General features: G+C 42.1%; 1 protein-coding gene across 1 annotated transcript; it reads right to left on the bottom strand.

Annotated features, from left to right (window-relative positions):
- Positions 1-1,538: 1,538 nt before the first annotated feature.
- Positions 1,539-40,110, bottom strand: LOC311127737 (calcium-binding protein 7-like). Its single transcript, XM_084159605.1, has 5 exons — positions 38,959-40,110; positions 24,565-24,708; positions 24,317-24,429; positions 23,447-23,594; positions 1,539-1,982 (listed from the first exon to the last, which is right to left on the bottom strand). Exons 1-5 carry the CDS (start codon positions 39,071-39,073, stop codon positions 1,858-1,860), a joined length of 645 nt encoding a protein of 214 aa, XP_084015731.1. The 5' UTR covers positions 39,074-40,110; the 3' UTR covers positions 1,539-1,857.
- Positions 40,111-72,089: the final 31,979 nt, after the last annotated feature.

Here is a 72,089-nt window from a genome sequence, read left to right on the forward strand (position 1 = left end):
GTAATTTCCATTCTCCATGTCCATACAGTATACAGTATATTGCGTTAGTTTTTATTTGCAAGACGTTGATTTCTGATAAGAAATACATTTGTTTGCAAGTTATTTTTCTATCAAGAATAGTTGATCCCTAAGACACGTTATTCTGAAATGATTGATATGTGCATTTCCCCCAGCGTTTGACACAAAGTATCAGAGCTGCACTATGTTTGACTTGATGGCAATCACAGTCACATATAGAGAACAAATCTGCTTCATATGACAACACATTGAGGGACATGAATAAACATCAGATCAGCTCTCAACAAACTGTACATTAACATATTCTCCTCATTAATGCAATTTAACAGTGGTCATAATACAATATCAGTGCTTTAATATTTTTGAATGTATTGTCTATTACACTGGCTATTTCACGTTTGCACAAATGCATGTAATGTCAAATAGTTAATTCTCATATAAATATGAACAGATAACCGAGCAACATTTTGTCACCCTCATCAAGCTAGACTATTGCAAGCCCCATTCTTTTTCACTATTTGATATGCTATTTTCTGGTATGATATAGACTTGATTCAGTTTGTGATAAAAAAGTGTAAAATAATATATATATAGCATTTCATCAAAACGATAATTCAATTCTTCATATATGATAAAGAGAAAACATAGTTTTCTAAAAATAAATATGACAATAGAGCAATACGTAAAATGTAAGTACATGGCCATTAACAAATTACTAATTGTGTTAGAATGATGTTTCAGTAAACCTGGGAATCATACATTAGAACCTTAATTTTTAAAAAGCATGTTTACATTCTAAACAATAGCTGAATGTTGTTTTGGTGGACCATGTCAAAAGCAAAACAAAACAGTTGTTTAAATGTCCTTTGAAATTGTCTCCACATTCACAGAATATAAATATTTACAGAAAACGTTAATGAACAATGTACTTTTTTGCAATAATAACTATCATTTGCATAATCATTTGAAGGTGAACACCACAGAGGAAGTACACATCCTATTACTTGGTATTATGTACATGTATGTGTGCTGTGTGTTTAGAAGGAGAACTGGGGTGAGCCAGCCGTCGGAACAGTGACTCAAGACATAGAGATTGGCAGATGCATCTCAGGTTTGATGATGATAACTATTATTATCTGTGCCTACGAAATTCCCTCAAATCATATCTCCACATCGCTAATTTCATTCTCTACAATAGGTAGGCTACTGCAGCTGGTACTGTAGAGTTATACTGTGTATGTACTGTACATGTTCTTTATGTGCTGTTGAATAAAAATGTATGTAGAAAAAAAGCCGTTGGTTACATGCTTTGCAACGGCAGGATGTAATGCCACATAATATACACTAGTAATGTCGATATGTTTCAGACAACATGGTTACCAATAGAGCACAGACACTACTCATTTATCTCAGAGGAAATAAGAGGCTAATAAATGTACCTTGTGAATGGTATAGGGCAACATTATAGTGAGGTGAATCAAAGAGATTGTATAACTGCTTAATATTTGTTCTTTCTTTTTGTGTATGGTACAATGTGTTTGGTGGTAACCTTCAGAACATCTGAAACTAATGGTAAACGGTAAACAAGACATTTAGTGCCTCAGGTTCCTGGCCTATATCCATTTGTCCAGTTGATAGTCTTGGTAACAGGGTGTTCGGTCTGTGCTCTGGCTCTAAATGGATCTCAGGACAGAATGGTCATTAAATATGTCTCTGGAAAAAATTACATGTTATTTAGGTTCCTTTTTGTCAGTTCAATTTGTCTATGCTTAGTCACTGGGTTGAGTGTGAAAGGATAAGGAAGAAAACAACCCGTCTGGTGGTGGAGGACAGGGCTTTCTACTTCATACCTCTACGAAGCATCTGGTTAGCTGCAATAAGCATTACGCTGATGATGAATGCAAAGGCGAAGGCACAAATCAGGCTCTTCCGCACACATGTGTGCTTCTGTTGTGTTGGGCTGGCTGTGAAGATAGAGCGAGAGAGAACGTCAGAGAGAGAAAACGACAGAGACATATATATACAGTGAGGGAAAAAAGTATTTGATCCCCTGCTGATTTTGTACGTTTGTCCACTGACAAAGAAATGATCAGTCTATAATTTTAATGGTAGGTTTATTTGAACAGTGAGAGACAGAATAAATAAATAAAAATCCAGAAAAAAGCATGTAAAAAATGTTATACATTTATTGCATTTTAATGAGGGAAATAAGTATTTGACCCCTCTGCAAAACATTACTTAGTACTTGGTGGCAAAACCCTTGTTGGCAATCACAGAGGTCAGACGTTTCTTGTAGTTGGCCACCAGGTTTGCACACATCTCAGGAGGGATTTTGTCCCACTCCTCTTTGCAGATCTTCTCCAAGTCATTAAGGTTTCGAGGCTGATGTTTGGCAACTCGAACCTTCAGCTCCCTCTACAGATTTTCTATGGAATTAAGGTCTGGAGACTGGCTAGGCCACTCCAGGATCTTAATGTGCTTCTTCTTGAGCCACTCCTTTGTTGCCTTGGCCGTGTGTTTTGGGTCATTGTCATGCTGGAATACACATCCACGACCCATTTTCAATGCCCTGGCTGAGGGAAGGAGGTTCTCACCCAAGATTTGACGGTACATGGCCCCATCCATCGTCCCTTTTGATGCAGTGAAGTTGTCCTGTCTCCTTAGCAGAAAAACACCCCCAAAGCATAATGTTTCCACCTCCATGTTTGACGGTGGGGATGGTGTTCTTGGGGTTATAGGCAGCATTCCTCCTCCTCCAAACACGGCGAGTTGAGTTGATGCCAAAGAGCTCCATTTTGGTCTCATCTGACCACAACACTTTCACCCAGTTCTCCTCTGAATAATTCAGATGTTCATTGGCAAACTTCAGACGGGCCTGTATATGTGCTTTCTTGAGCAGGGAGACCTTGAGGGCGCTGCAGGATTTCAGTCCTTCACGGCGTAGTGTGTTACCAATTGTTTTCTTGGTGACAATGGTCCCAGCTGCCTTGAGATCATTGACAAGATCCTCCCGTGAAGTTCTGGGCTGATTCCTCACCGTTCTCATGATCATTGCAACTCCATGAGGTGAGATATTGCATGGAGCCCCAGGCTGAGGGAGATTGACAGTTATTTTGTGTTTCTTCCATTTGCGAATAATCGCAACAACTGTTGTCACCTTCTCACCAATCTGCTTGGAGATGGTCTTGTAGCCCATTCCAGCCTTGTGTAGGTCTACAATCTTGTCCCTGACATCCTTGGAGAGCTCTTTGGTCTTGGCCATGGTGGTGATTTTTGGATCTGATTGATTGATTGCTTCTGTGGACAGGTGTCTTTTATACTGGTAACAAACTGAGATTAGGAGCTCTCCCTTTAGGAGTGTGCTCCTAATCTCAACTCGTTACCTGTATAAAAGACACCTGGAAGCCAAAAATCTTTCTGATTGAGAGGGGGTCAAATACTTATTTCCCTCATTAAAATGCAAATCAATTTATAACATTTTTGACATGAGTTTTACTGGATTGTTTTGTTGTTATTCTGTCTCTCACTGTTCAAATAAACCTACCATTAAAATTATAGACTGATCATTTCTTTGTCAGTGGGCAAATGTACAAAATCAGCAGGGGATCAAATACTTTTTTCCCTCACTGTATACAGTGGGGGAAAAAAGTATTTAGTCAGCCACCAATTGTGCAAGTTCTCCCACTTAAAAAGATGAGAGAGGCCTGTAATTTTCATCATAGGTACACGTCAACTATGACAGACAAATTGAGAAATGTTTTCTCCAGAAAATCACATTGTAGGATTTTTAATGAATTTATTTGCAAATTATGGTGGAAAATAAGTATTTGGTCACCTACAAACAAGCAAGATTTCTGGCTCTCACAGACCTGTAACTTCTTCTTTAAGAGGCTCCTCTGTCCTCCACTCGTTACCTGTATTAATGGCACCTGTTTGAACTTGTTATCAGTATAAAAGACACCTGTCCACAACCTCAAACAGTCACACTCCAAACTCCACTATGGCCAAGACCAAAGAGCTGTCAAAGGACACAATAAACAAAATTGTAGACCTGCACCAGGCTGGGAAGACTGCATCTGCAATAGGTAAGCAGCTTGGTTTGAAGAAATCAACTGTGGGAGCAATTATTAGGAAATGGAAGACATACAAGACCACTGATAATCTCCCTCGATCTTGGGCTCCACGCAAGATCTCACCCCGTGGGGTCAAAATGATCACAAGAATGGTGAGCAAAAATCCCAGAACCACACGGGGGGACCTAGTGAATTACCTGCAGAGAGCTGGGACCAAAGTAACAAAGCCTACCATCAGTAACACACTACGCCGCCAGGGACTCAAATCCTGCAGTGCCAGACGTGTCCCCCTGCTTAAGCCAGTACATGTCCAGGCCCGTCTGAAGTTTGCTAGAGTGCATTTGGATGATCCAGAAGAGGATTGGGAGAATGTCATATGGTCAGATGAAACCAAAATAGAACTTTTTGGTAAAAACTCAACTCGTCGTGTTTGGAGGACAAAGAATGCTGAGTTGCATCCAAAGAACACCATACCTACTGTGAAGCATGGGGGTGGAAACATCATGCTTTGGGGCTGTTTTTCTGCAAAGGGACCAGGATGACTGATCCGTGTAATATCAAGGCGGTGACCCGCTCCTGCAGGTTCATGCTCTACAACATTCGGAGAGTACGACCCTGCCTTACACAGGAAGCGGCACAGGTCCTAATCCAGGCACTTGTCATCTCCCGTCTGGATTACTGCAACTCGCTGTTGGCTGGCCTCCCTGCCTGTGCCATTAAACCCCTACAACTCATCCAGAACGCCGCAGCCCGTCTGGTGTTCAACCTTCCCAAGTTCTCTCACATCACCCCCCTCCTCCGCACACTCCACTGGCTTCCAGTTGAAGCTCGCATCCGTTACAAGACCATGGTGCTTGCCTATGGAGCAGTGAGGGGAACGGCACCTCTGTACCTTCGGGCTCTGATCAGTCCCTACACCCAAACGAGGGCATTGCGTTCATCCACCTCTGGCCTGCTGGCTCCCCTTCCTCTGCGGAAGCATAGTTCCCGCTCAGCCCAGTCAAAACTGTTCGCTGCTCTGGCACCCCAATGGTGGAACAAGCTCCCTCACGACGCCAGGACAGCGGAGTCACTCACCACCTTCCGGAGACATTTGAAACCCCACCTCTTTAAGGAATACCTGGGATAGGATAAAGTAATCCTTCTACCCCCCCAAAAAAAAAATTGTAAAGTGGTTATCCCACTGGCTATAGGGTGAATGCACCAATTTGTGAGTCGCTCTGGATAAGAGCGTCTGCTAAATGACGTAAATGTGCCCTTGAGCAAGGCACTTAACCCTAATTGCTCCTGTAAGTCGCTCTGGATAAGAGCGTCTGCTAAATGACTAAAATGTAAATGTAATGTAAATGTGTAAAGGAAAGAATGAATGGGGCCATGTATCGTGAGATTTTGAGTGAAAACCTCCTTCCATCAGCAAGGGCATTGAAGATGAAACGTGGCTGGGTCTTTCAGCATGACAATGATCCCAAACACACCGCCCGGGCAACGAAGGAGTGGCTTCGTAAGAAGCATTTCAAGGTCCTGGAGTGGCCTAGCCAATCTCCAGATCTCAACCCCATAGAAAATCTTTGGAGGGAGTTGAAAGTCCGTGTTGCCCAAAGACAGCCCCAAAACATCACTGCTCTAGAGGAGATCTGCATGGAGGAATGGGCCAAAATACCAGCAACAGTGTGTGAAAACCTTGTGAAGACTTACAGAAAACGTTTGACCTGTGTCATTGCCAACAAAGGGTATATAACAAAGTATTGAGAAACTTCTGTTATTGACCAAATACTTATTTTCCACCATAATTTGCTAATTAATTAATAAAAAATCCTACAATGTGATTTTCTGGAGAAAAAAAATTCTCATTTTGTCTGTCATAGTTGACATGTACCTATGATGAAAATTACAGGCCTCTCTCATCTTTTTAAGTGGGAGAACTTGCACAATTGGTGGTGTAGTGTATGGAGAATTATGACTTTGCTAATGTTTTCAAGTGGAACCTGAGAGGATGTTTATTCAGTTTCAGAGGGAGACGTTTTAGAGTGACACCTCATAGAACAGAGAAGTCTGTTTGTTGGAGATAGGTGATTGGACAGTAGAGGGAGCCACCCATATTTTGGGAAAGATTATAAGTACTGGGTTTGAACAAAGAACATTAGAGCAGACATATTATTTTCGGACACTGCTCTCCGGATGCTATAGACATCTGTAAACTTATGCTGAAATCTTGTGATATGAATAAAACGTATGATCAAAGCTCAGTATAAGCGACTCCTTTGTTACAGCATAATTAGCAACATTAACTCGACACTACAAATGGCGACGAGTGATGAGGCGGTTTACGTCTCTACAGTGTTTCATTCATGAGCAACGAAGTGACTCTCGCTCAAGACGCCGGCTTATAAGGTGAGATTTCTCACGGTCTTGTGTGTGATTTCGTTCGTCTGCTTTTGGGTGTGTGCTGCTGTTGCTTTTATTGCTGCGAACGAGGGGTCTGGCCTAACCATTCTAAATTTGTTTGCACTGGTAAACAGCGCAAAAAGGGGGGAGTGTCTATAGAGATATTTTGCTTGAATAAGAGTTCAAGAACAATCGATTGAGAGGAATAAGGCCTAGGCATATGTATGTAACTTAGAACCGCTGTGAATCAACGGAAACCCTCATGGAGGTGATCTCTAGGATGGGCCAAAAATCCTAATAACGCGTTAGGTGAAGTTAGGTAAGCCCAAGGGGCTTGAGGCTGTGGTATATTGTGATTGTATGTCACCGCTCAGCTGGTGGTTGACGAATCATTTGATTGATGTGACCGCTCATTACAATTCCGGAGGGACCTCGTGGTAGCATAAATTTAGCAAACAAAATAATTTTACGACACGGCGGAGGGAGAAATGCTAAACGTGGCCTGCTAATAATGCTTCATGCTACATGCTAATGCTAAATGCTAATGCTAATTTATTCATGCTACATGCCAAGTTTGATGCGGGTTATGTTCGATATTTTTTCCTTGGTGGTCCATTGGAATGGGTCGAGCCACCAATATCGTGTTTAGATAGTTTGGGTTTGGTGCCTGATGTTTTGTGAGCTCTGTTAAGTGTTATTGTTTGTCTATAAGGGTAAAGGAGAGGAAGGATAGCGGGACTGCTAACGTTCTGTTGTCTGGAGTGAAGAGAGCTGAGAGAGAGCCCCTTCCACTGTGAAATCGTAGTGATGAATGTACTGCGCATGCGTGTGATTTTATGTCTCTAGAGTGACGTAGGGGTAAATAGGTCACTCCTCTGCTACACTGTGCTGTGGGGAGGCGCAGACAAACGAAGGAACAAAAGACATAGAGATTTAGAGTCTAATGGTGTATTCTGGTTGTTACATCGGCTGTTGTTTGAAGATGAAACTGTTTTCTTGAGACCTATTGAATTGATAAATTAGAGATATGTTGACGGATTAAAATAAATAAAATAAAATGTTATTGAGTTACTTATAATATTCCTGAGTTAAGTTTTTGCTTATTTCTTAGCGCGAATGTGACTAGAGGAATATTGAATGGTTGAAATAACTCAGTGACTGCATAAACTACTAAATTCTTGTCTGTTTGTTTGTTCTTTTGTGATATGAGAGACGATAAGAGGAACGAGAGGAGAGAGAGAGAGAGAGCGGAAGTGCTGACGTGTACATCACGTGACAGGGTGTGACGCGACAGAGTCTGCTGCACCGGATCTCGTTAGAAATCAGGCTAGCGCTGTTTTGTTTACAAAAACCTTCCCCTACAGGATATTTGATGTTATGACAATTTGACAAGGACTTGGCAAAAGACTGATCAATTGATGAAAATAAAAATTGCGTATTGGAGTTTTTGTGCATGAGTGGGTTTGATTAGAGTTGTGTTGGGAATCGAGTACTGACATTATTCTGTAAAATTAAGATAATTGGGTGCTTATTAAGCAATGGGGTTTATGAGTACTGTAGTGTTGCTGGATTATAGGTATTTTCATTTTGGATTGCTCTGAAGTTGTCTACTTTCCTGTACTTTCCTGATTGGATGTGGTAAGATTGCCACTAATCAATAATTTGGTAAAATAAAATAAAAATAAATGTTTTTGATTATTCATAAATTTATTGATTAGTTGTTTAATTGGAAGGAAGAAAAAATAATAATTATTTTTGAATATTCATAATTTTATTGATTAATTTTTAATTATTTAGATTTTTAAAAAAGTTTTATTTTAGTTTATATTAATAATTAAAGGGAGGACACTATAAGCTATATATTCTAAAATATAAAATAATTTACAATAAAGGAATATAAAATAGTTGTTACAAGGGGGAAAAAGGACATAAGAACTATGAAAGTAATTACACCTGTTGATATAGTTGAAAATAGTAAACATTGCAATACCATTAACTAAAGGTTATCTGGAAAAGGGAATAAAAGTTGGCTTGACATTGAACAACCATAGTCAGTGGAAGGGACTCTTAACCCTGACGTCATCAACATAATGAAAGTGCTTCTGTCAATTCATAAAGCAGATCAAAAGAAAGGGAAAAAAGGGGTGATGGATGTTTGAAGAAGAAGAATACAAGATATTTCAGTTCTGATGAAAGCAAAGATGAAGACAAAGATAAAGAGTGGGAGAGTAAAGGTGCTTCATATTCAAGAGGATTTTATCCAACAATGATTAGCAAAGAAGAAATAGAAAGAGATATAGACTGAAGTGTATTATGCCTGGATAAGGGGAATAATTTAGAAGAGACAACGAGAACTGGAACAACAACTCAAGAAGCTGAAGATACAGAAGAGAAGAAAAAACTGCTAAGAAAAGGATCCCAAGAATTTGAGAAAAAAATATACATTGAGGCCAAGGAAAGAGGGCACTAGTAAGAAAATGATGCCGGTGATCATTCGAGGTCAAAACTTAGAATATAAGCCTTTGCAAAGTACCGATATGTCAGATATACTTGAGAAGCTGCCTACTCTTCAAGATGGAGCCTATCCTTGGATTTCAAAATTGGAAGAAATTACAGTGGGAACACAGTCTGCTATAGGAGACATTAAGAGACTTTTGGCTAATCTCCTGGGGATTCCAGGTATGGAAGACATTTTTCAGAGAGCGGGACTCAATAGATATGTGGGGACTGCAGTGAACGACCCTGAATTGTTGGCTGCAAGTAGGAATCGTCTGTGGAGAGCATTGAAAGATACATTTCCAACAAATGTGCATCCTGATAACATTCTGATTGATCCACTAGGACAACAAGAAAATCCGAGAGCCTATGTGTCAAGAGTCCATCAAGTGTGGAGAAATATTACTGGAAATGATCCAGATGTGAGTCAAATTGAGCAGTCAATTTTGAGAGCTAAATTGCAGATGGGACTGCCCTCACCAGTAAGGAGTAAACTGGCAGAGGTGGTTGGACTTGGAAGCATGACAAAAGGCATCTATACAGATCATATAGCCCATCAAGTGGATTTGTACAGAAAAAATGAACACAACCAGAAAGAACAGGACCAAGAAACTCTCAGAAAACTCAATCAAATACAGCTGGGGGAGAAGAAGAAGGAGAAGAAAAGCTTTGGTTATGAAGGATCAGAGTGAACCAAATCAACAATCACTGCTACAGCTTCAACTGAACAAGGTCAAATGCAATTGTACCAGCCACAACTAGAGGTAAAAGTTGTTATCATATCCATAGATAGTTTCTGGAAAGAGGGAATTTCAGAGGAAGATACAGGAGCAAGTGAAGATCATCTGGAGGACAGGTGAACCCTTAAAGGAGCAAGGATTCTAGAGTGCCTAGAAGATCCGAAGGGGGGTGTCAGCTGGTAGCACCAATTAGGGAAGATATCCAACAATTGAAGTGAAAACAAAGGACTATGAGAAGGGATAGCGGAGCTGCTTTCACCTGTGTTCGGCCTGAAGATGCTACACATCTCCCTATGTCCAATCAACTCATTAGGACAATCAGATTCGAGGGAGTAAAACAGCTGATTCCTCTTACGGAACCAATTGAGCTCTGCTATAAAAATCAAAAAATTACAATACCCATACTGGTATCAGAACATATAGCTATTGCATTGTTGAGAAGAGATGCTTTGTGTAAGTTAAACTGTACAATAAGATGTACACCAGACGGCTGCCTGGTAGAATATTTTTTAAAGGAGGCTAAGGTTTGGAGAAAGATTTATAAAAGAGTATGGTTTTTGGGAATCATATTTGCTTGAAACGACAATCTGTCTGAAAAATAATGTTAAAAGGGGTGACTGTTATTCTTGGTTACATTCCTACACCAAGAGGGGAAGAGATTTCAAACTAGGCTAAAAGATGTTCAATCGTTTGCCAAGTCTGTGTGTAAAGAAGTCAGAAGCAGGTGGGGACTTCCTGATCACATATTCTAATATTAGTGGTAAAGGCTTTTGTGAATAAATCAGTGAAATGGGTTTTTGAAAAAGTTAGGAGAAAAGTCAGATTAAAAAGTTAAGAGAACTAGGGTTGAAGGAACTCTAGGACAGTTAGCTAAGTTTCAATGTTAGTTAGTAGTACGAGAGAGAGAACTAGTGTTATAGATGCATTGAAGAATATAAGGGATGCATTTGGTAGATCTGAAGGAGCTGGATGGTCAGCGAAGACTTGGTTGCAAGATCAGTTAGGCCCAGTGGGAGCAGTGATGGTTCAGATTTTAGTAGCAGCTCTGATAGCATTGTGTGTGATGTTTTGCTTTTGTACTTTGTTACTGACCTTTGCGAAAGCTATGATATTGAGATGGGTTGGAGTTGTGATGCCTGGAGACAACACTCAGATGCCGTTGTTGACTGTTCCTGATCTGGGTGAAGATGGACAAGTGGGACTGGATGGAGTATTGATGGATAAATATCCATTTTGATTATTTGATCATTTTTCAAATGTTTTTCAATATTAGTGTGATTTTAGTATTTTGTTATGAATCAAAGGGGGGAAATAGAATAATGTGATTCATTTTATATATCATTTTTATATTCTTAGTTGATATTGATGTTTTAATTTGAATGTGTTGTTTTGCAAAAGATACTGTTTGGTCTTTTTTTTCTTCCAGAAGCATATGGGGGAATATGTAGAGATTGAAATACTCAAACAAGGACAATATGAAGGGACTGGAGGAAATGGAACAAGGAAGGTGTGGAAAGGTTCCGATTCCATCATCGAAGATGCATTGGAAGTCGACACTGCTGAGGAAATGAAGTGTAGTGGACTACATTCCAGTGTCTGCAATGAAATATAGACATATTTGCATGTGTAATACATAATTTGTGTCCTATTCTTAGGTATTAATTTTTGTAGAATGATATTTGATGTTATTGGATACATGTGGGGATCTCAGATGTTTTTGTTTATTTCGTGGAAGCTTAGGGACATGGAGTCTAGGCAGGGATAGAGATAATCCACAGTAGGGTTCGATGGGTCGACCAGCCTGAGAGTGGACATTTTGGATAGTATTTTGTTTGCTGGGGCTTTCATGTGTATTTAATGGCATTATAGTTTCAAATGCATTGATAAAGATTTATGAATTGATCTGGAGTACTTAAGTGGTTGCCTGGGGCAGAGGGGCCGTGAGAGAATTTTACTGTCTTGATTGATGGATGGATATTTGGAAAGAAGGCTGCCAGACAGGTTTTTCGCTCTCACACTCCATAAAGATTTGTTCATAATTCATAGTAATGTATGCACACTCCATAAAGATTTGTTATATTTCATAGAAAGGTATTTACACTCAATAGAAAAATGTTTTTGGTTTATTGTTAAAGATACTCAATAAGATAAATTGTTACTTGTCATAATCCTATTCTTTTTGTTTTCGAGACTTTTAGTTAGTCTCGAAGGGGGGAAATATGTAGTGTATGGAGAATTATGACTTTGCTAATGTTTTCAAGTGGAACCTGAGAGGATGTTTATTCAGTTTCAGAGGGAAACGTTTTAGAGTGACACCTCATAGAACAGAGAAGTCTGTTTGTTGGAGACAGGTGATTGGACAGTAGAGGGAGCCACCCATATTTTGGGAAAGATTATAAGTACTGGGTTTGAACAAAGAACATTAGAGCAGACATATTATTTTCGGACACTGCTCTCCGGATGCTATAGACATCTGTAAACTTATGCTGAAATCTTGTGATATGAATAAAACTTATGATCAAAGCTCAGTATAAGCGGACTCCTTTGTTACAGCATAATTAGCAACATTAACTCGACACTACAGTGGCTGACTAAATACTTTCTCCCCCCACTGTATATATACAGTATATATACAGTTGAAGTCAGAAGTTTACATACACTTAGGTTGGAGTCATTAAAACTCTTTTTTCAACCACTCCACAAATTTCTTGTTAACAAACTATAGTTTTGGCAAGTCGGTTAGGACATTTACTTTGTGCATGACACAAGTAATTTTTCCAACAATTGTTTACAGACAGATTATTTCACTTATAATTCACTGTATCACAATTCCAGTGGGTCAGAAGTTTACATACATTAAGTTGACTGTGCCTTTAAACAGCTTGGAAAATTCCAGAAAATGATGTCATGGCTTTAGAAGCTTCTGATAGGCTAATTGACATCATTTGAGTCAATTGGAGGTGTACCTGTGGATGTATTTCAAGGCCTACCTTCAAACTCAGTGCCTCTTTGCTTGAAATCAGCCAAGACCTCAGAAAAAATATTGTAGACCTCCATAAGTCTGGTTCATCCTTGGGAGCAATTTCCAAACGCCTGAAGGTACCACGTTCATCTGTACAAACAATAGTACGCAAGTATAAACACCATTGGACAACGCAGCCGTCATACCGCTCAGGAAGGAGATGCGTTCTGTCTCCTAGAGATGACCGTACTTTGATGCGAAAAGTGCAAATCAATCCCAGAACAACAGCAAAGGACCTTGTGAAGATGCTGGAGGAAACAGGTACAAAGTATCTATATCCACAGTAAAACGAGTCCTATATCGACATAACCTGACAGGCCGCTCAGCAAGGAAGAAGCCACTGCTCCAAAACCGCCATAAAAAAGCCAGACTACGGTTTGCAACTGCACATAGGGACAAAGATCGTACTTGTTGGAGAAATGTCCTCTGGTCTGATGAAACAAAAATAGAACTGTTTGGCCATAATGGCCATCGTTATGTTTGGAGGAAAAAGGGGGCACTTGCAAGCCAAAGAACACCATCCCAACCGTGAAGCACGGGGGTGGCAGCATCATGCTGTGGGGGTGCTTTGCTGCAGGAGGGACTGGTGTACTTCATAAAATAGATGGCATCATGAGGAAGGAAAATTATGTGGATATATTGAAGTAACATCTCAAGACATCAGTCAGGAAGTTAAAGCTTGGTCGCAAATGGGTCTTCCAAATTGACATTGACCCCAAGCATACTTCTAAAGTTTTGGGAAAATGGCATAAGGACAACAAAGTCAAGGTATTGGAGTGGCCATCACAAAGCCCTGACCTCAATCCTATAGAACATTCGTGGGCAGAACTGAAAAAGCGTGTGCAAGCAAGGAGGCCTACAAACCTGACTCCGTTACACCAGCTCTGTCAGGAGGAATGGGCCAAAATTCACCCAACTTATTGTAGGAAGCTTGTGGAAGGCTACCCGAAATGTTTGACCCAAGTTAAACAATGTAAAGGCAATGCTACCAGATACTAATTGACTGTATGTAAACTTCTGACACACTGGGAATGTGATGAAAGAAATAAAAGCTGAAATAAATAATTATCTCTACTATTATTCTGACATATCACATTCTTCAAATAAAGTGGTGATCCTAACTGACCTACGACAGGGAATTTTTACTAGGATTAAATGTCAAGAATTGTGAAAAACTGAGTTTAAATATATTTGGCTAAGGTGTATGTAAACTTCCGACTTCAACTATATATATATATATATATATATATATATATATATAGAGAGAGAGAGAGAGAGAGAGAGAGAGAGAGAGAGAGAGAGAGAGAGAGAGAGAGAGAGAGAGAGAGGAGAGATGCCATCAAAACCATAATATCTCAGCAAAACGATAAATTTGCTTATTTAACAAGTGTTGAAATTCATGTTGTATAATTACACAAAATCGGAATAGTTCCATGCCTGATATTAGTGTACATTCCTTTTGTTGTTGTAAGTGCTCTTTTTAATGTCGCACACTTACTTCTCCTTCTGTTTTCCCCCTCAAACATCCCCTGCCCCCCTTACCTCTTCCCTGTCTACTGTACCCATGTGGAAGAGGTAGGTTACTGAAAAATTGTCCCATGAAAATCATAATCAATCCTATATGTTAAAAAACTTATGAGTTTCAATGGTCACTGACAGTGTATTATAATGGTCTCCCACCAACATATTGGGATATTCATGTATTTCAGTCATTTATTAACTTTTTATCTGTTGAGTTGTGAGTGCTTTACATTTTAGCAGACGCTCTTATCCAGAGCGACTTACAGGAGCAATTAGGGTTAAGTGCCTTGCTCAAGGGCACATCGACAGATTTTTCACCTAGTTGGCTCGGGGATTAGAACCAGCAACCTTTCGGTTACTGGCACAACGCTCTTAACCACTAAGCTACCTGCTTGCTGTAGTGCTACCTAACCACTGTACTTTCTACTGTAGGCTACATGTCATCATTGGGCAAGCATGGCTACTCCTGTCCCCTTTTGTTGTTCATTGGTACTTTGCAGGGGATTTTTTGTGTATAAGGGCAGCACAGCATTTGTTTATGGAAGTTTTTCCTGTCATTATCAGGTATGTCATGTGTTTTTGTTTGTTAAGATCATTTAGATGATATTTTACTGTTAGTAGTTTGCAAGTTCACATCACATACTGTACATAATGCCTGACTGTCACTGAGAAAGTCGTCTAGCCTAGGTCAACAGGCTATACTGTACATTGCATTTACCTTATATTGTACTGTTATGTGAAACGAGATTATTGTTATTTTTCCCTGTCTACTGTACCCATGTGGAAGAGAGGAGTTTGGTGTTTTAGGGCAACACAGCATTTGTTTCTGGAAGTTTTTCCTGTCATTATCAGAGAATAAAAGATCAAAACCAACCCTGATCCTTTGGTCATACACTATATGTACAAAAGTATGTGGACACCCCTTCAAATTAGTGGATTCGGCAGGTGTATAGAATCGAGCACACAGCCATGCAATCTCCATCGACAAACATTGGCAGTAGAATGGCCTTACTGAAGAGTTCAGTGACTTTCAACGTGGCACCATCATAGGATGCCACCTTTCCAACAAGTCATTTCGTCAAATTTCTGCTCTGCAGGGGCTGCCCCGGTCAACTGTGAGTGCTGTTATTGTGAAGTGGAAACGTCTAGGAGCAACAACGGCTCAACCGTGAAGTGGTTGGCCACTCAAGCTCACAGAACGGGACCACCGAGTGCTGAAGAGCGTAAAAATCGTCTGTCCTCGGTTGCAACACTCACTACTGAGTTTCAAACTGCCACTGGAAGCAACGTCAGCACAATAACTATTCGTCAGGAGCTTCATGAAATGGGTTTCCATGGCCAAGCAGCCGCACACAAGCCTAAGATCACCATGCGCAATGCCAACCGTCGGCTGGAGTGGTGTAAAGCTCGCCGACATTGGACACTGGAGCAGTGGAAACGCGTTCTCTGGAGTGATGAATCACTCTTCACCATCTGGCAGTCCGATGGACAAATCTGGGTTTGGCGGATGCCAGGAGAACGCTACCTGCCCCAATGCATAGTGCCAACTGTCAAGTTTGGTGGAGGAGGAATAATGATCTGTGCTTCCAACTTTGTGGCAACAGTTTGAGGAAGGCCCTTTCTTGTTTCAGCATGACAATGCCCATGTGCTCAAAGCGAGGTCCATACAGAAACGGTTTCTTGAGATTGGTGTGGAATAACTTGACTAGCCTGCACAGAGCCCTGACCTCAACCCCATCGAACACCTTTGGGATGAATTGGAACGCCGACTGCGAGCTAGGCCTAATCGCCCGACATCAGTGCCCGACCTCGCTAATGCTCTTGTGGCTGAATGGAAGCAAGTCCCCGCAGCAATGTTCCAACATCTAGTGGATAGCCTTCCCAGAATAGTGGAGGCTGTTATAGCAGCAAAGGGGGGACAAACTCCATATTAATGCCCATAATTCTGGAATGAGATGTTCGACGAGCAGGTGTCCACATACTTCTGGTCATGTAGTATTTGTAAGCGGATCAAAACATAACGCAGAGGCAATCTACACCAGTCACACTTGGTGCCGTGTCCATTCGGATCTACAAGATCATCCCTTGCATGATTGCCGGGTTGCTCCATCACCACCGGACTCCCCTAATCTCTCCGCTAGTCGGCCGTCTGCGCTCCACTGTATGTGCGAGTCTATGCACGGGATGTACAGCGCATTTAGGCACGAGACAGAGACATTCACTACTTTGTTTGGTGTTTACTACCACATTTTGTTTATGAAAGTTATTGATCTACAGTGTCAGAGATATTTTATCACGGCAGATATGAGTTTTTCTCAAGCTTTCAATGTGTTTTTGCATGTGAACATGCATACTGAATATTTCATTTCTGATCTGCAAACAGTATTGGGTATTTTGCTTTATTCCATTTACTCTATTGATAGCCTATGCTTTTTTATTTTCTGATCTTTGCATACGAAAGACATAATCTCCATCATGCACTATTCCAGTGACACTTACAACTGAGCCCTGATAGTCAGAACGCATCAGTTGGATATGGGAGAGGTCGTCCAGTTGTTCCATCTGGGTATGGGAGAGGTCATCCAGTTGTTCCATCTGGGTATGGGAGAGGTCGTCCAGTTGTTACATCTGGGTATGGGAGAGGTCATCCAGCTGTTCCATCTGGGTATGGGAGAGGTCATCCAGTTGTTCCATCTGGGTATGGGAGAGGTCATCCAGTTGTTACATCTGGGTATGGGAGAGGTCATCCAGCTGTTACATCTGGGTATGGGAGAGGTCATCCAGCTGTTACATCTGGGTATGGGAGAGGTCATCCAGCTGTTACATCTGGGTATGGGAGAGGTCGTCCAGCTGTTACATCTGGGTATGGGAGAGGTCGTCCAGTTGTTACATCTGGGTATGGGAGAGGTCGTCCAGTTGTTACATCTGGGTATGGGAGAGGTCATCCAGCTGTTACATCTGGGTATGGGAGAGGTAGACTAGTAGCTCCATATGAGGTGGATCATGACGACGCAGTTAACCAGTTATTGTTAGATTCCCCAGTTGGTCCAGCTGCTAGGTCCACTCCACATACACACAAAGCCTTTCACCCTGCTAACCAGGTCATTACTACACCGTATGATTTCTGACCTAGCCAAACAGATTGGTGAGTCTATCACTGCAGGTATCCAGACCATGCACCAGCCTAGTGATAATCAGCCCCAGCCTTCCAGTCACAGTCACCAGTCACAGTTTGATGTATCAAAGATTAATGTGATTGTCCAGTCAGACATAAAACCACCAACTTTCTTCAGAGGTGACCACACAGATCAGTTCTCCATCCATGAGTGGGAAGAGATGCGCAGAGTGAATTGTGCTGAAGGTGAGATGTTTAATGTCATACAGAGTAGACTCACTGGTAAAGCACGCGATGTGGTAAAGGTGTCACTAGACAGTTGAGCTCTGACAAGAAACCCACTGCTCTGTTTGACATCCTGAAGAGAGATTTCAGTGAACTGACATTCTCCAGTTTGCCTGTGGCAGACATCTACAGCACCAAACCGAAAGCTGGTGAGAATACGATTGGATTACTGAATCCGTTTGAATAAGGCCATTGATGTTGCTGATGAGTGTCTGCGCAGATGGGGTAGAAATGTTGATGACTCCAGTGCTGACCTTGTTATGATGTTCATCTCCCACTGGTCAGACCCCAAGCTCGCCCCGTCTTTCCAGTTTAAGCCTGCCGAGGAGTGGACCGTATCAGAGGTCCAGGGATGGTTGAATGGCCATCAGAGGGATCTGAGGAGAGGCCAAGCTCAATACGCAGTGCCTCTGTCAGCATGTTGTCAGAGCCCAGCAGCAGTCAGCCAGCCCATTCTCCAGCCCATTCTCCATCACAGTGAGCCACGTCAACACTCTGAGGTATTCAGCCAGTCTCAGCCCTCCTTCAATACTCCAGCTCCACCACCGGCCCCTCCAATCAGTCTCACTACAGAGGAACTAGGCATTCGCCATGTGGTTGGCATGTTGGACCGAGTCCTCTCACTGTCCACCGCTTCTCTGTCACACTAGCCAAGTCCCTCACGCCAGGTCCAGTCAAGTCCCTCACACCAGGTCCAGTCAAGTCCCTCCCGCCAAGTCCAGTCAAGTCCCTCACACCAGGTCCAGTCAAGTCCCTCACGTCAAGTCCAGTCAAGTCCCTCATGCCAAGTCCAGCCAAGTCCCCCATACAAAGTTTGTGGCTCCACTGAGCATACGACCTATGCACACTGCAGGCTACACAGGCTGTGTCACTCCTGTCTCAGGCCTGGCCATTTCAAGAGAGACTGCCCAAAAGCATCTCAGCCTCCCATGACGTCAGCGCTCCCCTCCGAAATCAACCCCTTTTTAAACTAGCCAGCCCATGTAGTGCGAAAGCATGGGCAAAGATAAAGTGATCCTCATAGGTGAGCCAGACCTGCAGTCCATCTATGTAAATAGCTGTATGCTACTGTCAGACGACCAGAACTACATTTTTGTCGGATCACAGAGACTAGAAGGGGCTAGTGAGCTGTTTTATGCCCCAGTACTAATACATTGAATGGAATGTTGGACTCAGGCTCTATGTCATGCATAATCAGTGAAGAGGGAGAGTCGAAACTGAAAGCTGCTGGTGTTCTTCCCTTTTCTCAGCTAGCCCTCAACAATGTGGTTCTCGTCGGTTGTGGTGGTCTGACTACGAAGCCCAAATGTATATAGGACCTGGAAATCGAAGTTTACGAATCAAAGTTCACAGTGCCAATCCTGGTTGTCCCTGGCCAATGAGATGAGTTTATCATGTGGTCCTCTGTAGCTCAGCTGGTAGAGCACGGCGCTTGTAACGCCAAGGTAGTGGGTTCGATCCCCGGGACCACCCATACACAAAAAAAAAAAAACATGTATGCACGCATGACTGTAAGTCGCTTTGGATAAAAGCGTCTGCTAAATGGCATATTATTATTATTTTTATTATCAAACGTAATCAAGTCTGTCAAGAAGAACTGAGAAGCCATCTCCTACAATTACATTGACTCCAAGTGTGAGCAGTCGCATCCACCTCTCTGACGACTGCCCTTTCAGGCTTCCCTACCGCCGCGTCCTTCCTGCACACTTTCACAAGCTGAGAGAAGTGTTGAGTGAAATGGAGGAGAAACAACTCATCACCAAGTCAGTACGCCTCGACACTGGTCATGGTCTGGAAAAACAATGGGGACCTGGGGATCTGCACTGACTTCCGCTGGCTCAACACAAGGACCATCAAAGACGCTCACCCGCTGCCACATCAAACTGACTGCCTGGCTGCCCGCCTATTTTAGCACCATGGACCTCACATCAGGGTTTTACACAACATCCCTCTCCATGAGACTGACCAAAAATACACAGCCTTTACGTCACCCCTGGGTGTGTACGAGTACAATAGGCTTCCACAAGGTCTGTGCAACAGTCAGGCGTCCTTCATGAGAATGAGGATTTTTGGTGACCTTAACTTTTCCAGCCTTCTGTGCTACCTGGATGATCTGCCCGTCTTTGCTCCTTCCAAGAAAGAGTCTCTGAGACTCCTTGAAGTCGTGTTCAGTTGATTGAGAGCTAACAACCTGAAGCTATCACAGAAGAAGTGTCACTTTTTGCATAACTCTGTGAGGTTTCTGGGCCATATCATCGACAGCACTGGCGTCTCTATTGACCAGGAGAAGTTCAAGGTAATCTCAGCCTTTAAGAAGGAAGATCTGATGAAAGACAACGCCCGCACACCATCACAGGGATGGTCCTGTACTACCAGCACTTCATCCCCGGATGTTCCTCCATCGCAAAGCCCCTTTTTGCCCTTAGTGTCTGCAGATGTGTCCTTGTCTGAGGATAACGTGTCAGGCTTACTCTCCTCTCCTCTCATGAAGACTGGGAGACTGCGTCTCGGCAGAGAGCTGCTTCGTTAGTGGACCACATAAGCACGTTAGCTCCAGCTGGCCAAGACACACTCCCCTCCTTGTTCGTAGAATAGCCCACCAACAACATGATGCCGCCATCTTCAGAGTGATTCACCATGTTGACAGGAAGCGCAGACCACCCAAGCGTGAGCGTCACAATGAAAATCAGTTTGTTCTGAAGATTCTGAAGCAATGGGAAAAGCTCACGCTGCTGAATGATATCTTGTACAGAGTTTCCAAAGATCCACTTACCAAGAGCAAGAGATTCCAGTACGTCCTGCCTGAGACTGAGGAAGCAGGCCTTGCCTGGTCAATGCCTGGCTGGCTATTAGGGTCAGCCACACACCCTCTCCCTCACCCATGTGATGGATGTGCTTGAGACTGAAGCTTCTGGATTGGAATTCAACAGTGCAGCAGCTTCCATGGAGGATGCTCTCTCCTGGCTGGATGGATGTGCTGAGGATCATATTACTTCCTGGGTCCAAGAACAGTCTTCGGCTGAAGACACTGATGAAGACACTGCCAGCCTCAACCCAAGTAACCCACAGTTTAACATTCACTCAGATGAGCTTCCTGTGGCTGGTGCTCCTGGTGCTGGTGCCCCTTCATCCCCCACCCCTATCCCTGCCCCTCAATACCCCCCTGCCCCAGAACAACCTAGGCAGAGCACCCATGCAGGCAATCACCCCACTTCTAGGTTTGGGAGGGTTATCAAGCCAGTGTGTAGACTGATAGAGTCTATGATACAACACATTTTAGACTCTAAAGGGCATTGATAGGAGAAAGTCCCCTATTATTCACAAGGGAATCAACATATATATTAATAGTACAGTCGTGGTCAAAAGTTTTGAGAATGACACAAATACTAATATTCACAAAGTCTGCTGCCTCAGTGTTGATGATGATAATTTGCATATACTCCAGAATGTCATAAAGAGTATTCAGATGAATTGCAATTAATTGCAAAGTCCCTCTTTGCCATGAAAATGAACTTAATCCCCAAAAAACATTGCCACTGCATTTCAGCCCTGCCACAAAAGGACCAGCTGCCATCATGTCAATGATTCTCTCGTTAACACAGGTGAGAGTGTTGACGAGGATAAGACTGGAGATCACTCTGTCATGCTGATTGAGTTAGAATAACAGACTGGAAGCTTTAAAATGAGGGTGGTGCTTGAAATCATTGTTCTTCCTCTGTTAACCATGGTTACCTGCAAGGAAACACGTGCCGTCATCATTGCTTTGCACAAAAAGGGCTTCACAGGCAAGGATATTGCTGCTAGTAAGATTGCACCTAAATCAACCATTTATTGGATCATAAGAACTTCAAGGAGAGAGGATCAATTGTTGTGAAGAAGGCGTCAGGGCACCCAAGAAACTCCAGCAAGCGCCAGGACCGCCTCCTAAAGTTGATACAGCTGCGGGATCGGGGCACCACCAGTGCAGAGCTTGCTCAGGAATGGCAGCAAGCAGGTGTGAGTGCAACTGCATGCACAGTGAGGCGAAGACTTTTGGAGGATGGCCTGGTGTCAAGAAAGGCAGCAAAGAAGCCACTTCTCTCCAGGAAAAACATCAGGGACAGACTGATATTCTGCAAAAGGTACAGGGATTGGACTGCTGAGGACTGGGGTAAAGTCATTTTCTCTGATGAATCCCCTTTCCGATTGTTTGGGGCATCTGAAAAACACCTTGTCTGGAGAAGACAAGGTGAGCGCTACCATCAGTCCTGTGTCATGCCAACAGTAAAGCATCCTGAGACCATTCATGTGTGGGGTTGCTTCTCAGCCAAGGGAGTGGGCTCACTCATAATTTTGCCTAAGAACACAGCCATGAATAAAGAATGGTACCAACACATCCTCCGAGAGCAACTTCTCCCAACCATCCAAGAACAGTTTGGTGACGACCAATGCCTTTTCCAGCATGATGGAGCACCTTGCCATAAGGTAAAAGTGATAACTAAGTGGCTCGGGGAACAAAACATCGAAATGTTGGGTCCATGGCCAGGAAACTCCCCAGACCTTAATCCCATTGAGAACTTGTGGTCGATCCTCAAGAGGCGGGTGGACAAACAAAAACCCACAAATTCTGACAAACTCCAAGCATTGATTATGCAAAAATGGGCTGCCATCAGTCAGGATGTGGCCCAGAAGTTAATTGACAGCATGCCAGGGCGGATTGCAGAGGTCTTGAAAAAGAAGGGTCAACACTGCAAATATTGACTCTTTGCATAAACTTAATGTAATTGTCAATAAAAGCCTTTGACGCTTATGGAATGCTTGCAATTATACTTCAGTATACCATAGTAACATCTGATAAAAATATCTCATAACACTGAAGCAGTGAACTTTGTGAAGACCTATACTTGTGTCATTCTCAAAACTTTTTACCATGACTGTAGTAGAAGATATTGCCTAAGTCCTTGTGGTGTAAAATGCACCTCATTTTTCTGTAGAGAGCTCTGTCCTCTCTTAAGCTTTTATTAGGTAGCTATTTAGCTGATATATTCCAGTGTGTGGTTTGGTAACACTTAGGGCCGGTATCTACGAAGTCATTACAATATTTTATTTTTCTTGTCATACTCTCCAGATGTTTGTGTAATTCTGGCGGGAGTGAGTGTAACAAGTGTTGAATTTCCTGTTGTATAATTACAAAAAATCTGAATAGTTCCATGGCTGATATTGCTGTACATTCCTTTTGTTGTTGTAAGTGCTCTTTTTAATGTTGCACACTTGCTTCTCCTTCTGTTCCCCCTCAAACATCCCCTGCCCCCCTTAGCTCTTCCCTGTCTACTGTACCCATGTGGAAGAGGTAGGTTACTGAAAAATTGTCCCATGAAAATCATAATCAATCCTATATGTTAAAACACTTATAAGGAGTTTGAATGGTCACTGACAGTGTATTATAATGGTATCCCACCAACATATTGGGATATTCATGTATTTCAGTCATTTATTAACTTTTTATCTGTTGAGTTGTGAGGGCTGTACATGCTAGCTAACCCCTGTACTTTCTACTGTAGGCTACATGTCGTCATAGGGCTAGCGTGGCTACTCCTGTCCCCTTTTGTTGTTACTTTGCAGAGGAGTTTGGCATATTAGGGCAGCACAGCATTTGTTTATGGAAGTTTCTCCTGTCATTATCAGAGAATAAAAGATCAACACCAACCCTGATCGTTTGGTCAAATGTAAGCCGATCAAAACACAACGCAGGGGCAAACTACACCGGTCACACTTATTGCATAGCAAGATTGTACTGGTTGAAAGCTCTTACTGTCAATGTCCACTTGGCACTCTTGAATGTCCAGGTGGCTCTCTTCAGTCATGATGATGTTCTCAATGTCTTTCATGGTGAGGTGGTCACAGAAGGTGTCATACAGTAGCCTCTTCAGCTCATCCACGGTCAGCTTTGACATGTCACACTGGAAGACAGTACCAGACACAAACACTTAACATGAGCACAGGTGTCTGTCTGCATATCAATGTTTGAGCAAGGTTACACTGAGAAGCATTTCTATGTAAGACAATTAGAAGTGGTGCAAGGGTTTCTCTCCCATCCCATCACATCACAGACAGGTGTGGTGAATATATTTAAAATAATGGATTATGTTAAATCAAATTTCACATGTTTGATTTAGAAAAACATCAATTGTGTATAGCCTGGAGCTTTTTTTTAAATGTAAATTCTTTGTACTGCTATAAAGTTTAAAATCATGAACAGCCTCCTGACTATTATGACATCCATTGTAATTATCCATTCATCACAGTGATGAAGAATTTAAACGATAAAGCGACTAATAAAGTGTTTGTTTTAATTGTCTGAACATGGCTCTGGAATCGACTCTCTCTCATGAATAAATTGAATAGAAATTGTAATCCCTGGGGAACGCTTGCAACGGCAATTAGGAATATAATACGTGATGTCATAACCACAGTGGAATTGCCCTCTCTTTAATGATTATTTAACTCCTATCATGTTTTTATGGTAATTTTAATTAGACTGACTGTGATTTATAATCACAAAAGCTTTAAAATCCCTCAGGAAAATCATCTCACTCCAATGAGGAAATATTAAGCCATAATTAACTCTGATGAAGAAAGAGGAGAAGGAGGTAGATGAGGGGGCTGATAGCAGATACCTTACCTTCCAAAATACAGAGTCAAAGTCCGCCCCATGGAACTTATCAGGCATCCCAGCAGCAATAAGTTTTGGTCCAAGCAGTGCAACAAATTCCTCAAAGTCAACCTGGCCATCACCTGCAGGGATAGGAGTGTGGATATTTAGTCAATATTTTGGTCAGCCAGACACTTTTACACATGTAATGGAGCAAAGGCCTTATCTTGAATGATCTCAGTGAACAGCATTTAAAATTGTGTGTGTTTGTGATTCACCATCCATGTCCAGCCTTTGGATAATAATCTCCAGCTCCACCTCATTGGGCATGTATCCCAGCGACCGCATAGCCACCCCCAACTCCTGCTTTGAGATGTACCCGTTTCCATCTCGGTCAAACACCTTGAAGGCCTCACGGATCTCTGTGGAGAAATGAAGGAACAAAACTCAGATAGGATGATTGAGACTAGTCTGATATTCTAATGCATTGATAACAAGAAGTTCACATTTCCCCACCACACAACAGAGCTGTCCTGACCTTTCAAACTACCCACAGATAATAATGCTCAGACTCAGAGTTAGGTGGCTTTAGGTTAATATCTTATTGCAGCTAGTTGGCTGATATTTTTATTGCTCAGCTGAATTTGTAGAGCTTTAAATCTCTGAGTGTGTATTTGCATCAAACTGCAAAGAGACTGAAGTTTTGCATATTTGATGCCAACTGTACCTTTTTCACTTCAAACAGAATACTTTAGCACATGAGGAGAGGCTACAAGCCTATTATCAGTAGCTAGGGGGTTTGGAATAGTTTCCATACAAGATCTTGGAGGGTTGCAAATAAACAAAATACTCATCAAAATGGTAAAAGACTTCATACGTTTGTTTAGATCAGGCGTGAAATATCCTTGACCTGGAGTTTACCGAGAGACAGTACACCACTACTGAGACATTTGTGCATAAGAAGACCCACAATAAAAGGCTGAGCCTGGGCAGGACAGGGAAACACAACAGATAAGAAGGGAGGGCCTTCCAGAATCAGCTAGTACAAAGTGAGCAAATTATGCATACAGTCATATCACATTTCAGCACATCAAACTTCAACAATACTGTGCTCAAATGAGGTATATAAATTAAATCAAAACCCTATAATAAATCTGTACACAATCCATGCACATGTGCATAGGCTGTTTTCCCTCAACTGGTGCCAATGTAAATCCACATTTGGTTGGAAATAAGCCTTCTAGTGCAAAAGGGGTTTTAAATATTGCAGTTACCTAATTTCAACAAGACTCAACGGGTTTGAAAACGACAAACTGCAAAGTGCCGCATGTGATTCGAGGAACTGGTTCTTATATTCCCCTGCTGAATGCATAATCCAGGTTATTTACACAGTAACACAATTGAATGTATCCTCTGAATCAATGAGCAACTGAGTGGCTATAGGCCATTTATATTTAGTGAGCTGAGACAAAGTCCAGAGGACTTGGCTTGTGGAATCTAGCACCACATACATCCACAGCATCCACTATAAAACATATATGGGGTCTGAATTACAATATAGTTAAGTAATTAGACAGTTCCATTTGACAGGAGAATGGTAATAGTAATAGCATGCAAACAAATTAGTCGAGACTCCCATTACTTTAGTTGAGATTAATACTTTGAGCATTTGCATTGATTTGTTAACCTTCTGTTAAATGTTTGCAATTGATAAAAGGCATATTGTAACCTCTTTTGTGTACTGAGGACTGAAAAGAGCGCCAACTATTCTGCGGCCAGGGTCAGACTGACCCTACTGCTCTGGGACACAACAGCAGGATCAAGACAAATCACACATTCCAATTACAGTGAGTGCTTTTATAGCAGCAAACTGTTATGTTTCCCAGAAAGCACATCAAAGGAAAACTATGATTAACGATTTCTATAACAGTCAAATTATTGAGTAAGTTGTTTTGATAGTTATTGTTCAGTCTTCACATCCTATGTATGATGGAGATGAATATGCCATTGCCAAGGTTATCTTTTTCCGTGCACTCTTAGAACTCACTCAGAGAAAAGAGTTCTACCTGGAACCAAAAACAGTTCTACCTTGAACCAAAAAGGGTTCTACCTGGGACCAAAAAGGGTTATTCTATGGGGACAGCCGAAGAACCCCTTTGGAACCCTTTTTTTCTAAGAGTGTACCAAGTAGTTTTATGGATTTCTGTACTTTTGGCTGTATAAGGAAGGATGATACAAATACCAGGGCCTCAATGTAATAAACAGTTTGTGATAATAGTTAGGTTTTCACCACCTACAATGATAGGGATAGGCGGTTAAAACAATAAGAGGAGTGGCTCAATAGTTTGTGTTGATAGTCCTTTGCCAATAAAATCATTGTTTAGTGTGTTCTCTGGGAAGCAGACAGCTAGGCTGTTGGTTTATTCTTCATCTCCCTCCAGTGTGGCTCTGTTTGTTGTTTCTGTTTGATCTGCTGTCAGGTTATCATCTTTGTCTTTCCTTCATCATCTCAGTGAAAGAGAGATATTCCTGCTATCTCCTCCTCCTCCTTCGCAAGTCTCACACAACCCCATTTTTGATTTCAAGTCTTTGCATCAGTCAGACTTACATCCCATCAGCTCTAACAGAGAGATGGGGTCACATTGACCTGGCCATCAGACATCATTCAGCCCTGCTCAATGCCCCATAACAACAATAATAGCAACCAATGTCCTACTTCCACCTGACCAATGGGTGTTATTGAACAATTGTCTCATAGCTCATATAGTGGCAACTTTTGTTTTCTTTTACTATTGATATATGATGCCATCACGCTGACAAATGCAACACCCCTTGGAGTGTTGTGGCTGTAGAGACAGTCACCAGTGACTGAGCGTTATTTGGACAGCGATTAATCACCTTTTCACCTACAGACTGTTGTTGTACTATTTCAGCACAGCCTCACTAATATAGATACAGTGCCTTCAGAAAGTATTTAGACCCCTTGACTTTTTCCACATTTTGTTACGTTACAGCCTTATTCTAAAATGTATTAAATAAACAAAACTGGGACGAAGATTCACCTTCCAACAGGCCAACGACCCTAAGCACACAGCCAAGACAACGCAAGAGTGGCTTCAGGACAAGTCTCTGGATGTCCTTGAGTGGCCCAGCCAGAGCCCGGACTTGAACCCGATCGAACATCTCTGGAGAGACCTGAAAATAGCTGTGCAGCAACACTCCCCATCCAACCTGACAGAGCTTGAGAGGATCTGCAGAGAGGAATAGGAGAAACTCCCCAAATACAGGTGTGCCAAGCTTGTAGCGTCATACCCAAGAAGACTCAATACTGTAATCGCTGCCAAAGGTGCTTCAACAAAGTACTGAGTAAAGCGTCTGAATTCTTATGTTAATGTAATATTTCAGTTATTTATTTTTCTATAAATTAGCAAACATTTCTAAAAACCTGTTTTTGCTTTGTCATTATGGGGTATTGTGTGTAGATTGATGAGGGGAAAAAAACAATTTAATCAATTTTAGAATAAGGCTGTAACGTAACAAAATGTGGAAAAAGTCAAGGGGTCTGAATACTTTCCAAAGGCACCGTAGATCTTGATATGTTCATTGACAGATACTGAATATATTGGTATGATTTTGCTAGCAAGTGACCTTGGCTCTTTGTCAGATATGATTATGAATGCATTATTAATGAGTGAGAGAGGTTGAGGGTCATAGATTCTTGACTAGGACCACCTTCTTGGAAAATGAGTTTGTAATTTTGATTTGTCTTAGTCCTTCATTAAATGTCAAGGGTATGGCCACCACATTGGTCCTGTTCCAAGAATAGTTACACTTGAACGCCTTAGGTTCCTTGGCATATCCTGATTTCATGTTTTTTCTGAACTTTAAAAGTCAGTCAAAATGTAACTTTTTCCGCAGTTAGCTTAAAAATACATGGTGTAATTTCAGCTGTAGAGGTATTGAGTTAAAGTCATTTGTCACTGTTGCTTCAAGAATTAAAAACTACTAAGTCTAGCTTGCTGCCTGCACCTGAAGTCTCACGTCGACTATCATTATTAATGCTCACAATACAAGTCTGATCTATAGAATTGCTGACATTCCTGAGCAGTGACAGCACTAGGAATACGCACCAAACCACATTCCATTATTGTAGAATGAATTTGCATTCTAAGTCAATTCCTCCATTTCCACCTGGAAGTCACTTAAAAAAGAATCCAATCTACATGTGTATTAAAATCTCCTCAATCAATCTGCTCTTTATTGAATAGAGCAAGCCCTGAAAGGGGATCTCTACAGGGGTCTGTCTGCACCATTCCCCTTGAACAAAAGGTCACCTCTGAGCCTGAGCCCTATTCTTCCCCAGTGCCTCAGGACCATTGATTCTCTCTCTGAAGAGGACAGTTTTTTCTGCTCATCTGTCTCACTCGGCTTGTAGGTATTGTATGGGTGACATAGCTATATTCTGCACTGTCGCTAATGCTTTCCCAAACGATGACTAACGACAATGAAACCAAAATGGAAAAAAAAACGCAAGACTGTGCGGTTCCAACTGACTGATAATGGAGTTTATATTGTTGTCAAATATTTTAAAGCCTTTTTGGTTGTGCATACATCTATCAAATATTAAATTACTTTATTCACTGCCGTCTCACTGTATTTGCTGAAGCTGGTGTCAGATGTATATTTTTTTGAGACCTCCCACTGGGCACAAACTGGTTGAATCAACATTTTTCAACATCATTTGTCAATGTATTGTGACGTGGAATCTACATGGAATATACAATGGATTTGTAAAAATTTATCAACTGTTGTTTTGAGGGTGAAATGTAATCATGGCAACCAAATTTCAACATAGACATACAGTGAGGGAAAAAAGTATTTGATCCCCTGCTGATTTTGTACGTTTGCCCACTGACAAAGAAATGATCAGTCTATAATTTTAATGGTAGGTTTATTTGAACAGTGAGAGACAGAATAACAACAAAAAAATCCAGAAAAATGTATGTGAAAATTTTTATAAATTGATTTGCATTTTAATGAGGGAAATAAGTATTTGACCCCTCTGCAAAACATGACTTAGTACTTGGTGGCAAAACCCTTGTTGGCAATCACAGAGGTCAGACGTTTCTTGTAGTTGGCCACCAGGTTTGCACACATCTCAGGAGGGATTTTGTCCCACTCCTCTTTGCAGATCTTCTCCAAGTCATTAAGGTTCGAGGCTGACATTTGGCAACTCAAACCTTCAGCTCCCTCCACAGATTTTCTATGGGATTAAGGTCTGGAGACTGGCTAGGCCTCTCCAGGACCTTAAAGTGCTTCTTCTTGAGCCACTCCTTTGTTGCCTTGGCCGTGTGTTTTGGGTCATTGTCATGCTGGAATACCCATCCACGACCCATTTTCAAAGCCCTGGCTGAGGGAAGGAGGTTCTCACCCAAGATATGACGGTACATGGCGCCGTCCATCGTCCTTTTAATGCGGTGAAGTTGTCCTGTCCCCTTAGCAGAAAAACACCCCCAAAGCATAATGTTTCCACCTCCATGTTAGACGGTGGGGATGGTGTTCTTGGGGTCATAGACAGCATTCCTCCTCCTCCAAACACAGCGAGTTGAGTTGATGCCAAAGAGCTCTATTTTGGTCTCATCTGACCACAACACTTTCACCCACATCCTTGGAGAGCTCTTTGGTCTTGGCCATGGTGGAGAGTTTGGAATCTGATTGATTGATTGCTTCTGTGGACAGGTGTCTTTTATACAGGTAACAAGCTGAGATTAGGAGCACTCCCTTTAAGAGTGGGCTCCTAATCTCAGCTCGTTACCTGTATAAAAGATACCTGGGAGCCAGAAATCTTTCTGATTGAGAGGGGGTCAAATACTTATTTCCCTAATTAAAATGCAAATCAATTTATATCCACTATAAAAAAAATAGTCTGGGCAGCACCTTCTGCTGGATAATTGATCTATCTACAGCTACCCTTTGGTCTCCCATCCAGGGTTTTATCGAAGCCTAGTCCTGCTTAGCTATGATATTTGTCACTGACTATTACCAATGTGCTATCATGAGAGTGATTGTTAAGAGATCTCCACTCCAACTACATAGACTCACTGTTGCTATCAAAGTCATTCCAAAGGGTAGGTTTAACATAACAAATGAAATGTGACTGACCATACTTTATCACTCATAAAGTGCCTTCGGAAAGTATTCAGACCTCTTGACTTTTTCCCCATTTTGTTACGTTACAGCCTTATTCTAAAATGGTTTGAATAAATACAAAATCTTCAGCAATCTACACGCAATGCCCCATAATGACAAAGGTAAAACATGTTTTTATAAAATAAAAATAGGAAATACCTTATTTGCATAAGTATTCAGACCCTTTGCTATGAGACTCGAAATTGAGCTCAGGTGCATCCTTTTTCCATTGATCATCCTTGAGATGTTTCTACAACTTGATTGGAGTCCACCTGTGGTAAATTCAATTGAAAGGGACATGATTTGGAAAGGCACCTGTTTATATAAGGTTCCACAGTTGACAGTGCATGTCAGAGCAAAAGCCATGAGGTCGAAGGAATTGTCCGTAGAGCTTCAAGACAGGATTGTGTCGAGGCACCAATCTGGGGAAGGGTACCAAAACATTTCTGCAGCATTGAAGGTCTGCGAGAACACAGTGGCCTCCATCATTCTTAAATGGAAGAAGTTTGGAATCACCAAGACTCTTCCTAGAGCTGGCCGCCCGGCCAAACTGAGCAATAAGGGGAGAAGGGCCTTGGTCAGGGAGGTGACCAAGAACCTGATGGTCACGCTGACAGAGCTCCAGAGTTCCTCTGTGGAAATGGGAGAACCTTCCAGAAGGACAACCATCTCTGCAGCACTCCACCAATCAGGCCTTTATGGTAGAGTGGCCAGATGAAAGCCACTCCTTGGTAAAAGGCACATGACAGCCCGCTTGGAGTTTGCCAAAAGGCACCTAAAGACTCTCAGACCATGATTAACATGATTCTCTGGTCTGATGAAACCAAGATTAAACTCTTTGGCCTGAATGCCAAGCATTCCATCTGGAGGAAACCTGACACCATCCCTATGGTGAAGCATGGTGGTGGCAGCATCATGCTGTGGGGATATTTTTCAGCAGCAGGGACTGGGAGACTAGTCAGGATCGAGGCAAAGATGAACGGAGCAATGTATAGAGAGATCCTTGATGAAAACCTGCTCCAGAGCGCTCAGGTCCTCAGACTGGGGCGAAGGTTCACCTTCCAACAGGTCAACGACCCTAAACACACAGCCAAGACAATGCAGGAGTGGCTTCGGGACAAGTCTCTGAATGTCCTTGAGTGGCCCAGCCAGAGCCCGGACTTGAACCCGATCGAACATCTCTGGAGAGACCTGAAAATAGCTGTGCAGCAACGCTCCCCATCCAACCCGACAGAGCTTGAGAGGATCTACAGAGAAGAATGGGAGAAACTCCCCAAATACAGGTGTGCCACGCTTGTAGCGTCATACCCAAGAAGACTCGAGGCTGTGATCGCTGCCAAAGGTGCTTCAACAAAGTACTGAGTAAAGGGTCTGATTACTTATGTAAATGTGATATTTCCATTTTTATTTTATTTTTATAAATTAGCAAATATTTATAAAAAATAGTTTTTGCTTCGTCGTTATGGGGTATTGTGTGTAGATTGATGAGGGAATAAAACAATTTATTCAATTTTAGAATAAGGCTGTAACCTAACAAAATGTGGAAAAAATCAAGGGGTCTGAATACTTTTCCGAAGGCACTGTACAGTATAATAATGATCAATGATGCTATTTAGGCCAATATAGCAATTGCAAAGTCATCCACAGCTATTGTTTCAATTCAACCCAGAATTTAACTAAAAATAGACAATACAATAGGCCTAGGGTTTCAAGCTCTGGTTTATTTCAAATTAAATGATATTTAGTGATATTGAATGGAACTATCCAAGCAGAAGATACATCTTCTTCAAATGTTGATGTTTGGTTGTGTTGACCACCAAACACAATTCAATTTCACTTTTGAAATACAATAAACAGCGTATTAACCTGTCGACAGGTTAACAAATTATATGTTGATTTACATCTCCAACTCAACCAAAAATAAAAGTTAAAGAATGGGATCAAGCTGGTGGCTCAGATGGAACTATCCAAGCAGTAGATATATCTCCAAGAAAATGTTGATATTTGGTTGAGTTGTCAACCAAACACAATTCAATATTACTTTTGTAATACAGTAAATAGCCTAAAGTTAAGGCTATCTTGTAAACTAATGTAACATTCAACCTTAAAATGAGTAACACATCCATGGCCACATTTTGAGGTTACTGTAACTTAAAATGTCTTCTTATGTAATCATACAAAGCGTAAGGGGCTTAATACAGTTGTGTGCTTGTTTAAGATAGCATGCATAGGTCATCACAGCTCTGTGGAGATTTTCACAATTGCTTTAATAATCTGCACAGAATCTCGAATGGCATTGATCACTTGGACCATGTAAACTTTTAATTTAATCTCAACTGCAATCCAAGTAATTTGGTTCTGCTATTAGATTAAGCACAGTGATAACACAATCTGTTTTATAAATAAACAAAATATCTGACATTGTATTCCCATTTGAACTTTACTGCACTTTTAATTTGTTGAAAGTGTGGTGATAGACATTTGGGTTGCTAAATATAAAATCAGACAGTTTTTCCATTGGATTTTGGTTGTTCTTTTAGATGGTTGAAAGCATAGTGATAACACATTGGCAATTCAACTAACTTTTGGCTGTCTTTTTGAGTGGGTGAATATAGGTTGTAATGTCATTGATAAATGTCTCAACCAAATATTACCCAATTATCCACGTTGAATTGACATGGTGTGCCCAGTGGGCTGCTCATCCATTTCATGAGATTTCTCTATCTTTCAACAGGCTTTTCTTTTTATGATAATACAGCTGAACTCGCACTGTGACATTGGTTCTGCATTCAGTGAGGCTACATCTAAGAGAGAGAGAGAGATAGAGAGAAAGAGAAGAGCCCTCCTCTTCAAATAGCTTACTGTAAGCCTAGAGCTCTCCAACAAATTATCACAATCTCCATTCCATCTTTGTTATGACTAATCCCAGGTTATCTCTTCAGGTTTACAAATACTACAAGAGACTAAGCTTCTTCTGATGTGCCCTGGGAATTGCAGTACAAGCTGTCTGCTTAGATATAGCAGAGCTCGGCTCTACACAGTGGTGGTGAGGTAAGGTGAGGAAACCCCCTCATAGTTCACAGTATTCTGGGACCCTGCAAATGAGAGGAAAAGCCTCCCTGGTACTAATTTAAACTGCTGGTGTGTCCATTGGGACTCCACTGCTTACCATATGTCCACGTTTGGCATAGGATTCCCTATTCTGGGAATTTACCCACCTACATACAGTAAGTGATAAGGGTAACAGCATTTGATGAGAACAGCACTATAGACTACAGTGTTATAATTTGTTCAAACAATGCCATGCCACTTTGTTCAATGGCACTTAGAAAAGCTTGTAAAGCTTGCTCAATAAAATATAATGCTGATGATTCTTTCTATTACAGATGGAGGATCTTAATTTGATCACTCTTTTGCTGCTGAGAGTTTTCCTGCACCGCACGGACATGCAGATGAGCTTCGTGATTTACATAAATTCACTAACACATGGGTAGATTAACATTATTCCACTTTTCATGTAGCCTCATTTTGACCAGCTAATAGCCTAACCACCGATCAAGCAACATTATGGACTAAACGTTCCAATCCTGTTGCTCCAGGATTATTTTGCTGCGACAATACTGGTCAAATTAAGATCCTACACCTGTATGTATGCACTCTATTATATCCAGATTAGAATCCAGTGTGTGTTCAACTGTGAGTTTGGTACTATGTGTGAATCAGCTGATGGGGGAGCAGAGATTTATGGGTCTCTGTCAAATGTTAACATTGTATCAAATATAATAGTAGATTAATTGATTTGCAGATTTACAGATAGTAGAGTCAGAGGCCTCCAGCTCCTTTATATGAGGTGCTTACTGCAACCTTTTCCCATTTTTAACCAGGCATAACGATAGCTTTTGCATACAAAGTGGAAAGTGATCTGAGTCCTACCACAATGCCTGGTGTCTGGGGGATTCTCTGACATGTTTTGATCTATAAATAATGTTTGCAAGCTCCGTCAGTTGTGCGTTGACAAACAGGAAGAGGGGTGGAGACAGACTGAGACCTGGGACCTCACTCCAATGAAGTCAATGCTGTGTGGGCAAACCACCAGTCTTATCTAGTTCGGCAGACATGTTCAAGTGCGTCAACTGGCATTTAAAAACACTTTCCTGACTATGCAATAGTTGTTGAGGTACACTTGAATGAACTGTGCAGTCTGATTATTTTGAGGAGTTGATTATTGTTTGTAGGGACTAGGGATCGGGAAGAATAATAAGAAGTGCCATTCTCTTTAATTTCTGTTTGTTTTTACTGATGATGAAGATAGTTGCACCTCCCCACTACATATTTAAAAACGTATTTTCAATGTATTTTTTAAATGCATTATTTTGGTAAATGTTTTTTGTCATATAATAACTATAATAATTGTAATTTTGGTGCGAAAATGTAAATGTAACAATTATCATATTGACGCATTGCAGTGTTATCTTCAAGGAGCACGCAGGTTTTAATATTGAAACTTGGACTGTGCATTATTACAGTGTAATCAGTCACAGCAGCCAGCAACCAGACAAAAACACAAGCCAATCATGGCAGAAAGAAAAGACAATTGGCTCCTGTGCCAATTTTATCAAGCCTTTACCCTCATAATCAACCTGTCCTTTTTCCACCCCCCTGTCTGAATTTGGACAGCTCACTGTGCCCGTTACATTGGATGATCCTCAATGAGTAAACAGCAGTCAAATGGCTTCCTCAATAAGTGAATGATTTGCTGCAGAGCTCTGGCTGCTGCACTGTCATTGGGCTGGCACTCCACCTGCAACACATGGCATCTTGGGTATTTTTGTTTTGATCTAATTCTATGAGTTGGGCCCAGTCATGGTTGGTCTTTTGATTAGAGTCTCAGTCCCCCAACAGCTAGTGGTTTCTCCATGCCAAATAAATTGCTCAAAGCAAGGATGGAATTTTAGGGCGAGACAGCTTGGCCAGATCTGGGGCCAGGGCGACCAACCAATAGCAGAAATAGGAATTTCATTATCAGCATGAAATACTGAGGCATATCTGATCTGACTTTCATCTCTATTTTTCGTCTTGCTGACTTTGCTCCAAAAACACTAGCATTTAAACAGATTTTGATTAGGGTATGTTTCAACAAAATCTCCATTCTCAACTTTCAGGAAACGTATGAAAACACAGTCGAAATTCATGCAGGGCCTCGTTTGTGCCCGAAGCCATCCGCCTGGTTAATAGGAACATTAACGAAGTCCGAGTGACTATTCTAGAGATAGTTTAGCCCTACAATTAATTAAGAACTGTGAATACCATGAACCTTTAGTTTCATCAATTGCATTATGCACCCTTATATAATGCCTTAAGTGTTTATATTTATTTTTTACACTGTCAGTGTGTGTTTGTCCTGTCTGAAGCACCCTGTCAGCCCGGAAGGAATTGCCCCTTGGGGATTAATAAAGTTGTATTGTATTGTATGTGTATCTCGTCATTGCAGGAACCACCAAACTGCCCTTTCAAACAGGAAGAATGCTACTATATTCTGGCAGGGTTTTGTTTTTTACCCAATGCCAGACAGAGGATATCTTTAATGATCCCTCTGCTGAGATGCAGCTGTACACCAAAAGCCAGGGAGATTTTGTTACATTTTAGTCATTTAGCAGACGCTCTTATCCAGAGCAACTTACAGTTAGTGAGTGCATACATTATTTTAATTTTTTTCATACTGGCTCCCCGTGGGAATTGAACCCACAACCCTGGTGTTGCAAACGCCATGCTCTTCCCTCCCCTACCCTGGACGACGTTGGGCCAATTGTGCACCGCCCCATGGGTCTCCCAGTCATGGCCGGCTACGACAGAGCCTGGATTAGAACCAGTGGCACAGTTAGCGCTGCGATGCAGTGCCTTAGACCACTGTGCCACACTATGTGAACTTCAGAATCTGGCTTTTCAAAATGAAATCCCCTATGAATTTAACTGCCCGGCCCATTCTTCCTGGAGTAGTAAATAAATCATAGTCTCAAATTGTGATATTTGGTTAATCTCGTAACCCAGGACCAAATCTACTGTGCAAGACTAGGTTCTAAATTACCCAAACCCATAGGTTCTCTATGGTTTGCAACCTCTATCGACAAACTAACGTCAACTAGAACAATGATGCATCAATGCCAATCAATCCCTAACTAAAGGTTTTTATTATACTGTTGATTGTTTTAATTTCTATGTATTTAGTTCACAAATCTCCACCATGAACCACTTGTTTTCAGAATTCACCGTGCAGCTTTTTTCATTATCATCTGGAGCTTCCAGGTAGCATTCACTCCTCCCTGCCCCATGTTATCTTCTGCTGTCAATCATCAATGACCTTCATAAAAACAGCCAATGTCATGAATATATTCACTTTTTATTGTCTGCTGTGAGTCATACTCATCATCAACAGTCATCACATATTGTGATTTCCAATGCCATACCATGTACACAGTGCACACATATGGATCGAAAGGCACAATTTCCTATACTTCAGGGTTAGAGAGGACCATCTCTTACGTCAGGCTGGATTGTATTCTAATGACTGTTCTTTTCTTAAAGTGTGAAAAAGTGTATTTATTTCTTCCATTTGAATTGTAAGTACTTTGTTCTCTATGATTCAGAGTTGGAAAAGACAGACATACACAGGTTATATTCTGTAGCGTCGGCTCGTCTTTGCTACTTTACATTCTCTCAGGAAAATCTGATTGCATTTCCTAGGAAATGCTGGTGGAATGATTTGTTTTGTCCTGCTACACAGTTACACTTGGTGATATCTATGTCCTGATCTTTACTCTATATGTCCCTTCCTTGCAGCACCAATGCATTAATTATAAGTCATAACTTTAATTGAATTACCTCAGAAAGGTTATTAGAGTAGGCAGATAGAGAAACTCTGTGGATGCTGGGTGGCCTCTATAGGAAATACTGTAGCTTGGAGTGGGCAATACGCAGGGGCTTCAATAAATAATGTATTGTTACTGTATAATGGAGTTAATTGAGTGATTGCTGTTGAAATATATATCTGTAACATACACATGCTTACTCACAGGCAGTCTGAATCACCAATGTTTTGCAAGATACAGTAGATTGATAAAGACTGAATATTGAGTGAGGTCTATATTGAAGAAAATAATTAGCTAATCACACTCTTTTAGTACGTCATAAATGTGAGAAGTCCATAGATCATTTTGTGAGTCTAAATACAACGTGTAATTGGTGTTTCTCAATTTAAATGAAGGGAAATTACATTGTGGGCATCATTTAGTAAATGTTTAATGACCTTAGATTTGAGCATATGTGGCCCCCAATTAAGAAAATCCTCTATAACCTAAAATTTGTCATTGATGTTACCATCATTTTACTATTCTTACTGGTGGCACAATGTTATCATAATGGTAAGCATTATTTAAGTCATTAAGCTGCCATATTAGTTGGTTTACAATGGAAAGATGTACCCAAATACCTTCATAAAAAAACATAGCAAAATTAAGTACTTTTTTCCCCCAAAATGCCATGCCCAAATGCCATCATAATTAAAAAACGACCCAAAAACAAGAATAAAGTATCAGAGAACTAGTACAACTATATAAAAAAAATGAAGGTACAAATACCTGGACATTGTCTAGCACCATTCAAGCAACATTCAAACAAATATTGTCTAGCAATATTCAAGGCATACTTTTCCAAACCTGCAAGCACTCATTCAGATTGGCATGCCTACAGGAAAAAAAGGGTTACAAAAGGGTTCTTCGGCTGTCCCCATAGGAGAACCCTTTTTGGTTCCAGGTAGAACCCTTTTTGGTTCCATGTAGATCCCTACATGTAACTCAAAAGAGTTCTACCTGGAACCAAAATGGTTCTACCTGGAATTGAAAAGGGTTCTTCAAAGGGTTTATCCTATGGGGACAGCCAGAACCGTTTTAGGTTCTAGGTAGAACCTTTTGTTCTAAGAATGTAGCATACATTCTCTTTGGTTTAAATTATTTTGCAGATGGTGGAACTAACATTATTAACAACAATAATGAAACTTTAGTGCTAACTGATGTCTCCCAACCATATGTAAAATGTATGCACGCATGACTATAAGTCGCTTTGGATAAAAGCGTCTGCTAAACTGGCATATATTATTACCGCAATTACAGCTGGGCACATGTAAGTTGTCTTATGAACAAGTGATTTGGTCAAGACAAGTACGATAGAACATACAAGGGCATAGAACATGCCCTAAAATCTTAGTGCATTTTAAATTGTAATTGCTGCTTGTGTGAGACCATTGTGATGTGCTAACATTTAGCCCCGTAGCTGTGGGGCGCTCTCCAAGGTGCTGAACAGCTGAGCTCGAGTGACTCATTTCACGGTCAGGGCAGGGGTCATTCTCTTGACCTGGCTGGATCGATCCTCCACATGCAGAATGGATTTAGGCAAGACATGAAATAATAGATATAATAATCATGACTCACCTTCCACCTCATCCTCGGGCAGGTTAATGGGGGTCCGGTATGATAGGATATCTGGAATAGTGCAATTCCCCTTGTACATGAACCTTGTGGTTCGCACTGGCATTCGCACTGGCATTTCTGCGAGGGAAAATCTGTGTCGCGATCTTCATATAGCTCACTGTAGTTTTCTGACCGAAACTTTACTATAGTCCACTTTGGAGAACACAAGTTTGTAATCAGAAAAAATATCTCTGTTCAGGTTCTGTCACTTGACCGTCATTGTTTTTTGGTGTAGCCTGTTGAGAAAACAGTGGCGGAATCGAAGCTCGCGAAGTCCCGGACAAAGTGGCAGATGTCTCTGCCTTTGTCTTCAATGCATGGAATGCCTATACATCAAGAGTGCTTGTGTAGCCTATATGTCACACCAACGTTGCATTACAATTACCGAAGGATATAAGTAGGCCTATTAGATATATTGCTAAAACTTTATTATTGGGTGTAATTCTATCTATTTTATTGTCTCAGATAAACATAGCAAATATCTTTGTTACATCAAAACCAACCATTTTAAACCGCACATTGCAACATATTTTATTCCGCATTTATGGGGAAAAAAACAATGATACCAAAATAGAAAATACAACTATATATATTTTTAAAAAACGTGTCAACTACAAATCCTATTCGAGAGCAGTTTAAGTCTGCGCTGGCTTTTAAATGCATGCCATTTCATATTTGTTAGATTGAAGACTTATATTTTGCGTTTGATAGGATTAACATGCACAGTCCCACAGGTCGTTGTTTTGTACAAGGTACGTATTTCCTTCTGTCTCCTCACACTTTCCTTTTCCGTTCCCTTTATCTTCACTTCTGGAGACCAGTCGATAAAACTGTAAGTAGTCTAACCAATAGCCCCCAAAAGCTGCAACCAGTAGCCTATTGAAGAGATTTTCGTCTGTAACGATCTCATTGAAAATAAAACAAGAAAAAAAAATGCCGGCAAAAATAGACAAAAGAATGAATAGCCTAATAAATAAATAACAGCAAAACTAAAAACCAGAGTTGTCAAAGTATTCAATTGTCAAGGGATTTCCTGGGCTACCACTGTCTCTTCAGATGGAGAAACACTCTGTTGATCCTTGAGGTTGATCCTCCTTGTGCCGTCTGCTCTGCACACTGTTGTCTCATTTTGTTTTTCTCAGTCTAAGCTCCCCAAGCTTTTCACTCCCCTCCAGTGATGACACCTCCTCCACCTCCCCTTTCTAAGTAGACTAAATTATCTTATTGAACACAAAAGTGTCTCTCAAGGTTGACATTGATGGCTGACTCATTTTACTAGTGATGCTTGAACATGATGGTCATGGTATTACGGCACGTAATGTTGAATGAATAGATGGACAGTGTAATAGCCTACCTATAGAGATAGAGACATGATGTCGTTTTATAGAAGAATAGAGTTTTATCTCTAACGATGTGTATATGGTAATACAAATGTGCAAGGGCTAATCCCGAGGAGCAACAGGTGAACTTTAGTTTGACTTTATTGGAGGACACCTGCTGTGATTGGAAGGTCAAAGCCACGCGTCGTAATTACATTTCAGCACCAAGGATAGCGCGTCCTAACGTTCATACACTTGCCGTACTGCCTCCTCTTCCGTATGTCAGTCTGAAATCGAAGAAACCAAAGGCCCCTACCATTTCCCTTTGGAGTTCTTCAATATGTGTTTTCAACGAAGCATCACTCAATAAAGCATGCATCACTCAAGTCTGTGGATGATTCAAACTAGAATTATTCACAATTTCTGAACTGTGTAGAAATTATTCAGTATTGTGTGTGTGCATGTGTGTGTGTGTGTGTGTGTGTGTGTGTATGTGTGTGCGTGCCTGCCTGCATGTATATATCTTTACATGCTGCTTGTAGGTTGGCTATGTGTCAGGATTCTTCATATAGTTGAATGAGAATCCTGTGGTGAGGGCTCTCTATGGTTTCTCTGGCTGTTTTAGTGCTGGTTTGGCTGACAGGTCTATTCCACTCTGGATGCTGGGGGATTGTCTCGCTCTACTGCACCTGCACCCCTCCCTGAGCATCTGTCTGGGCACTGCATGGGCTCTGACAGCAGCAGGCTTTATGAAAGCTGAATAACAGGCCCCTCTCATTCCAAACCCCTCCACAGTACAATGGATATGTGATGGTTCAGACCCTGAGTCATCCTCTCAAAACCAGAAAGACTGGTGCAGCTTTAACAATTTGTAACACAATGCCCTGAGAAAACCATGGTTTGATAATCACATCTGAAATGGATCCAAAAGGATCCCTAGCTAGAGCTATTTAGAAAAAAACTTTATTTGAAAACAGTAGGCTACTAGAAATGTCTATAGGAACCCACCTGTTTACCTTAATATCAAAATGTGTGCAGTACATAAACTGAACAACAGGTAGCTAGCATTTCTTTGCTGAGAATACCATTCCACAGTTAGTGAGACTCTGTTTGCCCCCAAACTGCACAGTATGTGTCTTGTTTACAAAGGCATCCTTGCATATATGATGAATGAGTGCGACACCTTTAAATATGTATTGACTTTCAATGTCAAAGCTGCCCTGCTAGTATAAAATATGTGGAAAACCTGTTGTTTATTCACTGTGTGGGCACTGCACTGCATGAGTTTGTTTGTCTCTCTATCTCAGTGCGTGTAAATGTGAATGTGTGAGAGAGCAGGGTCAGGGCAAAAGGTGCTCCTCAACAGTGTACACGTTCTTAGTCCACAGGCGGTACTAGAAGGTCAGACATCTATACAGCGTTTGACGTCCAGACTGCTTTCATTCCTCTTTTGTTCTGGTAAAATCTTTAATGGTCTCAGACCACTGTTACAGACCCAGGGGTGACAGAATCTGTCGATATTACCACGTTATTTTCCTTTATTTATTTGCTTGTACTACACAGGTGGAAAATAACGCTCTGTCCCTCTTTGTAACAGTAAAGCAATGAAGTAAGATCCCCTAAAACTTCTCAGTATCAATTTCATTTGTGTCAGAACTTCTTCAATAGTGTGATAGAGGTCACAGTGAAATGATGTTGGAGTCACGTTAAAAAGACAGACAAAACCCCATTAAAACAACCCTCTATTGTTTGTTTGTTTTATGGCTGTTTCAGAGAGTACATATTTGATATAAAACATTCTCCACTGGGGGCAAACCTACATTAAGGGATTTCAGACTCATCTTTATGCCTTGGAAGGGCAAAATAAGTAGAAATGTTCTTAGTCGACCACTAGATGAGGGATCGGATTTGATGGCTTGAAGTGTTTTTTGTTAGTCTTTTACCTACAGCTATCAACCTCTCCAATTTCTGCACTCAGTGTTACAGATGCACTGTAGCTCCTCCTGGAAATGTTAGATAACACAGGGGAAAAGATTCCTAGTTCTCGGCTAAAAAAGTTTGAACATGCATTAAGATGCCTCATTTATTATATAAGATGATACACAACACACAACAAACTTATAAGAATTCATAGGTAGAATCTATTCAAATAAAATACAATTTTATGGGTCACATACACATATTTAGCAGATGTCATTGCGGGAGTAGCGGAATGCTTGTATTCTGTTGGTTGTTAGTTTGTCATTTTACTATTCACCACACAGATATAGTCAGATTTATGTCAGTTGTTACCAACAATTGCTCTGATGTGAATAACAATGGTCTGTATCTATTTGAGAAATAAAGAAATGTGGACTTCATTCCATTTCTTTCCGCTTCTGTTGTTCTGGTAAATAGCCAATCGGTGGAGGTTGAAGAAATTCCAGTAAATACCTATTTGATGAGATGTTGTTGAAACCAGATAATAAAATAATAATAATCTGTAAAACAAACAAACTATAACAGATTTTCCCTCCATGAAAAATACAATCTGTAAAACTAACAGAGCAGAAAGAAGTTCCCCAAAATCTCATCAATGGTACCTGCATTGCTACAGCTTACCATGGCCGATTCTATTGGCAATATTGATTGCTTCTGTAATTGACTGGAGAGTATACACTTCTCTGAAAGCATGCATGTGATCAGAATGGAACCTTGTCCATTATCCAAGTAACACACTCTCAACTTCCAAGGCTTATCTGTGGCATGTGACAAAACCTTTTCTTGAATTGGTCTGCCAGTACCCTCACAACACTGTCATAGAAGTAACAAATACAGCTGTGTTTGAAGTAATTTGTTAACTGGCAAAACTACCCATTTATGTTGTAACATAATCCTAATATCCAAGTGGTTTTAATTGAGAAGTTGTAATGGGCCAATCAGCAGTTGAAACAATAACAAAGTGTTCTTGATGCTATACAGTGTTTACATTTACATTGTTTACAAACATTGGAGTAAAACAAGCTTACATATTTGGTGTTCTGATGGGGTACAACAGTTAAAACCTCTTAGATGTAAAGTCCCCTGTTTTGGGGACCTGCGTGGTTCTGTTTTTTGCTTCTTAATCGATCTGTGGACACCGTAGATCGAAATGGCTTGCATTGAGTGATAGCCCTGGTTCCCACGGACACAATAGTATATTGTCTGAGCCTATGTGACATAGGATGTGAAATCTGAAACCACTTGAAGCTGGGATGTCCCTCCTACCATTTAATTCGCTCTTCCGACTGTCCATCAACTCCTGGTTGAACCCTATGTCACAGCCATTGACAAAGCATATGCCTGCAATCCTTACATCGTAGCGCAGCAGGAGTGAGGGGTTTCATCACTGTAGCTCCTTCAGAGATCGATTTATAGCCATTCATCTAAAATAATTAATAGATTCTAAACACAAAACACGTTCTGATTAATACGAGATGAAAGGTGAGTTCCTAACGAGTTCAGGAAGCCAAGCTAGAGCTTTGTGAGACGTTCACAGCGATGGGGGCAGACGTTTGATCAAGAGAGACCTTTAGAAAATATGCAAAGTTTCTCTAACACTAAAGACACAAATATGTATTTTATAGTTATAAGGAAGGTGAAATCTTATAGTTAGTCATTTTATAATTTGATTATACTATATTTAGAAAGCATATAAGTCATTTCAAGCCTTATTCATACAGGTTTGTTGAATAGGAAATACATCATATAAAATATTTCATATTTTTTATCATATGTGTACACCTCAGCAATTTATAACTATTTTTACCAGAAAGGTGAGATTTTATGCAGCATTACTAGTTATTGTTTATGGCCCTCTCATGATAAATAATCACTTTTGGGGGTTACGTAGATTACATTTCCAATTACATTTAGTTACATTTAACTGGTTTGAAACTAAGCTCATGAGGCATTTATAAGTTATATTATTCAAGAATCAATGGGTACATACAAAAATTGATGTAGTAACTGCTGATTGCCCCATTAAGATACTTTTTGTATTTTGGTATTTTATTTGCTTTGGTCTTTATTTATCCCTCAGTCTGGAATAAACCATTAGGAACCTGAGAGCAGATAATCTGAATGGATGCTTCCAATTTGAATTCCTGGTCGTAAAATGTAACCGTAATGTAGTTTTGCATATCTATGGGGTAATAATCATAATATTGCGGTGGGGTAGACACTAATGAATTTCATCCTGATGATGATTTGAACAAATTTTCCTTCAATTCATGATACCATGAAGCTGCAGAATTAACATTCTGTAAATGAGAATCTATAATTTCCATTACTATTGTCCCGCTTTACAAAGGGAATTCTAACTCACAGTTGTTGCCTGTGTGAATGTTGTGATCATCACCAGTTTATTCACAACTTTAAGCGCCTTACCCACAGGATATCTTGCTCTAATACTGCCAGGGAAGAATGCCAGGGGTGTTGTGTTACTTCTGCCATGGCACACTGCATTATTTCTGCCTAACTTCACCAAACAATAACATTTTGGGGTGACAAGGTGTTTCACCCAAATTTATTGTCAAGTTGTTTGTATAAGTGTGAGGACTTGCCAGGAACATAGACCTCTCAATACTGCTTAACGTAGTTTAGGGACAACATCCTGTTGACTTCAATAACTCTGTGTTTGTTTCAAGCTGACATATGCAAAACAACCACCTTACTTAATATTCTCTGTATGCTCTTGACTTGCCTAGAGTGCTTGAGAGGAATGAGGCACAATGATTTTTTGCATATAATTGAATATATTTTGGACTTTATTTCTTAATACAGTACTTTGAAATCATTATCTCTTGTCCAACCTCCAAGTATACTATTACCAAACCTTTCTTTCTAAAAATAACTAACGATATTTACACAGCAGATCAACAAGCCTCTTTGACAACTCAGATATGCACTGAAAATGAAATCCAGAGTTTTTAGCTCAATTCTCTAAACCAAAGAATCAACAGCAAGGGGATTTTATTTATTTTTCTTGCCCATTCAGTTTATGCTTTAGTGTGGGGGAGTATGACAGAGTATGGAGAGAGGGACTAGTTGTCACCGGGTAGGTTGTCACAGTGCTCATGAATAATCTTGAGGGTGCTGTCAGCTTCAGAAAACTTTTGAGATAGGGACAACTTTCTGTTTTCATGACCAAGGAAAGGTTTTTCATTGTTGTTGTTTATGTCATTACTGTTCAACTGTAATTAAATCACACAGAGGCAGTCAGTTTAAGCTACTGTATGAATTCTCATGCCGAGCCATGAGTATAGAGAATCCTCAGAAATGTTTTTGAATAAGCATTAGTTGTACATCTCACAGAGAAAAAAGTTCCCCTGCTTTGACACCAAGATTACTCAGAATAAGCTAACATGTTCATGAAGTGAAAGTAACATAAGTTCATCATGTCTTCTTGGGAGAGGTTTTTCATGTGGAGTTCTGCACCAGTCAGCCAGTCAGGAGAAAAATGGGCCACATGACTCAAGTTAAAAAAACTGATTATGTAAGAAAGGGCCTTGAGGTTTTTCTGTAGTTCTTTTAGATTGCTTCCCAGTTGAGAGATGCTCCTCTGAATAAAAATACTTCCTTTCCAAAGTTATTTTCCTATTCCCTTTATCTGCAAAGTAGTCTACATTCAATCGGCCAGTGTGCGGAAGAGTGGTACAAGAATGAGCCTGCGGTGGTTTAGCAGAGTGCTTCTTTTCCAGCAGGGATGTGACATGCCTCATCAGGCTCCAAGTTATAGAGCTGATTTGTAGGAGCTGAATCAATATTAGAGACAGACGTTTTAACACCACCTCCCTGTCTTGACAATCTTCCTCTTCTGAAATAATTTTCTCTTGGTAGAAAAAATCATTAAAACAGACCACCAGCTTGAATAGAAGACAGTTAATCTTTCATCAAATGATGCTCTTCTTAAACACAACTTCTGCACAACTGCAGCCCTAAGCATGACGTAATGGGTGTCATAAGCAATAACGACAGAACAGTATCACAGTTTGTGGTGATGAATGATGCAGTAGTAAAGCCTTGTGAGTCAGCCCCCAGATGAGCCTGTCATTGTTAGCTTGACTATGGTGACATATTGACAGCATTATAGGCCTATAAACTCTAAACTGTACTGCCCACTGTACGTACAGTGGCTTGCGAAAGTATTCACCCCCCTTGGCATTTTTCCTATTTTGTTGCCTTACAACCTGGAATTAAAATTGATTTTTGGGGGGTTTGTATCATTTGATTTACACAACATGCCTACTACTTTGAAGATGCAAAATATTTTTTCTTGTGAAACAAACAAGAAATAAGATGAAAAAACAGAAAACTTGAGCGTGCATAACTATTCACCTAGGCCCCTTAAACCACTAGAGTGTTGCTTTAGCAGTATGCTTAGGGTCATTGACCTGCTGGAAGGTGAACCTCCGTCCCAGTCTCAAATCTCTGGAGACTGAAACAGGTTTCCCTCAAGAACGTCCCTGTATTTAGCGTCATCCATCATTCCTTCAACTCTGACCAGTTTCCCAGTCCCTGCCGATGCAAAACATCCCCACAGCATGATGCTGCCACCACCATGCTTCACTGTGGGGATGGTGTTCTCGGGGTGATGAGAGGTGTTGGGGTGCGCCAGACATTTTTAGTCTCATCTGACCAGAGTACCTTCTTCCATATGTTTGGGGAACACTGAATGTGTTTGCTTATTTTTTTCTTTAAGCAATGGCTTTTTTCTGGCCACTCTTCCGTAAAGCCCAGCTCTGTGGAGTGTACGGCTTAAAGTGGTCCTATGGACAGATACTCCAATCTCTGCTGTGGAGCTTTGCAGCTCCTTCAGGGTTATCTTTGGTCTCTTTGTTGCCTCTCTGATTAATGCCCTCCTTGCCTGGTCCGTGAGTTTTGGTGGGCGGCCTTCTCTTTGCAGGTTTGTTGTGGTGCCATATTCTTTCAATTTTTTAATAATGGATTTAATGGTGCTCTGTGGGATGTTCAAAGTTTCAGATATGTTTTTATAACCCAACCCTGATCTGTACTTCTCCACAACTTTGTCCCTGACCTGTTTGGAGAGCTCCTTGGTCTTCATGGTGCCGCATGCTTGGTGGTGCCCCTTGCTTAGTGGTGTTGCAGACTCTGGGGCCTTTCAGAACAGGTGTATGTATACTGAAATCATGTGACACTTAGATTGCACACAGGTGGACTTTATTTAGCTAATGACAGTATGTGACTTCTCAAGGTAATTGGTTGCACCAGATCTTATTTAGGGGCTTCATAGTAAAGGAGGTGAATACATATGCACACACCACTTTTCTGTTATTTATTTTGTATAATTTTTTGGAACAAGTTATTTTTTTTCATTTCACTTCACCAAATTGGACTATTTTGTGGATGTCCATTACATGAAATCCAAAGGGGATGAATACTTTTGCAAGGCACTGTATGTCAACTTCCATGCTTCGACAGCATGAGGTACAGTAGGCTTATTGATGGACGGTTTCAATCAAATGAAAATGATGGATCAAACATATTCATGTACATGTTGACTTCAGATTATGCACTTGAAGGCCCAATTAAAACCTGCTTATTCAGTGGAGAGTTTGTGGGTGGGTAAAGGTGGAGAGCAGCCAATATGTTGATCCATCCTCTGCAGCTGTTCCCTTCACTTTAGAGAGGCACTCCATATCACATATACCACTGAATAACAAATATTGTTTGCAGGGAATCATGTCAAGAAAGGATGAAAATAAACAGTCAAAAGTGTTCTTTTCCAAACCCTGTTTACTTGAGTCTCTGTGGGAGATCTGAGTTTATGCTTGCTATCTGTTGTTAAAGGATGTGCATGGACATTACAAGTTAGGAGGGTCTAACTGAGCCATTCTCAAGAGTCACCAAGTGAGTGAGTGGGTACTGTACATTACTGAAGGTGTGAGACTGCCTTGAACTAGCCGGCCTTGTTTTCTTCCACCCCTTTTTGGCACAGCTATTGGCAGGGCTATAAGGGACTCCAGCCAGGACAACTTTCTCCCTTGGGCCCAATGTTTGCCTGGAATACATAAACCTTTTCTACCCCTTAAGTAAAGATTGCCTATGACATTAACACATCTGTTGAGGCGGCTCTCACTGCAGGGAATGGTCTTAATGTTAATTTCCTTTCATTTACATGTGGATATCGGCACCACAACCATGCTGAGATGTAAATGTAATTAGTGTGAAGGAAAACAAACAAATACTAATTGAGTAGTTAACCCAGAATAGTATTATTATTTACACTATTCAGCCATATGCTGCGTCAAGTGTGATCAACTGGATACTGGATTGTTGGATTGAATAATTTGTTTGTTGATGAGTTGATTGGTTGATATTGTATTTTCTTAAAGAGAGAGAGGGAGTGAAGGCATACTGCTGTTGCAGTTTTAGCTAGGTGATTTGCAAGATGGAGTTGGACAACTAAAAAGTGGCCAAATTACATTCATGTCTCATCCTTTAGTCTGCTCTCACAGCCAACCATTGTTCAATTATAAGATGTCAATAGAAATTACTCCCTAAATCCATCAGTGTAGGAGGTATTAAAAACCAAATATCGCTTTTCTGTTCTCATAACAAATGAGACGGACCTCTCATTACATGTTTAATCTCTCAATATTGGCTTACGTTTCTGTAGATCAACATAGCATTGGATAGGTGTTTGTTAAATTACAGTACAACAGTGAGATTACCAAAATATACTGCATTTGTTTTTATTCTGTTTAAGTATAAGCTGTGCCTTGATGATACACTTCCTGGACTGTACTGTATCACTGTCTGATCACAGAGCTTTATCTTTCCCTGCTATGCGTAAACTCAGGTAGAGAGAGAAATGTGGAGAGAGGGAGCAAGAGAGTGAGAGAGAGAACACCACTGTAGTGCAGGAGAGCCAAGGTCATTCAGATAGAGAAATTACATCAGCTTCCGGAGACAGACTTACATTAAAGATGTACTATGCAGAAATCGCTCCGCCATTTCCTGATTGCGTAAATTAGAATAGTTCGCCTAATTTCAGTTTATGTGATAAAACAAGCAAGTATAGTGTAGAGAATCATTGTACCATCTAAACCACTGTGAAATATATTTTCCATAACCAAAAATATTTTATTTTCAGCTATTTGAAGTTGGTGCACAAAACCAAAAGACGCAAAAAACGAAACTTAAGAACGGGAAGCATAAAAATAGTGCACATACAGTAGAACACATCTTAGACTTGCTTTCAATGAGAATGACAGATCTATAACACACATATCTTTGTGAATTTGGTCAGGTTGCCCAAAAAGTTACATATTGCAGCTTTGAATAACAGTAAAGCTTTTCGCTTGGCAGCTACAGTGGCTTGCGAAAGTGTTCACCCCCCTTGGCATTTTTCCTATTTTGTTGCCTTACAACCTGGAATTAAAATTGATTTTTGGGGGGTTTGTATCATTTGATTTACACAACATGCCTACTACTTTGAAGATGCAAAATATGTTTTATTTTTTATTTTTTATGGCTCTCCAAAGTCAATACTTTGTAGAGCCACCTTAGGCAGCAATTACAGCTGCAAGTCTCTTGGGGTATGTCTCTATAAGCTTGGCACATCTAGCCACTGGGATTTTTGGCCATTCTTCAAGGCAAAACTGCTCCAGCTCCTTCAAGTTGGATGGGTTCCGCTGGTGTACAGCAATCTTTAAGTCATACTACAGATTCTCAATTGGATTGAGGTCTGGGCTTTGACTAGGCCCCTTAAACCACTTGAGGGTTGCTTTAGCAGTATGCTTAGGGTCATTGACCTGCTGGAAGGTGAACCTCCGTCCCAGTCTCAAATCTCTGGAAGACTGAAACAGGTTTCCCTCAAGAATGTCCCTGTATTTAGCACCATCCATCATTCCTTCAATTCTGACCAGTTTCCCAGTCGCTACCGATACAAAACATCCCCACAGCATGATGCTGCTGTGGCATGATGCTACATGATGCTGATGGTGATCTCTGGGTGATGAGAGGTGTTGTGTTTGCGCCAGACATAGCTTTTTCATTGATGGCCAAAAAGCTCAATATTAGTCTCATCTGATCAGAGTACCTTCTTCGATATGTTTGGGGAACGCCAAACGTGATTGCTTATTTTTTTTCTTTAAGCAATGGCTTTTTTCTAGCCACTCTTCCGTAAAGCCCAGCTCTGTGGAGTGTACGGCTTAAAGTGGTCCTATGGACATATACTCCAATCTCCACTGTGGAGCTTTGCAGCTCCTTCAGGGTTATCTTTGGTCTCTTTGTTGCCTCTCTGATTAATGCCCTCCTTGCCTGGTCCGTGAGTTTTGGTGGGCAGCCTTCTCTTGGCATGTTTGTTGTGGTGCCATATTCTTTCCATCTTTTAATAATGGATATAAGGGCGCTCCGTGGGATGTTCAAAGTTTCGGATATTTTTTTATAACCCAACCCTGATCTGTTCTTCTCCACAACTTTGTCCCTGACCTGTTTGGAGAGCTCCTTGGTCTTCATGGTGCCGCATGCTTGGTGGTGCCCCTTGCTTAGTGGTGTTGCAGACTCTATGGCCTTTCAGAACAGGTGTATATATACTGAAATCATGTGACACTTAGATTGCACACAGGTGGACTTTATTTAGCTAATTGTGTGACTTCTCAAGGTAATTGGTTGCACCAGATCTTATTTAGGGGCTTCATAGCAAAGGGGGTGAATACATATGCACGCACCACTTTTCCGTTATTTATTTTGTAAATTTTTTTTAAACAAGTTCTTTTTTTCATTTCACTTCACCAATTTGGACTATTTTGTGTATGTTTCAATACATGAAATCCAAATAAAAATCCATTTAAATTACAGGTTGTAATGCAACGAAATCGGAAAAACGCCAAGGGGGATGAATACTTTTGTTAGGCACTGTATGACTTATAGTTCTGTTTGGCTGCTTGAATGCTGTATGAGTGAAATTAGCATTGCCTTAATATGGGAAAATAGGGCTCTCTCTCACACACATACTGCTTACTGCACTTGTACAATACCAGGTAGTATATATTACTATATAATAATATAATACTATTATTATACTATATATATAAATATATATACAGTGGGGAAAAAAGTATTTAGTCAGCCACCAATTGTGCAAGTTCTCCCACTTAAAAAGATGAGAGAGGCCTGTAATTTTCATCATAGGTACACGTCAACTATGACAGACAAATTGAGATTTTTTTTCTCCAGAAAATCACATTGTAGGATTTTTAATGAATTTATTTGCAAATTATGGTGGAAAATAAGTATTTGGTCACCTACAAACAAGCAAGATTTCTGGCTCTCACAGACCTGTAACTTCTTCTTTAAGAGGCTCCTCTGTCCTCCACTCGTTACCTGTATTAATGGCACCTGTTTGAACTTGTTATCAGTATAAAAGACACCTGTCCACAACCTCAAACAGTCACACTCCAATCTCCACTATGGCCAAGACCAAAGAGCTGTCAAAGGACACCAGAAACAAAATTGTAGACCTGCACCAAGCTGGGAAGACTGAATCTGCAATAGGTAAGCAGCTTGGTTTGAAGAAATCAACTGTGGGAGCAATTATTAGGAAATGGAAGACATACAAGACCACTCATAATCTCCCTCGATATGGGGCTCCACGCAAGATCTCACCCTGTCGGGTCAAAATGATCACAAGAACGGTGAGCAAAAATCCCAGAACCACACAGGGGGACCTAGTGAATGACCTGCAGAGAGCTGGGACCAAAGTAACAAAGCCTACCATCAGTAACACACTACGCCGCCAGGGACTCAAATCCTGCAGTGCCAGATGTGTCCCCCTGTTTAAGCCAGTACATGTCCAGGCCCGTCTGAAGTTTGCTAGAGTGCATTTGGATGATCCAGAAGAGGATTGGGAGAATGTCATATGGTCAGATGAAACCAAAATAGAACTTTTTGGTAAAAACTCAACTCGTCGTGTTTGGAGGACAAAGAATGCTGAGTTGCATCCAAAGAACACCATACCTACTGTGAAGCATGGGGGTGGAAACATCATGCTTTGGGGCTGTTTTTCTGCAAAGGGACCAGGACGACTGATCCGTGTAAAGGAAAGAATGAATGGGGCCATGTATCGTGAGATTTTGAGTGAAAACCTCCTTTCATCAGCAAGGGCATTGAAGATGAAACGTGGCTGGGTCTTTCAGCATGACAATGATCCCAAACACACCGCCCGGGCAACGAAGGAGTGGCTTCGTAAGAAGCATTTCAAGGTCCTGGAGTGGCCTAGCCAGTCTCCAGATCTCAACCCCGTAGAAAATCTTTGGAGGGAGTTGAAAGTCCGTGTTGCCCAGCGACAGCCCCAAAACATCACTGCTCTAGAGGAGATCTGCATGGAGGAATGGGCCAAAATACCAGCAACAGTGTGTGAAAACCTTGTGAAGACTTACAGAAAACGTTTGACCTGTGTCATTGCCAACAAAGAGTATATAACAAAGTATTGAGAAACTTTTGTTATTGACCAAATACTTATTTTCCACCATAATTTGCAAATAAAATCATTAAAAATCCTACAATGTGATTTTCTTGATTTTTTTTTCTCATTTTGTCTGTCATAGTTGACGTGTACCTATGATGAAAATTACAGGCCTCTCTCATCTTTTTAAGTGGGAGAACTTGCACAATTGGTGGCTGACTAAATACTTTTTTCCCCACTGTATATATATATATATATATATATATATATATATATAAGGGACAGTACCTGGCTGTATTGCAATCAATGTGTTGGTTTATAATATTTAGATTAATAGCAGCAGGAAGTTGATATGTCATATTCAGAATGTTAGCACACATAATGAGACTGGAATTACATTAATATTTAATCAACTAGGTGATGAAGGGAAGTATAGCATGAGTTGTGTGTATCCAATGTCAAACAGATCGATGCCTTGAATTTGGCAGAAGATATTTGTCTCACTGTCTGTGGCAGACTGCCAAAAGTTATAATCACTGCAACCTCTAACCCTTCTCTTTTATTCATGCAAAACACGACAAAATCTGATTTGTGTGCCTGTGTGGTTTTATGTGTTGCTTAAAAAACCTCAAACATGCCTTCTCTATCTGTTTTCTACAGAGTAGAAAATCTAAATAGCAGTGTAGCCTTTCGATTAAATTGAAACTGGTGTTTTTTTCTGTTTGTGAAGGGCACACTGCCACTCTGTATCCAATTAGGTTACCTTCTGGAGCTTTCCAGCACGCTCACTGGGAAAGTCAAAACAGCATAGATACATAAATTACACAGTCCTTTTGTGCTGCACTCCTGGCACTTGCCAGCAATGCATAGCGATCAGAAAGCTCTTCAACAGTGCAACGGAGTGTTCAGTCTATTCAAAACAATGACCTTCTAGATTCAAAACACCAATTCACTTGAATGTCAGCTAATAACTTGTGCTGTCTATTTGCTGGATGGAGCAACATGAGTACAGTGGACTACATTTTAAGCAATATTATCACTACTGTTTTCGATTTTGGCTTGATTACTTTCACAGACTAGTCTGGGATGAATTCAAATGGCTAGCATACCTGTTAAGTAATGGAAATCAGTGGGTGAAACTCAGAGTAAAATCCATTGACTGGTGCAACCAGAGGACAAGCACATCTTGTTTGTGCTGTTTGAATGATCTAAGTATTTTGTCACAGATCGTAGACACAAGATAGTGTCTTTACCCTCAAGCATTGAGCAAAAATAGATGCAATTTAGAGAATGAACGACAATGAATTATCCATGAGGTGCTGCAGAATGCACAGTGTTAATGAGCAGGTTTGTAGATCTATGACAAACAGAAGACTTTCCATTGAGATTCCTGATGAAGACAGGTCGTTATCCTGAGAGGAGAAATTATGACTGAGGATACGCAAGCACTCTTTTCACCACACTCTCATTTGGAAACAAAGGAAGGAAAATGTCAGTTCAAGATGACCTAGAAATTGTTAAAAAGTTACATATCCTCAGAAATGTCATTATTGCATGTATGTTTGGATCTATCAGCATTATAATTAAAACACATTTCACACTTATCATGCATAGCCATTATGAGTCTGTGAATAATATAGTAATTACCCATTTAGTTGTTTTACTTTTTGATGGTTAAATCCTGTGACAATGGCCCTTGATAATACCTTTAGCAAAGACTGATAGTCTGATTGAACTGATTGGAATGTAAAAATTTGATTAATTCAAAATTATTCAGAAATACAGGAGAGTGACTCTGGTGAACAAGCCATCGTGAACTGAAATTGTTCAACGTAGGCATATAGCAGGTGTTAAAATATGCATGTTTTTTTAAAGGCAATCAAAAAGTGTCTCATTATTTCCTGAGATGATGGGAGCTGCCACACCGAGAGACATCTCCATTACTATGACTGCTAATAGGGCAGTCTCCTCTTTGACATACCAATGGGGCCATAGAATGATAAGCGTTGCAGTTGTGACAAAGAGGAAAAATTATTTGGGGGAGAAGCGAAAGGACAGGAAGGGAAGAATGAAAGAATGAAAACAGGACATTAAGATGTGTCACTTCATTCCAGTCTGACCGACATAAGGGAAAAAGACATCTCAAGGGCATCCTTGTGGGTTTCTTTGTGAAAATGCTGTTAGTGTCAGTAGATCTCATCCAAACAATTACATTTCCACATAAATGGTTTTCAAATGTTAGTCCTAAAGAAAATAATGTACTTTTTACTCCATACATTTCCCTGACACCCAAAAGTACTCATTACATTTTGAATGCTTACCAGGACAAGAAAATTGTCGAATTCACAGACTTATCAAGAGAACATCCCTGGTCATCCCTACTGCCTCTGATCTAGCGGACTCACTAAACACTTGCTTCGTTTGTAAATTATGTCTGGGTGTTGGAGCGTGCCCCTTGCTATCCATAAATTAAAAAACAAAAAAACGATGCCTTCTGGTTTGCTTAATATAAGGAATTTGAAATTATTTATACTTTTACTTTGACTTTTGATACTTAAGTATATTTAAAACCAAATACTTTTAGACTTTTACTCAAGTAGGATTTTACTGGGTGACTTTCACTTTTACTTGAGTCATTTTCTATTAAGGTATCTTTACTTTTACTCAAGTATGACAATTGGATACTTTTTCCACCACTGCAGTTATTCAGTACAGTGTGTCTCAAGCTGTCTCTACTATTATTCATTCACTGGGAGAAGAAAGAGAACACTCCACTCTATGGTGTTCTGACATGACTATTTTTCACCCATCAGCAAGGATGACTGATGCAGAGTTGAATGTGTGTGGTATGTGTGTGTTAAGCTTGCAAGAGGATATCTCAGAGTGTTTGTGTTCAAACTTAAAATGGCCATCTTATCTGGTTTTGCTCATCCTGAAATCCATTGTCTATCAACTGGATTTGCATGATACACAGGCTTTTGCACCAGCTTATGTTTCAGCATAGGTATTGATTTTCATTATGCAGGCCCTCTGTGTGAAGAAAGAGATGATACGCCTGGTTTCACATTAGTTTGAGATGCACAATCTGTCACTGAGCATTATCCCAGGGTAGAGCATTAACCCCAGGTAGCTGGCTATAACTAATCTGCTGTATTCCTGTTTTAGTTCAACCTTACTTACAAACACTTAATCAACCCATGAATATGTATCCTCATGCCAGTACAGTACTTGGAGAACATTCCTATTTTATCTATTTTTATAAGCTTGTATTTTGCTATGATTGTTGACGATTGCTTTTTCATTCTGTTGCATCCTACAAGCAGTTATCTTCATTTCTCTGTTTATCAGCTCATAGTTGTGTTTTCAGTTAAAGCAGTGGGTGGTAGATTTGTTTTTAGTTATGATATTGTTTTTCACTTTTAAGAAACTCTTGCAGTCCTTTCAACCTCAAGAGGTATTGACCACTGTCCACGTCAGAGGACTGACCAACTCATCAACCATTACATCATTAGCCTGGGTTCCTATCATGCACTAAAGGATTGACCCTGTCCCTTTAAAATGTGTTAAGCCCTCTTTAAACCACATGAGTGATTCTATTCATTATATCCTGAAAAAATAATGATAGTAATGTTTGACAGTAATCTCTTGGAAAAATAAGCTATTCTCACAGACAAAACATTCTGTCGTTAGGTTTCGTTGTCATTGAGCTCACGACTGGTCATCGCTGCTGTTTGCTCAAGGTGCGTAACAATAAAATATGTCGTATCCGTCAGCCAGTCATAAGTAACAGGGTCATCCTATTGCATGTCCTTCATGTGAGGCATCTCTCCACATGAAATTATTTCATCACCATTCACATCCCTGTGCTGATGGTGAAGCGGCAGCCCTCCTGCTAGCCCCTCTTACCAGAGGAGGACCAGGCTCAGGCAGAGTAATATAATTACTGGAGACCCAGACTGCACTTCACCTTGAGCATGGGGCAAACAGCCCAGTCACTGCCTGCAGCACAAATTATACAAAACAAAGATACATTGGCATAAAGGCAGATACACACAGACAGGCATACACACAGAGGCACACATACAAACGCATATGAGCATACACACGCATGCCTGCACGCACACACACACACATATTTATGAATAATGTATTTTGAACAGGCACACGGGAACTTCACAAAGATTGAAGAGTTGGTGGCACCAGCTGGGAATACTAAAAGAATACTAACAGGACCCTTAGCATACATAGTTCAAGAGAGCGTAATCACAACCTGAATAAGGGATGGGAGGGTCAGTAGCCATAGGAGAGGCCATAAAGGGAACTCCGAGAGCGTTTTGTGATGACATTTTAATCATGTCATGCTCCTCACTTCACACTCCCAATTGCAATTAGGTCTTATCCATTTACTATTCATTCAGTTCTTTCCTATATCTCCCTCAGCATGTATTATTCAGAGGTCAGTAAAACTGTCTAATGGTGCCATAATAGCCTTCTCATGTACACATGGGACTGATGGGAAGCTATCTGCATGCCCATCATCAGCCACACTGACTGCTCTCTCATTGTCTTTAAATCTAAAAAGTAGCATGGACCTCCTTCCAGTTAGGCAAATTGCCTTGCTGAAGTATGACCCCTGTAAAGATTTGGACACAGTTCCATTGAACTATTCACACACATTGATTCACACATACTGTTAGCCTGGTTTTGTCAATAAAGTCAAGTGAGTGTATATACTGTATGAGGGCTCATCTCTTCACATTCACAGATCATGCCATGACAACAGCATTTGCCAAGAGATGGTTGTGAAACGTAACTCTTAAATGACCTGTTGCTGCAGCAGATGCCAGCCTTTGTCATTAACACAAACGCAGGAAAATAACATTAGATGTTCATGACTAATGGCTGTGTAAATAATTTGTTCCTCCGTCCTGCGAGGACAGATAAAAGGCCAACAGAGACAAACAAAGCTTCCAGTGTTAAAGTGATTGCTGAATGCACAGTCAGAGAGGAACTAATGAGGGATGTGTGATTTCCTAATTGCTGCTCGTTAGGCTGCTTTAAAGTCAAATACAGGCACATCTGTATTAACCTCAATTTGGATGTTATCTTCTTTCTTTCCCTGAAATTATCTATCTATCTCTTCTGTGAAGTGATGTTTTTGAAACAAGTGAAAGAAAATTCTAAATAAATATATGATTCTGGTTTCTCTAATGTGGTTGACAAGATGGTTTCACACACATATGACGATATGTCAAGACATGGTTATGCGGATGACACTCAACTACTTTTCTCCTTCCCCCCTTCTGACACCCAGGTGGCGACATGGCAGATATCTCAGCTTGGATGCCAGCCCACCACCTCAAGTTCAACCTCGACAAGACGGAACTGCTCTTCCTACCGGGGAAGGCCTGCCCAATCCAAGTCCTCTCCATCACGGTTGACAACTCCAAGGTGCCCCCCTCCCAGAGTGCAAAGAACCTTGGCGTGACCCTGGACAACACCCTGTCATTCTCTGCAAACATAAAAGTAGTGACTCGCTCCTGTAGGTTTATGCTCTACAACATCCGTAGAGTACGACCCTACCTCGCACAGGCAATGACACAGGTTCTAATCCAAGACACTCACTTCTGGACTACTGCAATTTGCTGTTGGCTTGTGCCATCAAACCCCTGCAACTTATCCATAACGCTGCTTCCCGCCTGGTGTTGAACCTTTCCAAGTTCTCCCATGTCACCCCGCTCCCACTCCACTGGCTTCCAGTCGAAGCTCGCATCCACTACAAGACCATGGTACTTGCCAACGGAGCAGCAAGAGGAAGTGCCCCTCCCTACCTTCAGGCTATGCTCAAACACTACACCCCGACCCGAGTACTCAGTTCTGCCACCTCTGGTCTCTTGGCTCTCCCACCCCTACGGGAGGGCAGCTCCCGCCCAGCCCAGACTCTTCTCTGTCCTGGTACCCCAATGAACCAGCTTCTCCCTGAAGTTAGGATAGCAGACGCCCATCTTCCGAAAACATCTGAAACCCTAGCTCTTTAAAGAGTATATTTTTCCTCCCTTACTAGCACTGACTTTGCTGATAGTTACTTTATTGAGGAAACATTTACTTACTATGACTGAGATATGTGGTTGTCCCACCTAGCTATCTTAAGATGAATGCACTAACTGTAAATCGCTCTGGATAAGAGTGGGATCTCCGCCATCATGTTATCTACAAGGCCCACGCGGCAGTGGCATACCGCAGTTTCACGGAGCCCCCCGCAAGGTCTGAGCAGGGCCCGCCTTGATATTTATTTTGGGGGGGAAGAAACTGCTAACTTCCTACAATTCTACACATTCTGCAGTGGGGCAGCAGAGACAAAAATGTGCATTTTACAGCTAGTCTTATGCTATTCTATACATTTTTCAATGAAGCTAAGAGAATTTTGCATTTTTAAAGCAAATTTCCTGCTTTTCTACACATTTTGCAATAAGGCTGAGAGAACATTTTGTAGTTTTTCAGCTAATTTCCTGTAATTCTATTTTGTTGTTGTTGCCATGGCTTATTATGTGTTCGTAAGCTATCTGGGATGGGGTAGGGGGGGTTTGGGTAGCTTTAAAAATCCATTTTTGGGGGGGGTGGGGGCTGCAGGGGGGTGGGGTACGCCAGTGCCACGCTGGTCATGAAAGTGCACAAGCTATCCCTCTGCTTCATCTCTTTATCAAGAATGCATGCCTGGTACAGGCAGCCTGGACATGAACACTTCCTGACAGGTGGAAAAGAGCTCTAAGGGGACCCTTCATGTTCAATGGCCAGCCCCTCATGAAAGACTGGTCTCGTAGGGGCACTTGGAGAGTCTGCCTGGAATGAGAAACATGTTCCTGCATCTCTACCGTTCTCTCGCCTTCTCTCCCTCTCTCTCTATCTCCCTCGATCTCTCTGAGCATTTCACCCTCAAGCCTGACAGGCTTTATGGAATACATTCCATATTCAGAGACACACTCGTCTGGTGCTGCCAGATTACCCTCAAGGTAACACAGTCCTGTTTCACCTGGTATTTACCTGATATTTTACAATAAATTACTTGGCTACCATGGGTACTTTACCTTAAATAATATAGAATACAATGGTAACCGTATTATTAGGAATTATAATAATTTAATAGGATATCTATGATGGTAACTACTTGGTAGACAATTAAATGGAATGTTCCTTGTTTTAAAACAAAAGTGACATTATTACTGTAGGTAAGGATTATGTCATTACCATTTGGCTGTGTATTTGAATAACAAGTAAATAGTGACCTGCAAAAAAAGAATAAGTCAAAATGGAGTAGGTTGTTTGAGGGAACCTTTTGGTATCCTGCCTCAAGGTATAGACACCTCAAAGTTAAATTCTTAGTTTTGTTTTGACAAGGGCTATGAGTGTGTTTTTCTCTAGCTCAGTTTGTTTTGTTTCTCTGAGCTAAAAACATATTGTTCAGAGACCAAGAGCTGTGATGTAGCTTATTTATCTCACTCTGTTGGTTGGTGTATGAACCCTACATTAAGTGTTTGTGTGTGTGTGTGTGTGTGTGTGTGTGTGTGTGTGTGTGTGTGTGTGTGTGTGTGTGTGTGTGTGTGTGTGTGTGTGTGTGTGTGTGTGTGTGTGTGTGTGTGTGTGTGCGTGCCTCTGCGTGTATGTGTGTTTCTGCCGTCTCTATCTAGCTGTAGCCTATAAGCAGCTGTTTTCCCCTCTTTTCCTGCAACAGTGCAGCTCTTCCATTCCTGGCTTTCTCTCAGGTTGTGTCAGTCTTAATGGAGGTGTAATGGAAAATCCCCATCTGCCACATACTTTCCATTGAAATTCCACTTGTGACCTTCTCTGTGGATCCATGTGAAATCCATGGATGGTGTATCCCTGGTGGGAGAGGAGAGAAAGATAGGGGTCTCAACCAGAGGGGAACACAGAACAGGGCAGGCTCTAACAGATGCCCTGACAGATTTCTGTGTGACCCCTGCAGGTGATTCCACAGCCTCGCCACTCATCACTACCATGTCACATGCATGGCAGTATGCTGGACATTAAGGCCTTGGGAAGTCTCTCAATGCCTCTCCTCCTCTTATGGATCCTGGCTGATGGGTGTGTAGGAGACCCCATGTGCTTTATGAAACTACCCCAGCACATTCAATAGATAGAGGCATATTGATGCAACACAGACAGTGTCTATACTATGAGTTATTGACACGTTCAGCAATATAAAGTCTCCAGTGCATTTCCGAAGTGATTATGTTGATAGCTGAGGCAACTAAACATTAACAGTCAGTGACCTTGACCAGTGTGTGTCACAAAGCGGCAGCATCGTTACACTCAGACGGCACACTCATTGTTAGGTCTCAGGATGCTCAAAAAGCATCCCAGGGCTTTCTCAGAACAAAAACGGTTAAATAAATCATTATGCTAGGTTGTGTGGCACCATGGCATCCCAGGGTATTTCAGGTTACATAGCTGGGATACATTAAACACTATACAGATGTGTTTGACCCTGTGTCTCGGTGGATGAACCATCATCCCTTGTCACACAGGAAAACAAATGGCAAAATTTAAGTCATAAATGCACAATATGGGGGACATAATTTGCCCATTTGACACAGAGATTAGAGACTACAAAACTGCCACAAGGATTTAAAGGATTTCTCTAGTACTCTGATCATTTTATGACAGTGTTTGTGTCAGTGTTTTGGTGGGGATGGTCATATGCAGCCAAGGGTCAGGCTGGACATTCTTCTAGTATTCCTGTCACATCCCTTGATGGGGCTATTAACCACTGAGAGGGACAGAGTGGTAGGCTGTCTCTGTCGAGCCACTGGACGCCTGTGTGTGACAGTCAGTCATGGTAAGAGACACAACAGACCGACAGATGCTTGATGGGTGCTGACACTAAATACGCTGTCATTGGGCCAGGAAAGAGAGCCAAGCTCAATTAACCAGCCTCCCCAAAGAGTCAGAGCCAAGTTCACTTCTCCCTGGTTCCTGCTATGCACCTCTTTGTTTTCTGATGGACTGGAGGAATACACTGAGTGGACAAAACATTAAGAACACTTGCTCTTTCCATGACATAGACTGACCAGGTGAATCCAGGTGAAAGCTATGATCCCTTATTGATGTCACTTGTTAAATCCACTTCAATCAGTGTAGATGAAGGGGAGGAGACAGGTTAAAGAAGGATTTTTAAGCCTTGAGACAATTGAGACACGGATTGTGTACACTACCGGTCAAATGTTTTACACACCTACTCATTCAAGGGTTTTTCTTTATTTTTACTATTTTCTACATTGTAGAATAATAGTGAAGACATCAAAACTATGAAATAACACATATGGAATCATGTAGTAACCAAAAAATTGTTAAACAAATCCAAATATATTTTATATTTGAGATTCTTCAAATAGCCACCCTTTGCCCTGATGACAGCTTTGCACACACTTGGCATTCTCTCAACTAGCTTCACCTGGAATGCTTTTCAAGCAGTGTTGAAGGAGTTCCCACATATGCTGAGCACTTGTTGGCTGCTTTTCCTTCACTCTGCAGTCCGACTAAGCCCAAACCATCTCATTTTTGAGGTCGGGGGATTGTGGAGGCCAGGTCATCTGATGCAGCATGCGGAAATCATCCGTTCTCACAAAGACACAGCAGTTGGAACCAAAAATCTCAAATTTGGACTCCAGACCAAAGGATACATTTCCACCGGTCTAATCTCCATTGCTCGTGTTTCTTGGCACAAGCAAGTCTCTTCTTCTTATTGGTATCCTTTAGTAGTGCTTTCTTTGCAGCAATTTGACCATGAAGGCCTGATTCACACAGTCTCCTCTGAACAATTGATGTTGAGATGGGTCTGTTACTTGAACATTTATTTGGGCTGCAATTTCTGAGGCTGCTAACTCTAATTAATTTATCCTCTGCAGCAGAATTAACTCTACGTCTGCCATTCCTGTGGCAGTCCTCATGAGAGCCAGTTTCATCACAGCGCTTGATGGTTTTTGCAACTGCACTTGAAGAAACTTTCAAAGTTCTTGAAACGTTCCGTATTGACTGACCTTCATGTCTTAAAGTAATGATGGACTGTCGTTTCTCTTTACTTATTTGAGCTGTTCTTGCCATAATATGGACTTGGTCTTTTACCAAATAGGGTTATCTTCCCCTACCTTGTCACAACACAACTGATTGGCTCAAATGCATTAAGAAGGAAAGAAATTCCACAAATTAACTTTTAAGAAGGCACACCTGTTAATTGAAATGCGTTCCAGGTGACTACCTCATGAAGCTGGTTGAGAGACTGCCAAGAGTGTGCAAAGCTGTCATCAAGGCAAAGGGTGGCTATTTGAAGAATCAAAATATATTTTCATTTGTTTAACACTTTTTTGGTTACTACATGATTCCATAAGTGTTATTTCATAGTTTTTTTACAATGTAGAAAATAGTACAAATAAAGAAAAACCCTTGAATGAGTAGGTGTTCTAAAACTTTGGACCGGTAGTGTATGTGTGCCATTCCGAGGGTGAATGGGCAAGACAAAAGATTTCAATGCCTTTAAACGGGCTATGGTAGTAGGTGCCAGGCGCACCGGTTTGTTTCAAGAACTGCAACGCTGCTGGGTTTTTCACGCTCAACAGTTTCCTGTGTGTATCAAGAATGGTCCACCACCCAAAGGACATCCAGCCAATTTGACCCAACTGTGGGAAGCGTTGGAGTCAACATGGGCCAGCATCCCTGTAGAGTCCATGCTCTGACAAATTGAGTATGTTCTGAAGGCAAAAGAGAGTTCCTAGTGTTTGGTATACTCAGTATATATGCCTGGAGGGTTAGCTAATAACTCTATTTCCTTTTATTTCTATTTCCGTGTTATATTCCCTGTGTGTTATGTTGTTTATCACAACTTTTCACATTTTCAAGTGTTTTCATGAGTTAGAGAAGGAAAGGTTGGCACACCTTGAGGTGTTTGGCGAAGCACATTGAATAATTTAAAACAGAAACTCCTACACACTGGCTGACATCACTTTAAAACTATATTTTGGTCAGTAGATGTCATGAGGTGAGGTGTATGTGTGGTGGAAGTCAGGCGCAGGACACCGAGGCTCAGTCCAACAGAGTTTACTCAAAATTCCCAAAAGGAAATGGAAAACAAACGACCTCAAACAACAAGAGGCGAGCATTTACGCAACATGCGTAAAACACAAAAATGCAAACAAGAAACAAAACACGCAGCACAACGACAGGCGAACAACAACACACAATCCTACCAAGCAAAAAGACGGAACTTATAGGACAGGTGATGAATACACAATAGGACACAGGTGTGACAGACAGACAAAAGCAATCACACACAGAAACATAGATCGGTGGCAGCTAGTACTCCGGGGACGGCGACCGCCGACGCCTGCTCGTACCAGGAGGGGGAGCAGCCTCGGCAGAATCCGTGACAGTACCCCCCCCTTGACGCGCGGCTCCAGCCGTGCGCCGACCCCGGCCTCGGGGACGGCCAGGAGGACGCGGACCCGGGCGCGTGGGATGCCCACGGTGGAAATCAGTCAGGAGGGATGGATCGAGGATGTCCCTCCTGGGCACCCAGCACCGTTCCTCCGGACCGTACCCCTCCCACTCCACGAGATACTGGAGACCACTCATCCGGCGCCTCGAGTCCAAGATGGTCCGGACTCTGTACGCCGGGGCCCCCTCGATGTCCAAAGGGGGCGGAGGGGTCTCTCCTATCTCATTCTCCTGGAGTGGACCAGCTACCACCGGCCTGAGAAGAGACACATGGAACGAGGGGTTAATATTTTTGTACTCTATAGGCAGTTGTAACCTGTAACACACCTCGTTCAACCTTCTCAGGACTTTAAAGGGCCCCACAAACCGCCGACCCAGCTTCCGGCAGGGCAGGCGGAGGGGCAGGTTTCGAGTCGAGAGCCAGACTCGATCTCCCGGTGCGTACACCGGCCCCTCACTGCGGTGGCGATCGGCGCTCGCCTTTTGTTGACGGATGGCACGCTGCAGATGGACATGGGCAGCGTCCCACGTCTCCTCCGAGCGCCGAATCCACTCGTCCACCGCAGGGGCCTCGGTCTGGCTCTCGTGCCACGGTGCCAGGACCGGCTGATACCCTAAAATACACTGGAAAGGTGTTAATCCGGTGGAGGAGTGGCGGAGAGAGTTCTGGGCCATCTCTGCCCAGGGGATATACCTCGACCACTCCTCCGGCCGGTCCCGGCAATAGGACCTCAAAAACCTACCCACATCCTGGTTCACACGTTCAACCTGCCCATTGCTCTCTGGGTGGTACCCCGAGGTAAGGCTAACCGAGACCCCCAGGCGTTCCATGAAAGCCCCCCAGACTCTGGAGGTGAACTGGGGACCTCGGTCGGACACAATATCCTCGGGGACCCCATAGTGCCGGAACACGTGGGTAAAGAGGGCCTCGGCGGTCTGTAGGGCAGTAGGGAGACCCGGCAGTGGGAGGAGACGACAGGCCTTAGAAAACCGATCCACAACGACCAAAATGGTGGTATTACCCTGGGAAGGGGGTAGATCGGTCACGAAATCTACCGAGAGGTGGGACCATGGTCGTTGTGGAACGGGCAGAGGATGTAACTTACCTCTGGGCAAATGTCTAGGTGCCTTACACTGGGCACATACCGAGCAGGAGGAGACATAAACCCTCACATCCCTGGCTAACGTTGGCCACCAGTATTTTACGCTAAGGCAGTGCACCGTCCGACCAATACCAGGATGTCCAGAGGAGGGTGATGTATGAGCCCAAGAAATAAGCCGATCACGAACCTCGAGCGGAACGTACGTCCGCCCCACAGGACACTCGGGGGGAGTAGGGTCGGTACGCAGCGCCCGCTCGATTTCCGCATCGACCTCCCATACTACCGGAGCCACCAAACAAGACTCCGGCAGTATGGAAATAGGCTCAATGGACCTCTCCTCTGTGTCATACTGCCGGGACAGGGCGTCTGCCTTACCGTTCTGGGACCCAGGGATGTATGTGATCTTAAAAACAAACCGGGTCAGGAACATGTTCCACCTAGCCTGACGAGGGTTCAATCTCCTAGCTGCCCGGATGTACTCCAGGTTACGGTGATCAGTCAGAATGAGGAAAGGGTGTTGAGCCCCCTCAAGCCAATGCCTCCACACCTTTAGGGCCTGGACTACAGCTAACAGCTCCCTGTCCCCAACGTCATAATTGCGCTCCGCCGAGCTGAGCTTCTTAGAGTAGAATGCACAGGGGCGGAGCTTAGGTGGCGTGCCGGACCGTTGTGACAGGACTGCCCCAATACCGGTCTCGGACGCGTCCACCTCTACTTGGAAAGGCAAAGAGGGATCCGGATGCGCCAGCACCGGGGCCGAGGCGAACAGGTTCTTCAGTTTGACAAATGCCCTGTCCGCCTCAGCTGACCACTGCAAGCGCACCGGACCCCCCTTTAGCAGGGACGTAATGGGAACTGCAACCTGTCCAAAGCCCCGGATAAACCTCCGGTAGTAATTAGCAAAACCCAAGAACCGCTGCACCTCTTTTACGGTGGTTGGAGTTTGCCAATTACGCACAGCCGATACCCGATCTACCTCTATCTCCACGCCAGACGCGGACAACCGATAACCCAAAAAGGAGACGGACTCCTGGAAGAACAGGCATTTCTCTGCCTTGACATACAAGTCATGCTCCAACAGTCGTCTCAATACTCGGCGCACCTGGGCTACATGCTCGGCTCGTGTAGAAGAGTACACCAGGATGTCGTCGATGTAAACTACTACACCCTGCCCATGCATGTCCCGGAAAATCTCGTCAACAAAGGATTGGAAGACTGAAGGAGCATTCATTAACCCGTATGGCATGACGAGATACTCGTAATGACCCGAGGTGGTACTAAATGCTGTCTTCCATTCATCCCCCCCCTTAATGCGCACCAGATTGTACGCGCTCCTGAGATCTAACTTTGTGAAGAATCGCGCTCCGCGTAATGATTCCGTCATCGTCGCAATCAGTGGCAGTGGGTAGCTGTATTTAACTGTAATCTGATTGAGACTACGATAATCAATACACGGGCGCAATCCCCCGTCCTTCTTCTTCACAAAGAAGAAACTCGAGGAGACTGGGGAAATAGAGGGCCGTATGTATCCCTGTGCCAAGGACTCGGCTATGTATGTCTCCATAGCCGCTGTCTCCTCTTGAGACAGGGGATACACATGACTCCTGGGAAGAGCTGCTCCAGTCTGGATATTTATCGCACAGTCCCCCTGTCTATGAGGAGGTAGCCTTGCTGCCCTCGATTTACTAAAGACCAGTGCTAAATCCTCATACTCGGGGGGAATGCGCAGTGCGGGCACTTGGTTCGGACTCTCTACCGAGGTCGCCCCTATGGAAACACCTAGACATCTCCCTACACACTGGGCAGACCACTCCATAAGAGCCCTCTGTTGCCACGCTATGGTAGGATCGTGGGTACTTAACCAGGGAAGCCCCAACACCACTGGGTACGCAGGAGAGTCAATCAGATAGAACTGAATGATCTCCTCATGACCCCCCTGCGTAGTCATCGTCAGCGGTGCTGTGACATCCCTGATCAGACCCGACCCCAACGGCCGGCTGTCTAATGCATGGACAGGGAATGGAACTTCTACCGGCCGAAGGGGAATTCCTAACCTAGCACAAAATTTACGATCAATAAAGTTCCCAGCTGCGCCTGAATCTACTAGCGCCTTATGCTGGGAATGAGGTGCCACCTGTGGAAAACGCACAGGAATACTCATGTGACCAACAGAGAGCTCTGGGTAAGTGGGGCGCCTACTCACCTGAAATGACTCCCCAGTGCGTGACCTGTTGTCCCCTCTCTCAGAAGACCCTCCCCAGCACCTGGCCGTGGTGTGTCCTCCACGGCCACAGTTGGTGCAGGGGTTGGCCCTCCTCGGGTTCTCCCTCCTCCTCTCTCTAGCGCCAGCACCCCCGAGCTCCATAGGAATAGGCTCGGAGGTGCTGGAGGATGGAATGGACGACCCCCACTCGGGACGTCCGCGGGTAGCCAGCAGGGTGTCTAGACTGATGGAGATGTCCACCAGCTGGTCGAACGACAGGTTGGTGTCCCTGCAGGCCATCTCACGACGAACGTCCTCTCGTAGGCTACACCGATAGTGGTCAATGAGGGCCCTCTCATTCCATCCCGCATCCGCTGCTAGTGTCCGGAACTCCAGTGCGAACTCCTGTGCGCTCCTCTTCCCCTGTCGGAGGTGGAATAGACGCTCTCCCGCCGCTTTCCCCTCAGGTGGATGATCGAAGACAGTCCTGAAGCGGCGGGAAAACTCCGCGTAGGTGGTGGTGGCGGCGTCTATTCCCCTCCATTCGGCGTTGGCCCACTCCAACGCCTTCCCGGAGAGACAGGAGATGAGGGCGGAGACGCTCTCGTATCCCGAGGGCGCCGGGTGTATGGTGGCAAGGTAAAGTTCTACCTGTAGGAGAAAGCCCTGACACCCGGCTGCAGAACCGTCATATGCCCTCGGGAGCGAGAGCCGAATGCCACTGGGTTCCGGTGCTGAGAGAGGAGGACTGGCCGTTGGTGCTGGGATGGTGTGAGAAGGCGTGGGCACCTCCCGATTCATCAACCGGCGCAGACTGTTGGACACCTCGTCCATGGCGACCTCGAGTTGCCGGATCATGGCGTCCTGGTAATTAATCCGGTCCTCCCAGGAATCGGGTATCGCCGCTGTTCCTGCTGACTCCATGGAGATGGTGTGTTGTTCTGTCATGAGGTGAGGTGTATGTGTGGTGGAAGTCAGGCGCAGGACACCGAGGCTCAGTCCAACAGAGTTTACTCAAAATTCCCAAAAGGAAATGGAAAACAAACGACCTCAAACAACAAGAGGCGAGCATTTACGCAACATGCGTAAAACACAAAAATGCAAACAAGAAACAAAACACGCAGCACAACGACAGGCGAACAACAACACACAATCCTACCAAGCAAAAAGACGGAACTTATAGGACAGGTGATGAATACACAATAGGACACAGGTGTGACAGACAGACAAAAGCAATCACACACAGAAACATAGATCGGTGGCAGCTAGTACTCCGGGGACGGCGACCGCCGACGCCTGCTCGTACCAGGAGGGGGAGCAGCCTCGGCAGAATCCGTGACAGTAGACCTTCATAAGGGTTTACAAGTGTTAGCTTTTCAAGTTTAAGAGAACATACAGAACTGTGGGCCAAATTCAATTCATCATGGAGTAGGCCAAAACAATGTTTACAAGGTGAAACAAATAAAGCATGAACAGCAGGTCAATATAAACCTGCATTCTCTTAACACAGGGAGAACAGTCATTGACTTATAACATTACAGGTTACAGCTTTTAAATGAAGAGGGCCCTGGGTTAGTGAGAGTGTTGGCCTCTTACAGATGCTACTCCACACAATGTCATGTATAATGGCTTTACCTTTTTTACCTTTTGGTCTGCATATTGGGACATCTTGACATGAACATCCTCATAAGAATGTTGCTTCCTGCGCAAAAAAGTGACCTTGTGGATAAACCGTTAGCCCTTGGGGATCTTGTCTGCCACTAAAGTCAATTATGTAGCAGTAATGCAACACGTATGGTTGCATTCCCCAGGCAATCAGTCATTGTCCACAAGAACCAGTTGCACTGTCCGCCTCATCCCACTCATCTACCATCCCATTACAGCCCAGCCTAGGTGGGGATATGCGTAGGGACAACCCCGCTTCTCCGCTTCCTCCAAGGTGACCCTGTGGAGACGTATCCAAGGCGACAAGACAGTCCGGTGTTTATTTACGATTACACAACTCTATATTATTGATGGAAGCTGAGTCCTAGCACTCGTGTGATTTCCTGAAACCAGCATACTTTCACAGGGGTATAATTGTCTGCATGTGTCCAATTCGTGTAATCTCATGTCCACTCAAATTAGCATTGCAGTTGTTATGTTCTTCCTCAAGAATATCGATTTGTTTCAATGGAAGAATATTAAATTATGCCATGTGTGCTGCTCCATCACTATCACGATAACAGACAGAACATTCTGCTTCCCATATTTGAATTTCACTGTTCATGCATTGCTCATGACTGAGAGGACTTGCACAATACCTTTCAAAGGCAAAGATTCCAACAGCGCAAAATACTTCAAATTGTATGTACGGGACAGTTAGGCTCAGTGAGATCAATCCTAGATGAACGCAGAACCTCTACCAAGCTGATAGAACAGAGGGTGAGATTATTCTTCCTTAATTATCCTCATCGGCCAAGAATGTACAGTCCCATAAGTTTCTATGATCAATGCATTGTCTGGAGTCTTGGTTCAGAGAACAGCAGAAGGAGGAGGATAGCACAGAGGAACTATCACAGAGAGTGTTGAGAGTCTGGTCACAACTGTGCTACTTTGAGAGGCTGGATCAATACCATCTCTGAGACCAATTTTACAGTTCTGTGGGTAGTCCACCTCTCAAGTAATGAAGCCGTTCACTTCTAAGCGGGTTCAACTTATAGATACTATAGAGAGGAAATGGCATTGATGGTAAAAGATTACACAACACTGATCTTTAAGGTATATTCATATTTCGATCAGGTCTGTATTTCATCAACTTTATCATTAACTTACTTTGTTCTACGATGTGTGTACGAATGAGCAACATAAAATGTGGATGTGGGTTAGGGGTTGGGTACTGGAGCTAGAGGTTAGTGGTAGAAAATTAAGTTAACAGTTAAATGGTTTTAGGTTGGAATTAAAGGTCAAAGCTTTACTCAAAGCCCTGAAATCATCAGACAAAGCCAGTGAGTTGGAAGGGCACATAACATTTCCAGCCTACAGTATTGATGTCAGTAATGATGACTAGGTATGGGGCTCAGGAGTCAGGCTGGGAGTCATGGTCTCTCCTTGGAAGTTCAAGTGAGGGCACAGAGCAAACTTTTTCTTCCAGCCAGGCAGCCGCTGTAGCAAATCTCAGCCAGTCAAGATTTCAAGAGCAGAAATTAACCAGATGGTCACACTAATGTCAGAGTAGATTTAAAAGCCACTGTCGATGAAGATGCCCAAAGTTCTGCTCCACAGCTCTTGTGGTTGCTGAATGTTGTTTCGAAGTACAAACTTCGTTGCTTGAAGGATAGTTGTATGATTATCATTTTTGTGTGTTTTGCCCTGAACATGTTTACCAACCCGGTTTCCCAAAAGCATCTTAAGACTAAGTTCATCATTAGAACAATAGGATCCTATGGTTCTAAGATTAATTTAGCCTTAAGAGGCTTTTGGGAAACCGGGCCCTGGTCTGATTTAATTAACATGAAGTCACATAACCCTCAATACAGTTTGAATTCCCTCAGGGTCAGGGAATTTGGTTGGTTAGGTCATGGTAGGTCCTATTCCTGGAAGTATGTCCAGTGTCTACATCCAACCTGGTCTCAGAGCATTTCGTATTATTCTGTACGTAAATCCAAGACACTCCATTTAGTTTCATTAGGATTAGGTTAGGAGTTAGGTTAAAGGATTAGGGTTAGGGTTAGGGGAAGGGTTAGCTAAAAGGGTTAAGGTTAGGGTTAATGTTAGGGTTAGCTAACATGCTAAGTAGTTGCTAAGTAGAAAGTAGCAGCAAAGTTGTCCGTGATGAGATTCGAACACGCATCCTTTGGTTTGCTAGATGTTCGCGTTATATACCTACCCATCCACCCCGACCAATCGTTTTTTTGCCTTAAGTAAACTTCTGTCTTATGTAACCATACCAAATAGGAAGTGACATGACCTTGACATTGTCTGTCCTAGGGCTATGGAGATGAGAGGCCATGTCATGGGACACTGAACACTTCAGCTACTTTGCAAACGGTCAATAAAGGATTCGGTTCAGCTGGTAAGATTCCAGTGTATGGGGTTGTCGGGGGCATAAAACATGCAATGAAAATAGATTTGCTTTGTAAAATGAATCAAAATATAGAGGAATGTACCAGCACAAACATGCACTGAAAATATGTACAGTAATACAATGGCAATCCGGGTTATAGGTAACAATCCTTCGCATGAACTGCCGACATTATTACGCATATTAATTGATAATGATGGAAATGAAGATATGCAAGATATTTGAAGAGATATATATTTTTAATAGCTATATATATATTGAGGTGAGAGCATTGGAAATGCTTTTGGACCTGACCTGCTTCTGTTTTGTGGGTGGCCCTGTATGCTGTTTTCGAAGGATGGGTCCTGGCCTCTCGGGGGACCTAGGGATCCGGGGGGACGGGGGTGGTATGCTGATCACTGGGATGACAACCAAACTTGAGATGGGTAGGGGCTTTAGCGGGGGGGGG

The sequence above is a fragment of the Coregonus lavaretus genome, assembly GCF_964263955.1.
Source record: "Coregonus lavaretus genome assembly, chromosome: 4".
In the NCBI taxonomy this organism is placed as follows: Eukaryota; Metazoa; Chordata; class Actinopteri; order Salmoniformes; family Salmonidae; genus Coregonus; species Coregonus lavaretus.

Excerpts from the sequence above, each read along its gene's own strand:
- LOC311127737 (XM_084159605.1), bottom strand. The coding sequence starts at position 39,073 with ATGCCAGTGCGAATGCCAGTGCGAACCACAAGGTTCATGTACAAGGGG. Across the intron at positions 24,709-38,958 it reads GCCCGAGGATGAGGTGGAAG|AGATCCGTGAGGCCTTCAAG; the intron begins GTGAGTCATGAT and ends ATTTCTCCACAG. Across the intron at positions 1,983-23,446 it reads GTGCCAAGTGGACATTGACA|CCAGCCCAACACAACAGAAG; the intron begins GTAAGAGCTTTC and ends CTATCTTCACAG.